Genomic DNA, 69,908 nt, shown 5'->3' on the forward strand with positions numbered 1-69,908 from the left:
TTTCCATCTAAGATCCTTTCCTCTCTCTGTGCTCTGGATCTTGTCATTCATTCATTCAGGCAGTTGGCGTCTAATTTAGATTGAGCGGGGGTAAACTGAGTCAATAAAAGACTGTAAAGCAATGACAAAAAAGAGATCTGAAGGACAAATGGGAGGATGGGCCAGAAGAAACAAGGGTGAGGTGGGGGTTGATTTAAAAAAAATTGTAGGCTGAAAGAAAAGAAACGGGATGTGTACATCTTGAGACAGGCAAAAGTTACACATGTTCAAGGAAACTTCTTTCTCAGGGAACTTGCACTAATCATGATTCCTTCTCTTCTAAGTCTTCAACCTATCACATTTTAATGGCTTCCTTCATTTTGCATTTATATATACTCAAGTTCTTCCACCTTAAAAGAAATTAAGAAAATTAAAAAAATAAGAGCTTGCGGAGAGAGAAACCAAGATGGCGGCATAGGTTAACGCCGGAGATTGCTGCCTCGAACAACCACTTCAGAGATATAACTAAAGGACAGAACGGACATCATCCAGAACCACAGGAAGGCTGGCTGAGTGGAAATTCTACAACTAGGAGGAAAGAGAATATCATACCCAGACTCAGAGGAGGCGCAGTGCTGAAGTGAAATACTCAGGTGCGGAGTGCGCGCGCAGAGCAGGCTGGCGGCGGAGGGCGCGGTTGTTGTTTTCAATCGGGAGGGAGTTTCAGACTCTGAGCTCCAGATCCGGGTGAGTCTCTGGGGACCCAGACTCAAACGGGAGAAGCGGGACTGTCTGGCTTCGGTCGGAACTCGAAGGCAGCTTTCTCTCCGAGGTTTGCAGCGGTTGCTGGGTCTCTGAGAGGCAGAGCCCCTAGGGACGGAACTGAGAGCAGCCATAACTGCTTGCTCCGCCTGCCCTGTAGATCCCCGGGGAACCGCCCCGCCCAAGCCCTGTGCAGAGCCAGTTGCCAGATAGCCTCAGGCAAACGCTAGATTAGCACCGCCCTAGAGATCCAGCACAGAAGCTCTCCCACTGCAGACACAGCTGACTTTCATAGCCAGTTAGCCTGGAGGTCAAATCACCCCTGGTATTACCGACAACAATCAAGGCTTAACTACAAGACTGCACACAAAGACCACTAGGGGGTGCACCAAGAAAAGATATAAAAATGCGGAGACAAAGAAACAGGATCCAAATGTCAGAAATGGAAGATATAGAGCTCAAAACCACACTTTTAAGGTCTCTCAAGAACTGTCTAGAAGCTGCCGATAAACTTTGTAAGGCCCTCAAAAAGACTGGTGAGACCGCCGATAAATGTAGTGAGATCCTCAAGAAATCTAATGAGACCCTCGATGTTGTGATAAAGAACCAACTAGAAATTAAGCATACACTAACTGAAATAAAGAATATTATACAGACACCCAACAGCAGACCAGAGGAGCGCAAGAATCAAGTCAAAGATTCGAAACGCGAAGAAGCAGAAAACACCCAACTGGAAAAGCAAAATGAAAAAAGAATCCGAAAATACGAAGATAGTGTAAGGAGCCTCTGGGACAGCTTCAAGCGTACCAACATCAGAATTATAGGGGTGCCAGAAGATGAGAGACAGCAAGACATTGAAAACCTATTTGAAGAAATAATGACAGAAAATTTCCCCCACCTGGTGAAAGAAATAGACTTACAGGTCCAGGAAGCGCAGAGAACCCCAAACAAAAGGAATCCAAAGAGGACCACACCAAGACACATCATAATTAAAATGCCAAGAGCAAAAGACAAAGAGAGAATCTTAAAAGCAGCAAGAGAAAGAAACCCAGTTACCTACAAGGGAATACCCATACGACTGTCAGCTGATTTCTCAACAGAAACTTTGCAGGCCAGAAGGGAGTGGCAAGAAATATTCAAAGTGATGAATACCAAGAACCTACAACCAAGATTACTTTATCCAGCAAAGCTATCATTCAGAATTGAAGGTCAGATAAAGAGCTTCACAGATAAGGAAAAGCTAAAGGAGTTCATCACCACCAAACCAGGATTATATGAAATGCTGAAAGGTATCCTTTAAGAAGAGGAAGAGGAAGAAAAAGGTAAAGATACAAATTATGAACAACAAATATGCATCTATCAACAAGTGAATCTAAGAATCAAGTGAATAAATAATCTGATGAACAGAATGAACTGGTGATTATAATAGAATCAGGGACATAGAAAGGGAATGGACTGACTATTCTTGGGGGGGAAAGGGGTGTGGGAGATGCGGAAAGAGACGGGACAAAAATCGTGCACCTATGGAAGAGGACAGTGGGTGGGGAGTGAGGGCGGAGGGTGGGGCGGAAACTGGGAGGAGGGGAGTTATGGGGGGGAAAAAGAGGAACAAATGTAATAATCTGAACAATAAAGATTTAATTTAAAAAAAATAAAAAAAAAAATAAGAGCTTGCTTTAGCCTGTGTGTTCTCCCAAACATAGCAGTTCTTTTCCCCCATCCAGTCAAAGTTCTTGGAAATGCTGTCAACAGTCACCATCTCCAGTTCCTCTCATACCACTCTCCCCACAACCTGCCTCATCTGGCTTCTGCCACTCTTCCCTTCGCTCTTCCTTTCAAACTCATCTCCTAAGGACATTAATGATAAATCAAGTGGTCACCCTTGAATCAAGTGTGATAACACTCCCTGTTTGTCCTACTCTCAGGCAGTTTCTTAGTTTCTTTTGCCAGTTTATTATTTTCTTTCTTTTTATAATCCTCACCCTAGGGTATTTTTTTCATTGATTTTTAGAGAGAGAAGAAGGGAGAGGGAGAGACAGAAACACTAATGTGAGAGAGACACATCGACTGGCTACCTCCCACATGCCCTCAACCAGGACCGAGAGCCTGCAACCTCAGTACGGGATCTTGACCGGAATCAAACCCGGGACCCTTCAGTCCGCAGGCTGATGCTCTATCCACTGAACCAAACCAGCTAGGGCAGTTCATTATTTTCTAATAAACCACTAATTCTAATGAATGTGGGCATTTAACAGAAGGTGGACTGAGGCCTTCTTCACTTCTTATTCTATCATCTTTGTCTAAGTCAGGGGTCTGCAAAGTTTCTGTAAATGGTCATAGAGAACATATTTAGGCATTGCAGACCATACAATCTCTGGGTCTCCATCACAACTACTAAACTCTGCCATCATAGCTTGAAAGCTGTCAATAAAAGTAATGTGGCCGTGTTTCAATAAAACTTTATTTATAGACATGAAATCTGAATTTCATATAATTTGTATGTGTCAAAAAATATTATTCTTCTTTTGAATTCCCCCCCCCCCAATCATTGAAACATGCAAAAATAATTTTTAGCTGGTGGGCTGTACAAAAACATATGGACAGCCCAGGGCATTGCACTCAGTGATCTCCTCTACCCTTGTGGCTTTAATTACCATCTATACACAGAAAACCCCACATTTAAATCTGCAGCCCAAACATATTTTTGAAGCTCCTAACATATACAGCCAACTTATTACAACATTTCCTCTTGGATGTCTCAATGATACCTTAAAATTAACATATCCCAAGATGACCCTGATTCCACTTTACCCTACAAATTTGATCAAGCACAAGGTCTTGTTGATTATATATCCTACTTATTTCTTGAAACCAAACTTTTCTCATCATTCACTCTTTAATCCAAGCCACCTTCATTGTTTGCTTTCCTGCAACTACTTTCTAAATTGTCTCCTAATATCTCTCTAGTCCCCCTGCAATCCATTTTGCAGCCAGCGTAATATCTGAAAATACTACTCTGATAAAAATACTTCCCTGCTTCAAGAACTTTTGCCATTTTTTTAAAAAGTTCTTGAAGTCAGGTTAAACCTGGAGATTGCTACATGATCTGGCCAACCCATGCCCCTCCCTCCTCACCTGAGCATCTTACCACACCCCCCTTCCCTTACTCTAACCATACTGAGAGTGAACTGGTCAGTACTTTTCAATCTTTCTTTCAGAAATCCTTACCTACCCTAAGATCATAAAGATATTTTCCCATATTTTCTATTAACAGTTTTGCTGTTTTTGACTTTCACATTTACCACTTTAATATACCTGGATATAATATGTGAGGTATAAGTAATAAATCAAATATTATCTTTACCTATTTGGGTAGCCAATGTGTCCAACACCATTTATTGCATAGTATTGATTTCTAGTGTTATCTCCTTCCCATTCTTAGTTCCTTGGGTCAGTTTCTAAACTATTATTTTCCTAATGATTTTTCTTATTATGTTCAATGATTTTTCTTATTATGTTCAAAAATTTCTTAACTATTTTTGGTCCTTAAACCTGCAAATTAGCACTAGGATCAGCTTGTAAAGTTCTGATAAGAACCTGCCGTGATTTTTACTGAAATTTGACAATAAAATGTTATTAATCTCCTTTCGAGGATAATATCCAAAAGCCAGGAGAATGAGAACTACAAACTCTAGCTTTGATAAAACTAAAGGAATTCAAACTAAACTACAGAGTATGTGGAAGGGTTTCTAAAGCAGGGAAAATTGCACAGTGGTGCATGTGGAAAGAAGCAGACATGATGTGTGCACCTCTACAAACCTCAGAGAGAGCCAGCAAAGTATATTTACTCAAGGTGAGGGACACTCTCAGGACCAAAAATTCTCCCTTTTTAATATGCCAACTAGAGGCCCGGTGCAAGAAATTTGTGCACAGGTGCACCCGCCTTAGCCTGGCACCTCCCGCTCACCTACTCCACCATCCCGCTGTGGTCCCGCTCTCATCAGGGCCCATCGGAGTTGGCAGTACCTCCACTGCTGCCCACTGCCAGCACCATGTCCCTGATGCCCACCATGTTCTGTGCCGCCCCCTGGTGGTCAACGCACGTCATAGCAAGCCGTTGAACTCCTGGTCAAGGGGCAATTTGCATATTAGGCTTTTTAAATATAGGATGAGATCAGAATGCCTGGACTGGCAGTGAGAATCTCTATGGACCTGGTTTCCAAAGAAGCAAAGCAGATGTGACTAACTGAGAAAACTCACAAATAAGCTGAATTTATAATTACCTATCCAAAACCTACAGCAAAACATTAGTGGAATGTGGAACCTCAGAAGCATATTCTTAATAAGGATGCCCATTAATCACTATTATGTTAAAGGAAATTGAAGCCAGATGAATAAGGCAAGAAAAATAAGAAAGGTATAAGAATTGGAAAAGTAATTAATTTGTCATTATTTTCAGACAGTTTGTCTTGATAGGAAGTAAGCTAAGAGTCTACAAGAAAGCTACTAGAGTCAATGCACAAGGTTAGCAGGTCGCTGGATATAACATCATTATATATAAATGAATGGTGTTCATATATACTAGCAAAGTATATTTACAGCACTGATTTAAAAAAATCACAAATCACTAAGGATAAATTAAACAAATGCTGTACTATATCTTAACAGATAAATTTATAAATTTTATAAAAGACTTTAAAATGGAATGTTATACCATTTCAATGGACCAGAAGACTGTATTTTGAGGATGGCAATTATACCAACAAAAATCACAACAGAACTCTTAACAGCATTTTACAAGCTGGTCCTAGTACTAATTTGCAAGCATAAGGACTGAAAACTGGTCCTTATACTTCTCTATAATTCTATTTTAGCTGCCTTTGTTTATTAACTGTTTTCTTAGGTGTTAGTGCTTTTGTTTATTAAATCCAGGGTTTATTTCATGGTTTAGTTTTCTTCAATTGTTATTGATATTTGTTAGTATGTCTGCTTTTTTTTTTTAATGGAAAGGTTTCTTGTCCTCCTATCTGTGTAAACTAGTTATATTCATCATAGTCTGTGATTTTGGAAAAAGGGCAGATTATGTTTTCAACTAGAGGACATTGTGTCCTTTCATTTATATCTTTGCTCTCATTCCTCCAGAATGTCACTAGCCAGTCATTCAGATATTGCACAACTTTTCTTTCCAGCAACTTACACCAAGGGCCAGCAAACTTTTTCTATAATGGACCCAATAATAAATATTTAAGGTTTTGCAAGCCACATATGACCTGTGGCTTTTTTCTTTTTTAAATGTTAAAATGTACATGTAAAATGTTTTAAAACTGAAAAATGCAAAAACCATAGTTACCTTGCTGGCAATACAAAATAGGGCACAGGCTGATCTGGCCTCTGGACCATGATTGCTGACCCTTGCTCTGATTCTACACTCATTGCTCTAACCTGGGACAAATGCCTCTTTTTCCTATTGCTTAACATAAGTGGAGGATGAAAGAGAAGACTGACTTATCAGGTTTTTCATAGTTTAGTTTTCCAACCAGTTACTCTGGCATTTCCCCAGGGTTCCATCTTCTTCTGAGCCTTCCTTCTGCTTTGTAGCTTAATACAATACCCGGATCCTTTCTACTTTAATCAGAAGGCATTGCTTCTATAAGCTTTAAACTTGGATTACACTCTTTTTAAAAAAAATATATGGTTATTGATTTCAGAGAGGAAGGAGAGGAAGAGAGAGACAGAAACATCAATGATGAGAGAGACTCACAGATTAGCTGCCTCCTGTACTCTCCTTACTGGGATCAAGGCCACAACCCGGGCATGTACCCTTGACTGAAACCAAACCCTGGGCCCTTCAGTCCACAGGCTGATGACTATCCACTGAGTCAAACCAGGTAGGGCTGGACTTACATTCTTAACGCTGCTCCATCTGCTCTCTATCTTCCAAAGGACCGTATGATATTACCCTTTCTTATTTTCCAGTGTTATAAATTATTAATTACTAGTGGCCCAGTGCATGGATTCATACACATTGAAAGGAAATTAATTAGAAGAAATAGTTTAATATTGCTTTTTGCCCTTTATAATAGAAGTGTCAACCAAATTCACGATCAACAATGACAGATCAAAACACACGCGTGCGATTGGCGCCAGTGAGAGAGCTTTATATGTATCGTGCATGAGTGAGTCAACTTAGCCTTTTATATACATAGATAAACTTGCTTAATTAGACCTGCTATCTGAGTTAGCTAATTTTTTCCAGCCCAGTGAAGCACCCCAACTTCTCTTTAGGTAATTGTCGGCAATACAGCAGTAAATATCAACACGAAGCAGATTATTATTGGAGATCACGCAGGGAGAACAAAGGGTGAAATATTTAACTGCAGCAGTGTTTGACTATATTCTGCGCAGTGATAAAACCTGAAGTCATTTTTAAGGTACACCATTTCTTATTTCTCTTCAGTCGGGTCAAGTTTCTAAACTTTCTAAATCTTTGTTTTCCGGCTAATGAAAAGAAATTAGGATTCTACCAGGTCTCCTATCTACCTACTCCAGGACTTCTGTGAGGATCAGATGAGATGAGGCACAGGAAAATGCTTCACAGACATTTGGCTAAAGTGTAAAATATTTGCACCTGGCTATAAAGCAAGTTATATTCCTGGGCTGAAGAAACTGCAAGGAGGCTAATCGCTAGGGAGAGGAAGCTGGGCGTTGCTACATGACGTCATTACCTGGTGCCCACAGCCAGCTTCAGGGCTGGGCTGGACTGTGGGCTGCATTTTGGGCCATGGGGTCTTGGCAGCATTGGCTTCAATTTGGTGGGGTGTCGCTCCAGGGTGGTGGTGGGGCCTGATCTCTTCCCACCCACTCACCCACCCTCCCCTGTATTCCTTCTGAGATTCCACAGTCTGTTTCATGCTTCTATGTCTCTGGATCTATTTTGTTCATCAGTTTATTTTGACCATTAGATTCCACGTATGTGTGAGATCATGTGATACTTGCCTTTCTCTAACTGGCTTATTTCACTTAGTATAATACTCTCCAGGTCCCTGCATGCTGTCTCAAAGGGTAAGAGATCCTTTTTTGCTGCTGCATACTATTCCATGGTGTAAATGTATCAGAGCTTTTTTATCCACTCATCTACTGATGGGCATTTGGGCTATTTCTAGAGCTTAGCTATTGTACATTGCGCCGCTAGGAATACAGGGGTGCATACATTTCATATGTTATTTCTTAAACAGGTTCTCTATACCTTGCTCACTTTCCATCCTTGGTTATCAGCGTTCTCTCCAGCTAGTCTTCAGGTGATTTTTCAGAGTGGATTTTTTGTATTTTAGTTATATTTTCAGTTTGGTCCTGGGAGAATGTCAGTGTACTTCCACTTACTCTGCCACCATTTTGGAATCCTAGTACCAATCTTTATTACTGTTGCTTTGCAGTAAATTTTGAAATCAGAAAATGTGAGTCCTCCATTTTTGTTCTGCTTTTTAAATACTGTTTTGGCTTTTCTGGAGTCATAGCTTTAAAAACTTAATCTATTCCTTTCTTTCTCTCTTTGAGTACAAAGAACATAACTGAAGGAGCCCCTTCTGCCTTCCTTCAAATTTCTGCAGGCCTTAGCTCATACAGGACCATAATTACCTTCCTAATATTCACTTGGGTTTATACTATTTTATTTATTTTATTTTTATCTTCTATTTTTCAATTATAGTTAATATACAATATCATATTAATTTCAGGCATATAACATAATGATTAGACATTTATATAACTTAGAAAGTGATCACCCCAATAAATCTACACCCATTTGACACCATATTTAGTTAGCATTATATATTGACTATACTCTCTATTCTGTACTTTGTATTGCTGTATTCATTTTTATTTATATGCCCTTCTATAACTATCATTTTAGAACCATGATTATCAAATAGCCCCGGTGCATTATGTAAGTTTTATGAGCTACTTCCCACTTTTCTTCAATGGAGTCACTTGTAACTGTGTTGTCTGATTCTTGTTCTTTAGAGCTTCCCATCCCTTGGAACCATCTTTCCTTTGAAAGCTAGGGGTCATATAATTAGATCTTTCTCATTTTTCCTGAACTATCTGAAATTTTCTTTTCCAAAGTCATGCCCCAGGGTCCTTCCTTCACTGTTATGGGCAACTGTTTGCTAAAAGACTCCTGACACTGCAAGTTCCTGGGGGGGAAGGTGCGGGAGGGGGGGTAGGTACGGGGGGGGGAGGGGGTCCAGAACCACCACCAGCAGCATCACCTAGGAACTTTTTAGAATTGAAAACTTTCAGGTACCCAACATCATACTCAATGGGCTAAAACTAAAACCATTTTCCCTACAAACAGGAACAAGACAAGGATGCCCACTTTCACCACTCCTACTCAACACAGTACTGGAAGTGCTAGCAATAGCAATCAGACAAGAAGAAGAAATAAAAGGCATCCAAATTAGAAAAGAAGAAGTAAAATTGTCATTATTTGCAGTTGACATGATATTGTACATAGAAAACCCCAAAGACTCCATCAAAAAACTACTAGACTTGCCCTAGCTGGTTTGGCTCAGCGGATAGAGAGTCAGCCTGCGGACTCAAGGGTCCCAGGTTTGATTCCGGTCAAGGGCATGTACCTTGGTTGCGAGCACATCCCCAGTGGGGAGTGTGCAGGAGGCATCTGATCAATGTTTCTGCCTCATCGATGTTTCTAATTCTCTATCCCTCTCCCTTCCTCTCTGTAAAAAATCAATAAAATATATTTTTAAAAAACTACTAGACTTAATAAATGAATTCAGCAAGTAGCAGAATACAAAATAAACACCCAGAAATCTATGGCTTTTTTATACACCAATAATGAACTCACAGAAAGAGAAACTAAAAAAAAAAAAATCCCATTTACCACTGCAATAAAAATAAATTAAGATACCTAGGAATAAACTTAACTAAGGAGATAAAAGACCTATACTTGGAAAACTACAGGACGTTGAAAAAAGAGACTGAGAAAGACATAAACAAATGGAAGAATATACTGTGTTCATCGATTGGTAGAATCAAAATCTTTTAAATGTCCATACTACCCAAAGCAATCTATAGATTCAATGTAATCCCCATTAAAATACCAATGGCATATTTCACAGACCTAGGACAAACTCTCCAAAAATTCATATGGAATAAAAAAAGACCCCAAATAGCCACAGCAATCCTGAGAAAGAATAACAAAGTTGGAGGGATGACAATACCAGATATCAAGCTGTATTACAAAGCCACTGTTCTCAGAACTGCCTGGGACTGGCACAAGAACAGACATATAGATCAATGGAACAGAACAGAGAACCCAGAAATTGACCCAAGCCATTATGCTCAATTAATATTTGACAAGGGAGGCAAGAGCATGCAATTGAGTCAAGACAGTCTCTTTAATAAATGGTGTTGGGAAAACTTGACAGATAAATGCAAAAAGATGAAACTAGACCACCAACTTACACCATACACAAAAATACACTCAAAATGAATAAAGGACTTAAATGTAAGACGGGAAACCATAAAAATCTTAGAAGAATCCATAGGCAGCAAAATATCAGACATATGTTGCAGCAGTATCTTTACTGATACAGCTCCTAGGACAATGGAAACTAAGGAGAAAATAAACAAATGGGACTACATCAAAATAAAAAAGCTTCGCCGAAACCGGTTTGGCTCAGTGGATAGAGCGTCGGCCTGCGGACTGAAAGGTCCCAGGTTCGATTCCGGTCAAGGGCATGTACCTGGGTTGCGGGCATATCCCCAGTGGGAGATGTGCAGGAGGCAGCTGATCGATGTTTCTCTCTCATCGATGTTTCTAACTCTCTATCTCTCTCCCTTCCTCTCTGTAAAAAATCAATAAAATATATTTTTTAATAAATAAATAAATAAATAATAAAAAAGCTTCTGCACAGCAAAAGAAACCATCAACAAAACAACAAGAAAGCCCACTGCATGGAAGAACATATTGGCCAATGTTATATCTGATAAGGGTTTAATCGCCAAAATTTACAGGGAACTCATACAACTTAACAAAAGGAAGATAAACAACTCAATCAAAAAATGGGCAAAGGACCTAAATAAACACTTTTGAAAGAGGACATATAGAAGGCCAAGAGGGACCCAGTGCATGAATTTGTGCACCTTAAAAGGAACTGTGGGCTATGAGGCTGTGGTGGGAACAGGGGCGTGTCTCGGCCATCCTCTGCACTCCTGCCTGGCCCCTCCCGCAGCGGCCCTCAGTCCCATCTGTCGGCAGCCCCACTCCCACCACCACTGCTCCCACACGCTGATGTTGCCAGCCCCACTCGCAACTGCTGACAGCACAGAGTGATTAGGGCTGATACCAGCAGCGGGTGCGAGCGGGGCCAGTGCTGTCAGTGGGTGTGAGTGGTGGCTGCCCTGATTGTCCCTCAGGAGCAGGAGAAGGTGGAGAAGCCCTCAGAGGCAATCGGGGCCAGCAGCCGCTGCTCGCACCTGCTGATGGTGCCAAGCAATTGGAGCCAGCGCCGGGCACCAGCAGCAGGTGCAAGTGGCAGCTCTGGTGCTGGCCACGGGTGTGAGTGGGGCCGGCGTGGGCAGCAGGTGTGAGCTTTGGGCGGAACCATGGTGTGCGGGAGCAAAGAATTTTCAGTAATCACCAGAGGCTCGCCCCGATGACAGAAACTGATGCCCCGCCTTGGTATGGCGCCCCCACTCACCTGCTCCACCATCCCGCTGCAGCCAACACCTGCCATGTTCTGCGCTTGCCCTCTGGTGGTCAGCGCACGTCATAGCGACCGGTTGTTCGGTTGTTCAGTTTTTCCACCATTCAGTCTATTTGCATATTAGGGTTTTATATATAGATGCTCAAAGTCACTAATCATCCAAGAGATGTAAATCAAAACGACAATGAGGTAACATCTCATACCTATCAGAATGGCTACCATCAACAAATCAACAAACGACAAGTGCTGGTGAGGATGTGGAGAAAAAGGAACCCTCCTTCACTGCTGGTGGGAATGCAGACTGGTGCATTCACTGTGGAAAACAGTATGGAGTTTCCTCACAAAATTAAAAATGGAACTCCCATTGGACCCAGTAATCCCACTTCTAGTAATATATCCCCCAAAATCAGAAATACCAATCAGAAAGGATATATGCACCCCTATGTTCATAGCAGCATAATTTACAAAACCTAAGATTTGGAAACAGCCTAAGTGCCCATCTGCAAGATGAGTGGATTAAAAAACTGTGGTACATCTACACAATGGAACACTACACTGCTGTAAAAAAGAAGGAACTCTTACCATTTGCAACAGTATGATGGACCTGGAGAGCATTATGCTAGGCAAAATAAGCCAGTCGGAGAAAGGTAAGTATCACATGATCTCACTCATTTGTGGAATATAATGAACAACATAAACTGATGAACAAAAATAGATCCAGAGACATAGAAGCATTGAACAGACCGTCCAACCTCAGAGGGAAGGCAGGGGAGGAGGGCAGTAAGAGCTCAACCAAAGAACTTGTATGCATGCACATGAGCATAACCAATGGACACAGATAGTAGGGTGGTGAGGGCATGTGCTGGTGGGTGGGAGCAGTCGAGGAGAGGTCAATGGAGAAAAAAGGAGACATAGTATGTAATACTTTAAACAATGAAGAATTTAAATTTTAAAAAAATCTTCAGGTCCTGCCTAGCTGGAATGGCTCAGTGGTTGAGTGTGTCAACTTATGAAGCAGGATGTCATGGTTCGATTCCGGTCAGGGCACATGCCTGGGTTGCAGGCTCGATCTCTTGTCATTGATGTTTCTATCTCTCTATCCCTCCCCATTCCTCTCTCTAAAAAATATCAATAAAAACATATCCTATCTAATAAAAGAGAAACATGGTAATTGGCGTACGACTGCTACCCTTCCCATTGGCGAATCAGGGTGATATGCAAATTAACTGCCAGTCAAATGGCGGCTGGCAGCCAGGCAGCTTAAACTGAACATGAGGCTTGCTTGCTTCAGTGATGGAGGACTGCAACGTTCCCCGCCTGCCTTGAGGCCTCTGAGCCTGCAGTTTAAAAAACATTGTAACAAATATAGAAGCTAAACAAAACCCCAGAAACCAGCTTTCAGAGAGCTGGGATCTCAGAGCTGGAGTTCATACAGAGTTTCGATTATAGAACCCAAACAAACCAGATACCTGCTTTCTGCAGGAGAGGCCTCAGAGCTGGAGCCAGAGCTAAAGCTGGCCCAGAATTAAAAAAAAATGAAAAAAGGAGCAGTTGGGAGCTTCAGTCACCCGCCAGCCTGAAAACAGCCCTCAGCCCCTCACCCAGACTGGCCAGGCACCCCAATGGGGACCCCCACCCTGAAGGGTGTGTGACCAGCTGCAAACAGCCATCATTCCCTCACCCAGGCTGGCCAGGCACCCCAGTGGTGACCCCCACCCTGATCCAGGACACCCTTCAGGGCAAACCAGCCGGCCCCCACCCATGCACCAGGCCTCTATCCTATATAGTAAAAGGGTAATATGCCTCCCAGCACCGGGATCAGTGTGACAGGGGGCAGCGCCCAAACCCCCTGATCGCCCTGCGGCTCTGTGTGTGACAGGGGGCGGGGCCACAACCTCCCTATCCGCCCTGCTTCGTGACAGGGGAAGGCGCCCCAACCCCCGAATTGGCTCTACCCTGAGCGTGACTGACAGTGGCATCGCAACCTCCTGATCTGCCCTGCTCTGTGCATGACAGGGGGTGGCGCCCCAACTCCCCAATCGGCCCTGCTCTGAGCCCGACCAGCGGCTGCGGGGCAGGCACCTAGGGAATGGGCTTGCCTTCTGCCACCCGGGAGTGGGCCTAAGCCAGCAGGTAGTTATCTCCCGAGGGGTCCCAGACTGTGAGAGGGCACAAGTGGGGCTGAGGGACGCCCCCCCACCCCCCCGCCAGCGCACAAATTTTTGTGCACCGGGCCTCTAGTATATATATAAAGAAAATCTTCAGGACCCACCCAGACCTATGTAGTCACTGGGGTTGCTGATAACTCAGTCCTCCAAACAGCTCTAAGACAACTATTTGGTCAGCACAGCTTGGAGAGAGATAGAAGTAGAGGTGGGGAGCACAGTAAGGAAACGTGCAGCTGCCCTGGGAGAAAGGCTAGAGGCTTATCCTAGGTCAGTAGCTGTGTATTTGCAGAGAGGTGGAGAAATCTGTGGTAGATAAAAGGTCACACATAGTGTGATCTGTATAATTCCACTTATATGATATACCAGAACAGGCAAATCCATCGAGACAGAAAGTAGAATGGTGGTTGCCAGAGGCTGGGAGAAGGAAAAACGGCGTTATTGTTTAATGGATACAAAGTGTCAGTTGTGGCCAGCCAGTGTGGCTCAGCGGTTGAGCATCGACTTATGAACCAGGAGGTCATGGTTTGATTATGTCAGGACACATGCCCAGGTTGTGGGTTTGATCCCCCGTAGTGAGCGGGGGGCATGCAGGAGGCAGCTTACCTACTAGACCAGTTGTATAATAAATCTTGTGCAGTGATGGAAATGTTCTGTAATCTGCACTGCCTAATACAGTATCCCTAGCCACATGTGGCTATTGAACATTTTTACATGTAGCTACTGAAACAGAGAAACTGAATTTTTAATTTTCACTAATCAAAATTTCAATAACCACATGGGCTACTGTATTAGCACAGCTCTAAACACAATCACTGGTCTCCATTTATTTATTTAAATTCTTTATTGTTGAAAGTATTACATCTCCTTTTTCCTCATTGACCTTTCCCCACCTGATCGCGCCCAACCCCCGCCCCCCCACGCCCCCCCACGGCAGCACAGGCCCTCACCTCCCTACTGTCTGTGTCCATTGAGACTGGTCTCTTTTTGATTCCAGGACTCTAAAGTTTTTGCACATGTTAGCTGTATCTGTTAGAATGCTTTGCTACAATATCAAAAATTAAGAGTGTTTCCAACTCTCTATCTCTCTCCCTTCCTCTCTGTAAAAAATTAAGAGTGAATTATATAATAAGAAAATGTATTATCACCCTGCACCAAAAGGTTGCTGGTTTGATTCCAGGTCAGGGCACATACCTGGGTTGCAGGTTCAATCACCCGTAGGGGTACATTTGGGAGGCAACCAATCAATGTTTCTCTCTCACATCAATGTTTTTTTTTCTCTTTCTCTCTTTACTCTTCCTCTCTTCCTCTCTCTTTAAAATCAATAAAAAACGTATCCTCAGGTGAGGATTTAAAAAAAGAATATATTATTGTACAAAATAAGTCCAGATATTGAGAGATTCCAGGGTTGGCTAGCTCAATGCCATTAGTATAGGACAGGGTTGGGCAACCTTTTTGTGAGTGTGTGCCAAAACCAGCAAAACCTCTGACTCAAAATTCTTCTGCGTGCCAACCCTAATATTTTGAGAACATGTTACGCCTACTTGATATCTCTTAAGGTGTACATATGTGAAGAACCTTGAAGAAATAAAATTCATTCGAGTGACAAAAACACAGTATATGATGATGAAAAATACATTTATTTTTTAAGGTATACATGTACACTGGTAGTCCGAGAGAAAACTTTATGACTCCATTTGATATTATCAGTGGGACTTTTGCTGCTGCATCACTGATGACAGAAATTTTACATCAGGTTTATATTTCGTGACCTTCAGAGATATGCACGAGCTACTACTTTCATCCGTCAGGCTACTCCTATTACGAGACTTAACAAAATTCATCCCTGAGAACAAAGATTCACAAGCGTATGTGGATGAAAACATGGAGAGTAACGCTGTTGCAAAGTTTTTTAAACAGAAAACATTTTCTGGAATGGCATTCCAAGTCCTCAATAGTTCGTTTTCGACACTATTGAAATTGCTCTTCCCCTCTCTCGTCAATCCATGTCTATGGTCTTTAAGATAACTTGTTATATAAAATTATTTATTTATCTAAGATGCACCTACACTGAATTTATTTGAAAAATTAAAAAGTCGATATTAAGAAAAAAATTGTAAATGGAAGATTATAAGAGAGGGTTTCACGTGCCAGCAAAAGTTACTGGCGTGTCATGTTTGGCACGCGTGCCAGGGGTTGCCCATCCCTGGTATAGGTTCCGGCTCTTCCTGCACTATCATGTCCAGTGGATCCGATTATTCCCTTAATGGTCATGATATGGCTGCAGCAGTGCCAGGCATCACATCTAAACCTAATGTCCAGAGAAAGAGAAGACAGCTGTCTTTTGTTTCTCCATTTAAAAGTGAGGAAAACTGCCCTAGCCTCTTTAGCTCAGTGGATAGAGCATCGGCCTGCGGACTGAAGGGTCCCAGGTTCAATTCTGGTAAAGGCACATGCTCAGGTTGCAGGCTCAATCCCCCAGTGGGGGGCGTACAGGAGGCAGACGATCAATGATTCTCTCATCATTGATGTTTCTATCTCTCCCTCTCCCTTCCTCTATGAAATCAATAAAATATATATATATATATATATATATATATATATATATATATATAAATTTTTTTTTGAGGAAAACTCACTTTAGCCAGAATTTTGTCATGTCTCTATATAAATCAATCACTATCCAGAGAAATGGGACCATTATGCGAAGCTCAGATCATATAAGAGCCATTCCCTGGGATCAGACATGGTGCTGGTCCCCAAAACACATGGCTCTAGGAGGCGAGTAGATACAGGAAAGTGGGGACTTACACAACCTGTGTTGGGGTGAGGAACATGAAAGGAGAACCCCACCCTCCTTACCACATAGAACGAAGTGGAACCAGTTGGGGATTTCCCAATGCCAGTGGCTCTCAAAGTGTTGTATCTGCGCCAGCAGCATGAGCATTACCTAGAAACGTTTTAGCACTGAAAGTCTTCAGGTTGCACCCAGACCTATTGAATCAAACTCTGGGGGTAGTACCCAGGAATCTGTTTTAACAAGCCTTCCAGGAATTTCTGATGCTCCCTAAAGTTTGAGAACCAATGTCCTATTCAAGTGATTCTCAATTGGGAGCAATTTTGTCCCCATGGGACACTTGACAATGTTAGAGACATTTTGGATGTCACAACTTGAATGTGGAGTGCTACTGGCATGCAGTGTAGAGGTCAGGACAATACAGACAGTCCTCACAACAAAGAAGTGTCCGGCCCAAAATGTCAACAGTGCCTGTGTTGAGAAACCCTGTCCTCTGCTGAGGCACAGCAAGCTCCTTTAGAGTGGCTGCAGCCACCTGGCTCTCCATATTGGATTCAGCTCTTTGAACTTAGTTGGGACAAGGATTAGCATGTTTTAACCACTCGCAGAGCAGGAGAGAGTCTGACTAACTCTTCTAAGTAACAAGTCTTCAGGCCTTCAAGTCAGCCAGATCAGTCCCAGGGGTCTCACTTAGGTATTTATCTCTGACAAAGTAACATGACAATGTTTATCTGCAGGACAAAAAAAAAAAAAGAACATCCTATATAATAAAAGCCTAATATGCAAATTGTCCCCTCGGATGGTCATTTAACCAGGAGTTCGACTGCTCGCTATGATATGTGCTGACCAACAGGGGGCAGTGAGGAACATGGCAGGCGTCAGCGATCTAGCACTGACAATGGGTGGCAGTGGAGGAGCTGCTGGCCCCAATGGGCCCCAATGAGAGCAGAACTGTGGCGGAATGGTGGAGCAGGTGAGCAGGTGGTGCCAGGTCAAGGTGGGTGCAAGCGGGGGCCTGATCACCCCACCAATTGCCCTCCAGACAGCAACCAGTTGCAGCAGCAGGGGGCGGGGCCACTGCCTGGCTCCCAGGCGCTGAGGCAGCCAGGTGGGGAGCCTGAACCTGATCCATCGCCCCACAGGCGGGATGGTGGAGCAGGTGAAGGGGAAGCACCAGGCCACAGCAGGGTGCCAGACAGGGTGCCAGGCATGGCTGCAAGGCTGGGGTTGCGAACTGGGCCCGATCTCCACAGGCCACTCTGAGGGGCCCCACCAATGCATGAATTTGTGCACCAGGCCTCTAGTATTTTATAAGAGGCACAGTCAATACATGCATTGAAGTTTCAGAACTGGCCTATATGCGGGCCCAATTCCTCTCTTAGAAGACTGATAGGCAAACTTTTTTCATGCTTAGGAATTTTTCTGTTCAATCAAAATGAGTGAATCTCTACTGCCTGAGGGTCAGAAAATGGAGATCAAACATCCAAGTTCTAATCTACATTTCCTATACAAGATGCAGGCAAGAAACCTTGCATCTCTGTGCGTATGAGAGTTTAACGTTAGAGGAAAGTAGCAAAGGCCCAATCAGTTCAGATCAGACCCATCACATATCTATTTTCAAATGTCTCACAGTGCAGCTTGTTCTACCATGACATCGTCTGGCACTTATCCTATATAACAAAAGTCTAACATGCTAAGTGTCCAACTGTTCGTTCAACCATTCAACCAATCGCTATGATGTGCACTGACCACCAGGGGCATACACGCCGACTGGTAGGTTAGCTTGCTGCTGGGGTCTGGCCAATTGGGATTGGGTGAGATGGGCCGGACACTCCCTGGAGCCTTCCTGCAGTCCCTCCCGGGCCCCCTTCGTGCACCAGTGGGGTCCCTTGGCCTGGCCTGCATCTTCTCACAATCTGGGACCCATCGGGGGATATTGGAGAGCCAGTTTTGGCCTGATCCCTGCAGGCCAGGCCGAGGGACCCCACCAGTGCATGAATTCATGCACCAGGCCTCTAGTGTATATATATATATAAAAGGTTAATATGCTAAGTGCCCAACCATTCAACCTGCTGGAGGCTAATTCCAGCATGTCATAAATGCAAGAAGTTTCATCAAAAGGTTGATGGAACATTGAGGCTTCAGCAGGGCTGAATCATATGTTATTACCTACTAGAATGGCCGAAGGCATTTCCCCAAACCTGAAAAGGATGCACAAATGATTGCTTGCTGCCAGTTAGCTGAGGGCATTTTAATCTTCATGTTATTGCCTCCTGCTGGCCAAACACCTGAACAGCCAAAGGCAGTTCCCCCAAAACAGACAATGCCTACTGTATACTAAACCTTAACCTTTAATATGTATATATGCTTTGCCTTAGGACAATTTGTGTTAATAAAGAGCAAGGGGTCCGGAGATTCAGAAGAACTTGGTTACTGAAGGTAACCATGGCTCCCCATGGATTACAAATTTATATTTTATTTCTAGTCTCTTTATCAATATACATGCAGCGCCTTCTCCAGATTCCTGGACCCTTCCAGATGCTGGGAAAGACCCCCGGCATTACCAACCAGTCACTATGACGTGCACTGACCACCAGGGGGCAGACACTCAACGCAGGAGCTGCCGTGACGTGCACTGGCCATTTACAGAGAAACAGCACTGTGGATCTGGCGCCCACAAAGCAACACTCGGCTTTCCCCAAGTGGGACACAGGCCCCACCACCATCCTGGAGCAACACCCCACCAAATCGCAGCCAACACTGCCAAGACCCCATGGCGCAAAATGCAGCCCACAGCCCAGCCCAGCCCAGAAATGGTGGCTGTGGGCACCGGGTAATGATGTCACATAGCAATGCCCAGCTTCCTCTCCCTAGCGACTAGCCTCCTTGCAGTTTTTTCAGCCCAGAAACACAACTTGCGTTATAGCCAGGAGCATTTTATACTTTAACCAAATGTCTGTGAAGCATTTTTCCTGTGCCTTATCTCATTTGATCCTCAGAGAAGTCCTGGAGTAGGTAGATAGGAGACTCAGTGGAACCCTGTTTTCTTTTCATTAGCTGGAAAATGGAGATTTAGAAACTTGACCCAACTGAAAAGAAATGGTGGACCTTGAAAATGACTTCAGGTTTTCTCACTGTGCAGAATATAGTCAAACACTGCTGCAGTTAAATATTTTACCCTTTGTTCTCCCTGCATGATCTACAATAATAATCTGCTTCATGTTGATATTTACTGCTGTGTTGCTGACAATTATCTGAAAGAGAAGTTGGGGTGCTTCACTGGGCTGGAAAAAGTTCAGCTAAGTCAGAAAGCAGGTCTAATTAAGCAAGTTTATTCTATATATATAAAAGGCTAAGTATACAGGGAGATATTAGAATAAGTTTAATCAATTTATCAGTCATTGTTTATATCAATGTTGTTTTTATACATTTTTGTTTTATATCATCTTTTTGTTGTTTTTATTTTCATACTAGAGGCCCGGTGCACAAAAATTTGTGCACTCAGGGGGGAGGGGGGTCCCTCAGCCCGGCCTGTGCCCTCTCGCAGTCAGGGACCCCTCGGGAGATAACAACCTGCTGGCTTAGGCCAGCTCCCGGGTGGCAGAAGGCAGGCCCAATCCCTAGGTGCAGCCCCTGATCGGGCTCAGGGTAGGGCCGATTGGGGCGTTGGGGCACCATCCCGTCACACTCAAGGCAGGGTTGATGGGGAGGTTGCGGCACCACCCCCTGTCACACACAGAGCAGGGCCAATCAGGGGGTTGGGGCGCTGCCCCCTGTCACTCACAGAGCAGGGCCCATCAGGGGTATTGTGGCTCTGTACCCTGTCACGCACAGAGCAGGGCCAATCAGGGGGTTGGGGCGCTGCTCCCTGTCATGCACAGAGCAGGGCCCATCAGGGGGTTGGGGCTCCGCCCTCTATCACCCACAGAGCAGGGCCGATCAGGGGGTTGGGGCGCCGCCACTCTCACACTCAGAGCAGGGCCGATGGGGAGGTTATGGCTCTACCCTGTCACACACAGAGCAGGGCCCATGGTGGTGGTGGTGGTGGGGGTGTTGGGGCGCCTCACCCTGTCACACACAGAGCAGGGCTGATCAGGGGGTTGGGGCGCCACACCCTGTCACACACAGAGCCGCAGGGCGATCAGGGGGTTGGGGAGCTATCCCCTATCAGGCACAGAGCGGGGCTGATCAGGGGGGTGGGGTGCCTTCCCCTGTCACGAACAGAGCAGGGTGGATAGGGAGGTTGTGGCACCGCCCCGTCACACACAGAGCCACAGGGCGATCAGGGAGTTTGGGCGCTGCCCCCTGTCACGCTGATCCCGGTGCTGGGAGGCCTCGCGGCTCCGCTGATCCCGGTGCTGGGAGGCATATTACCCTTTTACTATATAGGGTAGAGGCCTGGTGCACAGGTGGGTGCTGGCTGGTTTGCCCTGAAGGGTGTCCTGGATCAGGGTGGGGGGTCCCCACTGGGGTGCCTGGCCAGCCTGGGTGAGGGGATGATGGCTGTTTGCAGCTGGTCACACATCCTTCAGGGTGGGGGTCCCCACTGGGGTGCCTGGTCAGCCTGGATGAGGGGATGATGGCTGTTTGCAGCTGGTCACACATCCTTCAGGGTGGGGGTCCCCACTGGGGTGCCTGGTCAGCCTGGATGAGGGGATGATGGCTGTTTGCAGCTGGTCACACATCCTTCAGGGTGGGGGTCCCCACTGGGGTGCCTGGTCAGCCTGGATGAGGGGATGATGGCTGTTTGCAGCTGGTCACACACCCTTCAGGGTGGGGGTCCCCACTGGGGTGCCTGGCCAGTCTGGGTGAGGGGCTAAGGGCTGTTTTCAGACTGGGGGTGACTGAAGCTCCCAACCGCTCTTTTTTTTTTTTTTATTCTGGGTCAGCTTTAGCTTTGAGGCTTGGCTCCAGCTCTTAGGCCTCCGCTGCTGAAAGTAGGTTTCTTTCCTTTGCTTACAATGTTGCGATCCTGCTGGCTAAGCCCGGTGCACTAAAGCAGGTTTCTGGGTTTTTGTTTAGCTTCTATATTTGTTACATAGTTGCTTAGAGTTGCAGCTCAGAGGCCTCCAGCGGCAGGCGGGGAAAGTTGGAGTCCTCCGTCACTGAAGCAAGCAAGCCTCATGTTAGTTTCAAGCTGCCTGGCTGCCGACCGCCATCTTGGCTGGCAGTTAATTTGCATATTGCCCTGATTAGCCAATGGGAAGGGTAGCGGTCGTATGCCAATTACCATGTTTCTCTTTTATTAGATAGGATGTTGTTGTTACATCATGTTATTTATTAATCAATTTATATATTATTGTCATGTACATTTTACTAATTTTCTTTCATCTCTGACACTTCTATTAGAGAAAGGGCAAATAGCAGTATTAAAATATTTCTTCTAATTTCCTTTCAATGTGCACGAATCTGTGCACCGGGCCACTAGTCTAATATAACACAATTCCAGAATTGGACGTGGTGGTAAAGTTTATTTACATTATGTTTTATCATTTCAATCATATTTGAGTCCTTGGAATTTGTATTTACATACAGAACCCAGTATATTTCTGGGAGAATTTTAATTTTTGAAAAACAAAAACAGAACAGGATATAGTTAATAAAATAATTGGGTAGCTTAATGAACATCTGGTTTCTGTAGGGTCTCATCTGGGATTTTAGAGTAAACTGTATCCAGAGGCTGCCAGCGGCAATTCATGAGAGAATCGTAAAGTTCTTCACTTTTCACCATAAATTCTTTGTTTAATTCCTCAATATTCAAATGAAGATTGGGATCTTCGGAAGCCAATAACGCATATGAAAAAAAATAGAGAGTTTGACAAGACATATATCAGAAATGGTTTACAATTTTTAAAAAACATTAGCAGGAAATATTAAAAGCAATTAATGTTAAAATTTTTTAAATGTGTGTTCCTTGCAATAAGGCTTAAAAATAGAAATTGAAGCCAAAAAAGTAGTAGTGCAACCAGACTGAAGGAGCATCTGGATGGTGAATGAAAATGAGGAAATGGACAGAATTAAGAGAGTTTTGGGAGATAAGTAGGCAACATTTGGAGGTTGAGTCTATTTGGGGTAAAGAAGAAAGGAGGGTTGAGGTTCACACCTGAGTTTCTGGCAGGAGCACTTGGGTGGATATGGTGCCAAACAGTGAGCCAGGACCAAGTCCCAGGCGGGACTTTGAAAAAATAACCATGCTGCTTTCCCTGCTTAGTTAACAGACTGGTATGTGCACAAATTATATATATATAACAACTAATTTAGAAAAAGAGAGGAGCCTGACCTTCCTTCTCTGAAACCTGAAACCCTGTGATGAGATGTGGTATTATGTTATCATGAAAACATCAGACCTAGATGTTCAGTTAAAGTTGCCAGGTTTCCAAGATCACTGACTTTTTAAATATAGTCCATTTTTTTCTCCTTGTATTGAATGTAACTGTAGAAGCCTTTTCTGTTTTCCTTTATAACTTTTGCAAGCCTTAGTTCATTTAGGGCCATAATGTGCTTCCTAATATTCACGTGTTCATGCTATTTACTCATATTTATTTACTAGAGTCCCGGTGCCTGCGCCCTCTCGAAGTTCGGGAGCCCTTGGGTTATGTCTGACTAACGGATTAGCCTGCTCCCAGCAGGAAGCGGGCCTAAGTCGTCAGTCGGACATCCTTAGCACTGCCATGGAGGCAGGAGAGGCTCCCGCCACCACTGCTGCACTCACTAGCTGTGAGCCCGGCTTCTGGCTGAGCAGCACTTACCCTGTGGGAACCCACTGACCATCAGGAGGCAGCTCCTGAGTTGAGCATCTGCCTCCTGGTGGTCAGTGTGCATCATAGCGACCAATAGTTCCACTGTTTGGTCTATTTGCATATTTGCTTTTTATTATAGAGGATATGCCTGTTACAGACAGTTTGTGCCTCCCCGCCCCCCTAATTCACATGTTGAAACTTTAACTTCCAATTTGATGCTATTTGGAGATGGGGTCTTTGGGAGATAATTAGGGTGAGATGAGATCATAAGGATAGGGCCCTAGATCCACGGGCTTAGTGCCTTAAAAAAAGGACAGCAGAGCTCTAGATCTCTCTTCCCTACCACATGGGGATATGAGAGGGTGGCCATCTGAAGCCAGGAAGAGAGCCCTCATCAGAAACCAAATCAGCGGCACCTAATTTTGGACTTTCCACTGTCCAGAACCACAAGAAATAAATTTGCTGTTAAAGCTACCCAGTCTGCAATATTTTGTTATAGCAGCCTGAACTCACTAATGCGATGTCCTTCTGTATTTATCATTTTAGAACCAAGATCACCTAATAGCCCCTGCCCATCATATAAGTTTCATGAGCTACTTATTTTTCTGCACTGGAGTCATTTGTGACTGTGTTGTCAGATTCTTGTTTGCTGGAGGCTAATTCCAGCATGTCATAAATGCAAGAAGTTTCATCAAAAGGTTGATGGAACCTTGAGACTTCAGTAGGGCTGAAGATACATATTATTGCCTGCTGGAATAGCTGAAAGTATTTCCCCAAACCTGAAAATCTACATGTTATTATTACCTGCTGCTGGCCAAACAGCTGAACAGCTGTAGGCATTTCCCCAAACCTGAAGATACATATGACTGCCTGCTGCCAGACAGCAGAGGGCAGTTCCCCAACTTGACAATGCCTACTGTATACCAAACTTTACCTTTTGGTATGTATTATCTGCTTTGCTATAGGCCAAAAAGCCCTGGGTCCAGAGATAGACAGAACTTGGTTACTATAGCTAAGTCTCCTCTGGCTCCCCCATGTATTCCAAATTTATATTTCTAGTCTCTTTATTAATTTATGTGCAGCCCCTTCTCCAGATTCCTGAACCCTTTTAGATGCTGAGAAAGATCCCAGCACTTGTTCTTTAGAGTTTTTATCCCTTGGAACCATCTTTCCTTTGAGAACTTCTAGTCATAAAATTAGATGTTTCTATTTATATATATGTATATAATATATATATGTATATATATGTATATATATATATACATATATATATATTATATACATATATATTTTCACTGATTTCAGAGAGGAAGGGAGAGGGAGAGAGAGATAGAAACATCAATAATGAGAGTGAATCATTGATCAGCCACCTTCTGCAAGCCACCTACTGGGGATCAAGCCCGCAACCTGGGCATGTGCCCTTGACCGGAATTGAACCTGGGACCCTTCAGTCCACAGGCTGTAGCTCTATCCACTAAGCCAAACCAGCAATGGCTAGATGTTTCTATTTTTCCCTGAATGTTGTGAAATTTTTTTTCCCTAAAGTCATGTGCTAGGTCCTTTACCTCTTTGTCTTGGTCAGTTGTTTGCTAAAAGGCTCCTGACTCTGCATGTTCCTGGTCAGGGGAGAGGTGTCAGGAGCGCATGCTTATGAGCACTCTCTCTTGTGGCCGTGGCCTAGAAAACAAACGTCAGCTAGGAACCTAGATTAATGAACTAGGCCCTTCCAGTGATGTTGGCCATAGGGACAATAGAAGCCTATCAAAGTCAAACTCATTACATCTTTCCTAAACCTGTGGGCCTTCTAGACTTATGCTGTAGCCACTAGCCACACTGGCTATCAAGCACCTGAAATATGGCTAATCTTAAGTGAAATGTGATGTAAACGTACATTACATTGTGAAAACTTGGTATTAAAATTTTTTAAGTTTCATTAAATGTTTATATTGATTACACATTGAAATAATATTCTGACTATATTAGATTAAGGTTAAAATATTTAAATTAATTTTCCCTGTCTCTTTTTGTTTCTTGAATTTGGCTACTAGAAAATGTAGAACTACCTATGTGGGTAGATTTGTATTTCCCATACATTTCTACTGGACAGAGCTGCTCCGGATCTGTGAATAGCTAACCCTCGAGTGGTTATTATGTGCCAAAACCTGTGAAATCACTTAAAAACACTTTAGAGCTACTGCCCTCATTTCATAGGAGGTAGGTTTTAAATCCCTTTTACAGGGGGGAACACCAATGCACTGGAGATTAATTAATGTGGAATTACAGAGCCAGTAAGAGAGATCTGAACTCTGGCAGTCTGGCTCCAGAAAGCACGATCTTATTGTATGTCTTTTTCTGTTCTTTTTATAGACTGTTTCTGAAGAACTGATAAAAGCAGCGAGAATAGACACACTTTAGTCAGAATGAAATCCACCCCATCCCCCCAGCTACTATGAGCACCTGTTATTCATATTCCAATCAAGTACTACAAACTAGAACTGCCCCTAGTTTTCTTTTAAACATCAATTTCATTCCATTTACTAGTAAACACTGAACACCAACTAACATGCAGACTTTGTATTGGCTCCTGGGACTACAAAGACGGATGCTCCAGATTTGATAAAATCACAGAGGCAGTGGGCTGTAGGGATGAGGTGAGGGTAGGGGAAGAGACCAGATGGACACGTGATAAGACAGACATTTGATAAGGAAACAGGCAAACGTGTTCTCTGCATTTTGTTTTTATTCCTCTTTCTCATAACTTAAAATAAATAAAATAAGCCAAATGTTTTTTTTTCCTCGAATAAGACACATTCAGAAACAGGGTTCTTCTCTGGGCAGATACACTTTGGTCTTTTCAAAATAGATCAAGAACTACATGAAGAAACACCTGACTCTACAGAGGGGGCCTTCTGGGTCCTCCAGGAACCAATAACCCTAAGGCAGTGGTTCTCAACCTTCTGGCCCTTTCAATGCAGTTCCTCATGTTGTGACCCAACCATAAAATTATTTTCATTGCTGCTTCATAACTTTAATGTTGCTACTGTTATGAATCATAATGTAAATATCTGATATGCAGGGTGGTCTTGGGTGACCCCTGTGAAAGGGTCATTCGACCGCCAAAGGGGTCGCAACCCACAGGTTGAGAACCACTTCCCTAAGGGGAGCCAGGAAAACAAGGCCACAGCAAGCGCCTCATGCTTTTCTGCTTAAAAATCTAAATTAAAGCATAATTAATCCCAAAGTCTAAACTTATGGAGGAAACAGATCTTAAAATCAACTTATCGTCTTATTTTTTGGAAAAGCCCCCATTTCCCAGTCCTTCAGAAAGACCCAGAGAGGAGGTTTCACTAAAGCTGTTCCCACAGAGGCAATTTCCAAAAAGTAGATGAATTGTTAAAGAAAATGGCTTAGACAACCTACGCTGGTATTTTCCAGTAGGACCTTTCAGTTTCTAGCCATTGTCAGTTTTGTTTTTAAGTACTGCAACACAGGGTTTCTGTTACCTTCTAGTAGGTTTTCATCTTGGTTTCCCGCCAGAGCTGTGGTTTCCTACAATAAAAATCAGTATTTTATTTTAAGAAAAAATAATTTCATTTAAAGGTTTACTATCACACAAGCTTTCTTAGAAAAATCTAACTCTCACAAATAATATCTAAAACACTAAACTCTCTTTAGATTAAATTTATTTTTGAACTTTGATTAGAAGAATCTTTATTACAATTATGAAATGAGTGAACTATATCAACAGAAGAAAACCCACAAAGGAGGAGCAAGCCCAACAAAGGCCTCTGGCCTCTCTGAAGCTTCTGAGAACTGGCATCCTAGGGCCTGCGATAGGCGTCCGACACCAGGAATGTTGGCGTCCAGTCGCCATAGTCCCTGTACTAGAAGCCCAACTCTCTACCTGGAGCTCAGCCATTCTTTCCAGATGACAATGTGCAAAGTCTCCACACGCACATCCCCCCACCACAGCCTTCTAATCAGACCACCAACTCCATGGCTCAGCCGAGGATGGGGATAGTAGGTGCTTAAGGAAATGCAGAGGGTACAGAAAAAGAAACCAATCAACCATCGCCTTACATACTGAGAGAAGTAAATTCCAGAAGTATTCCCCAAATAGAACTTGGCTGGTTAACCCAGACAGTTTGCTCTACTGGGCCATAAGTTCCTATGACTCCTGGTTATAGGCACCTGTTGGAATCCTGTTTTTGTTAAGGGTATACAGCTGTTCCAAGCAATCAGCCCATCCAGGAACGGCTGAGTTAGCTAGAGGCACTAATGACTTTAATTAAGCTCCCCTGCTAATAAGGACGATATTGCAATGAAAGCCAAAGATCCACTACCTCAGTGGTTCTCAACCTTCTGGCCCTTTAAATAGTTCCTCATGTTGTGATCCAACCATAAAATTATTTTCGTTGCTACTTCATAACTGTAATGTTGCTACTGTTATGAATCGTAAATATCTGATATGCAGGATGGTCTTAGGAGACCCCTGTGAAAGGGTCGTTCGACCGCCAAAGGGGTCGCGACCCACAGGTTGAGAACCACTGCATTACCACTTCTCTTCAATCTATCTGAAAGTATGCCTCCCTTTTGCTCTGAAATAGGTCCTGATTTGCAGAATAAATTATATGGTTACCATAAATTTAATGACACCTCTCATGTATTTTTTTTCCCATTTAGAAATGACTAAGAAGCCAGAATCTGTGCTTAAATGAGTCTTTCTTTTTCTTTCTTTCCTTCTTTCTTTCTTTCTTTCTCTTTCTCTTTCTCTCTCTCTCTCTCTCTCTCTCTCTCTCTCTCTCTCTCTCTCTCTCTCTCTCTCTGTTTTTAATCCTCACCTGAAGATACTTTTTCCATTGATTTCTAGAGAGAGTAGAAGGGTGGGGGGGAGAGAAACACTGACATGAGAGAGACACATTGCTTGGCTGCCTCCTGCACAGGTCCCTATCAGGGCTGGGGAACATGCAACTGAGGTATATGCCCTTGACCCGTCGATCTGCGGGCCGACATTCTAACCATTGAGCCAAACTGGCCCGAACAATGAGACCTTTCTTTTAATACAATGTCCAAGTAACTTCACATTTCCTCCTTTTCAATGTGTACTCTGGTAAATATGGATCCTAAATTAAGAGGCTGTAGGGAGCAGGAGCTGTCTGGAGACAGCACTACAGAATGAGGTTCACCTGGAGAGTGTATGCTGCTGGTTGTCCTTAAAGGGCACATCTATAAATGGTTTTCCTCTGTTGGAGGTAGTTTGGGCAAGTTGTGCTGACGGACACCCAAAGACCTGAGAGTCATTTTGAAGACATCACTTCCTGTAATCTTAAGCAGGACACAATGCCAAAATGGAGAGGCTAACCCAGGGGTCCTCAAACTACGGCCCGCGGGCCACATGCAAATACAAATACGGTATTTGTTCCCGTTTTGTTTTTTTACTTCAAAATAAGATATGTGCAGTGTGCATAGGAATTTGTTCATAGTTTTTTTTAAACTATAGTCCGGCCCTCCAACCGTCTGAGGGACAGTGAACTGGCCCCCTGTTTAAAAAGTTTGAGGACCCCTGGGCTAACCCCTTCACTTGGGGAAACAAGAGCTAGGGCTTTGGGTGTGCTAGTGGGCGAAAAAACGATGGCATATCATAGAGGGCGCACCTTATTAGGGAAGACTCAGTGAAGATGTGCGAGTGACTCACTGGAGAGCCTCACAGTCTTGAGTTTTGCTGACCAAAACTCCCACCAAGTTTCCTAACCGGGAGCTCCCACTAAGAGAGCAGGCAGGTGGCACAAGTATGGAAACCATAGCCATTAAAGAGAATATATAATTCTTGAAGGAAAAACTGCATGTTATAATAAAAATTTGACTAGAGAATGAAATACTAAAAATCAAAATGTGTCAACACAAATGGGGAGAAGAAGGGAAGGGGTGGCAAGGAGAGGGAAAAAAGTGTTAATTTCTTATCCTTGAGTGGAGAGATAAAGAAATAGTTTCATTTCTGGAGTTGGTAATATACTCAAACCGATACTTCTCTATTTAAAGATCTAAAGGTAGCCACTATAAGTCAGATAGACCATTTATCTCTCAAAAAAAAAGAAAAAGAAAAAAGGGGTAAAAAATGTGCTAAAACCTCAGGCAATGTAGCAAGATTTTAAAACAATATATAATACTAGAGGCCCATTGCACAACATTTGTGCACTGGGGCAGGGGGGTACCCTCAGCCTGGCCTGAACGTTCTCGCAGTCCAGGACCCCTCGGGGGGATGTCCGCCTGCCAGCAGTCAGACATCCCCTGAGGGGTCCTTAGTGCTGCTGGGAGGCAGGAGAGGCTCCTATCACTTCTGCTGTGCTCACCAGCCATGAGCCCGGCTCAGGGCTTCTGGCTGAGCTCTGCCTCCCCTGTGGGAACACACTGACCACCAGGGGGCAGCTCCTGCATTGAGCATCTGCCCCCTGGTGGTTAGTGCGCATCATAGCGACCGGTAGAACAGCCATTGGGTCAATTTGCATATTACCCTTTTATTAAATAGGAAGGAAGGATGAAGCATCTGCTAAAAGGGTACAACCCAGGTTGGATTTAAAAGAAAAAAATAGTGAGAAGTCTAACAAGATATTTTCTCTAAGAGGCACAACTAAAACAGACTTGCAAAACTGAAAATGAAAGTCTGGGCAAAAAAATTGCCAAGCAAATACAAGTTTTAAAAACAGGGCTTAGCTGTTCAATTCAACTCTGGTGTTAAGGCCAAGGCCATCACACAAAGTGACACTGTGCACATCAGGCAATAAACTGGGGAGAAAAGCCTGTGACTGCAAAGGGCTAACTTCCCCAATATGTAAATACCTTACACTGTCAAGAAAAAGGAGCACAACACAACAGAAGAAAGGTAGGCAAAAAACGTCAACTAAGTCAGAAAACAGATCCCAATAAACACCTGAAAAAATATTTGCACTCAATAACACACAAATGCCTTCTTTGCTCGTCCAATTGGCTAATCACACAGAAAAACGAACAACAACAAAAAACAGAAGCAAGCACACCTACAAACAATAGTGGAAAGCGCAAACTCAGGCAGGTTTTTGCTAAGTTGCTGTTTAAAATTTTAAATGACATATCCTTTAATCCAAATCTTCCACTTCCAGAATTTGTTCTTAGCCAATAAATAACAACACTCAAATGCCTGAAGATAAATAAGTAAAAATTTGTTAAGGCACTGAGAACATTTAAAATGTCAAAGCACATTCAAGTGGGCAGCTTTAAAGAAAGCGCTCCAGATGCAATCTATCAGCAGAAGCAAGCAAGAAGCAAACAACTATATACCACACAGTCCATTCCTGCCCAAGGCGCTCCCAACTCCTCAAACAGAAACAAAGCCCTATCACACTGAGTTAGCAAGAGTCCAGGGGGAAATCTAGAGGACAAGGTCAACTTCGACAGCTTTGTCGTGAAGTGGGGAGGGGAATGGGAAGTGGGAGTGGGGGGAGGCTTTCAGAAATAGGTTACTTGAGTAATCAAAATATTAAAATATCTTTTAAAAAGTGTTAATGTTCACTGCTGTATCAAAACAACGCAAAAAAACCAAACCTACCTCCTGTCCTATTTTAAGTGTTTAAGAGTAAAATCTATTGAAAGACGATAATCTAAAATTTAGTAACAAGAAATTAGGCATCAGCCTATTATTTTGTTTTTGGAAGAGAGTGAGGACTTAAATCGTTTGCAAGTCAAAATTTCTGGGGTCATCAGCTGTTACTCTCTGGTATTACAATAGGGAGCAAAAGCCACCGCTGTGGGAAACTGAATGGCAGGATGTGGAGGTGTGAGATAGGAAGAAGACGTTTCACGCTGGGCACACCAACCGACACACGGCTCATTGAGAGTGATACCTCGGGTGCAATGGGAGTTCCAGCTGGGAGTCCAGAGGTCCCATGCGCAGACAGGGTGTGCTCATTTCCATCCACTGCAGGACCACAGCCACAGCCAGGAAGAAGACAACAGCTGTGCTGCTGCTCATACCCGCTGCCAAAGGGGTCCCTCTGGTAGAACTGGAATTTAGGGTTCACTCTAATAGTAGAGGGGAGATGACAGGAATGGCATCAGCAACCAAGGCAGAGTCGTCCAAAACCACAGAGCTTTCTCCTTTCCCAAAAGTTACAAGTGAGTATGACTTCTGCTTTAACTGCTTAAGAACGCCCATTTTCAAAGCAATCGTTTGTAAATTGCCCCCCAACTATGTAAGAAATAGAACCCTAAGCAACCTTCATTTTCACTCAGAGCAAGAAAAAGCACCTCACCTTTGCCAGTACCAGTAATAATTATTCTGTTGAGCTCTGTCAAAACCTGCAAAACTCTCCGGTCCAGCCATTTATCCAGAAACTTGATAAAAAGAGACAAAGAATCCAGAGTTTTTACTTCTGAGTCAAAAATTCCAGCTCGGCGCTAAAACCTCTCAACCAGACAAACAACTCTCACAACTGCCTTAATCCCTGCTAGGCAATTAACTGCTTGATTTTCAAGACAGTGGGGTTTAAGGCACGGGAGTCACCTGAGGGCACTACAGCAACTACTCAGCTGGCTTTGAGCCTCCCGCCCCTCTCCCAACCGTCAGGCCTGGGGAAGTTGCCCAGGGGGGCGGAGAGGGAGTATGTGTTGGGCAACTGCACGGGACACACTAGTCTCCACCCCACCTCCTCTGTAAGGGTCACTTTTAGTAATTGAAACGTTTAAGACAAATACAATTTGATGTTCTCTTCTCAGTTATCAGCACCTGGTGGACATATTTCCTGCAGGTTGAAATCATCCCAACCAGCTGGTGGGAAGCACTGGTACATCACACACACACACACACACACACACACACACACACACACACACACACACACACACCCTACCTTAATTCGAGTGCAGAAAAAAAAAATTCGAGTGCAGGTAAATCTGTGGTTCAGTGTATTTTTTTAAAGCACAAAAAAGCTCCCCAAATATTAATGTACACTTGCACTACCTGGGCATGTTGTTTAAAATATAGGTTCTGATTCAATAGATTTGGAGTGGAGCCTCAGATTCTGCCCTTTCTAGCCAGCTCCCGTGTACTTTAAGTAGCAAGGCTACACAAAGTGTCAAAATTTAAGAAGATAACTTGTGAGTCTAAGAAGGAACAGTTAGGGCCTGGTGGGAGTGGCTCGGCTGGTTGAGCATTGTCCTGTGCATGGAAAGGTTGCTGGTTTGATTCCAGGTCTGGGCACATACGTGGGTTGCAGGTTTGATCCCCAGGTTGGGACAACTGATAGATGTTTTTCTCCCTTTCTTTCTTTCCTTCTCTCCCCCCCTCCCTCCACTCACTCTCCCTCTTTCCCTTCCTCTCTCTAAACATATTCTCTGATGCCCTCGGGTGAGGATTAAAAAAACAACAACAAACACATACTATGCTCTCAATAAACATTAACTATAATTACTATTTAAAAAAAGAAACAGGGTTTGGCAATTTCCCTGAAGCTTGTTAATAACTAACAAGCTTATTAATTAATATTCCACTATTAATGAACTATTCCGCTATTCAAGTGCTTGATGTATTCTATATGTATCTGTCTATATGTGCCTGTAATGAGAAAAATAATTATCACAATTAAATTAAATCATTCACCCATTATTTACTGAGTCCCTACAAGGCAGGTGGGTGATTGGCACTGGTGATATAGTGGAACTTATACTCTAGTGGATTTCCCATGTTTTCAAAGGAGAGGTCATTGATTACTGTGTGGCACACATTGCTAAGTGCCACCCAATATTGATTCCTTTCCTTTTCTTCCTTAATAACAGAACCCTGATTTAATTTGGGGGCAGCAACAGGCCTCCCTAAAAGACTACAGTTCCTAGCCTTCCCCTTGCAGGGAGATGTGGCCAGGTGGCCAAAGCCTGGCTAATAAGATGTAAATAAGAACTATTATAAAGGGATTGAGGAAAGCTGTGTAGACAAAGGGAGTTTGCTTAGCTGGAAGGCCTCCTGGTCCTCCACCCTTTCCCCAAGCCTAATTACAGAGAAGATGGCTGGAGCCAAAATAACTGTGCACCTATCTTGGCCTATGGGATGATACCAAGGAATAAGTCAGATACACAAATACAGGACTGGAAATAAAGAACAGGTTTAGATCCCAATGACCATGTACTGACAAGCTCTACCAGCACTAGACTGGCCTACCTCGATTTCTTTTAAGGAAGAAATGTCTTGTTTAAGACACTATTGTTTTAAGTTATATGAAGTTAAACACAATTCTTAATAACTATAACAGCTTAGACATCAAATAAAACATCAGTTACGGATTCTCTTTTTGTAAAAACTTAATACCAGGGTGTTTCCCCTTCTATTTTGGGACTTTTTTTTTTTTTTGGTAAAAAGAAAATTAGAATTTTGGCTATGAGGGTAAGAAAGACCGCTGTAGCTGTGAAGGAGTTTGGGAGTTGAACATGGATAATAAGGTAGTAAGGAGGCTGAGGATGGGAGAGGCCAATGTAGCATGTTGAAACCACCTGGGAAGACGGCGGGAGTGAAGCACAGAGCACCGTGAGCAAGGCTCCAGAGATGAAAATAGGCATTCAAGGGTTTTGTTGATGACAGTGACAAGGAAGACTTCACAAATTTAAAAAGAAAAAAATTATATATATGTATGTGTGTGTATATGTGTATATATATATGTATATATATAAATAATTGATTTCAGAGAGAGAGGAAGTGGGGGGGGGAGAGAGAGAGAGAGAGAAACATCAAGCCCGCAAGCGGGGCATGTGCCCTGACCAGGAATCGAACAGTGACCTCCTGGTTCATAGGTCAACGCTCAACCACTGAGCCACACCGGCCAGGCCACAAATATTGTTTTACTTTTTAGGCATGCGGCCTACTGGCCAAGAGTTTGATACGCTTGTTCTAAAAGCCTCAAGTGCAAACTTCTCATATTTCACTTGGATTAGTCCCATGAAGCAGGTGAAGCGAATTTATACCAGGGTAGACTATTGGCCAGTGTCCAGGTGCAACAGCCTACTCTCTCAGCTTCCCTCAGCTTTACGTGCAAAGACCAAAGTCTTCTGGGAATACAAGCACATGCACCCTCTGTAGTCCTAAAATTTAAGACTTGCTACCTGTTACACTGAGAAAGAAGGATAATTGGGCAGGAATATTAGACACATGGTATTTCTAACGGCCGACTTTTCTCCACTGTATCCTTCTTTTAGCCCAATATATCAACTTTGTCACTACCCCTAGTCCCCCCGCAAAAAACCTGTTTTTTCTTTAGCAAAACAAAGCAAGGTACTCAATAAATATCTATTGAAAGAACGAATAAATAAAAGCATTGCTTAAATGTAAAGTTTTCAATTTAAAAGCAAAACTAAAATCCTATTTTAGTGTTAATTAACTCTAAACAGTTGGTTGTTTCTTAGCAACTGTAGTTTTTACAAGAAGTGTGTTCCGTTTGAATCCAGTTGAACAGGTATGTAATTTTGTAGTTTTTCTTTAGACCAGGGGTGGGGAACGTCTGGCCGGCTGTATAAGGCCCGTGAAATCATTTGGTCTAGCCCTGTCAAGGCATTAGGGGCGAGTTAATTAAATGTTTGACCAAATATAGCTGGCCAAATTTTAAGTTGATAACTTTGTATGGCCCTCGAATGATGTTATAAATATCCAAATGGCCCTTGGCAGAAAAAAGGTTCCCCACCCCTTGGTTTAGACAGGGGTCTAAAAGCCACTGTTCTTCTGTTAAAGAGAATGCCCAAGCCCAAGGAAACAGAAAAAGCAGCAGCAGCACTAGGTCTTCTGTTACTTAGCTGTGTGGTTTGAAGAGTTCCTTTTCTGTACCTATTTCAGAATTTATGACCTTAGACTCCATTAGTGTATTAAAACCTCAATTAGGCCCTAATCTTTTTAAAAAAATATTTTTATATATTTTATTGATTTTTTACAGAGAGGAAGGGAGAGAGATAGAGAGCTAGAAGCATCGATGAGAGAGAAACATTGATCAGCTGCCTCCTGCACACCTCCTACTGGGGATGTGCCTGCAACGAAGGTACATGCCCCCGACTAGAATAGAACCGGGGACCCTTCAGTCCGCAGGCCGATGCTCTATCCAGTGAGCCAAACCAGTCAGGGCTAGGCCCTAATCTTTTTTTTTTAATATATTTTATTGATTTTTTACAGAGAGGAAGGGAGAGAGACAGAGTTAGAAACATCGATGAGAGAGAAACATCGATCAGCTGCCTCCTGCACATCCCCTACTGAGGATGTGCCAGCAACCCAGGCACATGCCCTTGACTGGAATCGAACTTGGGACCCTTCAGTCCGCAAGACGACGCTCTATCCACTGAGCCAAACCGGTTTCGGCAGGCCCTAATCTTTTAAAAAATGTAACAAAATTTTACCAATGCTCTCCTCCAAAAATATACATATACAATTTTGCATATAATTTCAGGAATTCAAAACCTCCAAACCAATCTATGAACTCCCTACTATTAACATCTGAACCAGATGCTAAGATCATCCGAGCTCTCTAATTGGTTCCACTAATTTCTAACAGTAAAAAAAAGAAAAAGTAAACCACTTTGAGTTATGTTTATGTTGCTTACACTACAGTTTCATTCTAGAACCAACTATATTCTAAAAGATTGAAGCAAAATACTTTTTCAAGTTACAAGGTTCTTCTCCAAAATGTGTCAGCAAAACAGAGAACCCAGAAATTGGTCCAAGCCATTATGCTCAATTAATATTTGATACAGGAGGCAAGAGCATGCAATGGATTAAAAAGAAGGATCTCTTACCCTTTGAGAAAGCAAGGAGAGACCGAGAGAGTATTATACTAAGTGAAATAAATCAGTCAGAGAAAGACAAGTACCATGTGATCTCACTCAAATGCGGCATCTAATGAACAAAATAAACTAACAAAATAGATCCAGAGACATGGAATCATGCAACAGACTGAGGATCTTCAGAGGGAGAGGGGGGAAGGGCAAGGGAAGAGATCAACTAAAGAACTTATATGCATATATGCATAACCCATGGACAGAGACAACAGTGGGGGGAAGGCCTGGGAAGGGGGACATCTATAATACTTTCAACAATAAAGATAAATTAACAAATAAGTAAATAGCCGAAACCGGTTTGGCTCAGTGGATAGAGCGTCGGCCTGTGGACTGAAGGGTCCCAGGTTTGATTCCGGTCAAGGGCATGTACCTTGGTTGCGGGCACATCCCCAGTAGGGGGTGTGCAGGAGGCGGCTGATCCATGTTTCTCTCTCATCGATGTTTCTGACTATCTCTCTCCCTTCCTCTCTGTAAAAAATCAATAAAATATATTTTAAAAAAAATAAGTAAATAAATACAGACTTTCTTCAAGTTCCTAAAAAAATAAAGTGTGTCAAATACTTAAGCAGGTAAAAGTGTGACAATCTGGTAATACATGCTGAATATAGCAATTATCCTGTTATTGTGATGTTAAAATAAATTTTTAAAAAATATTGTAATTGATTTTTAGAGAGAAACACTGAAGTGAGAAACATCTATCGGTTGACTCCCGTACGTACCCCAACAGGGGACCAAAGCCACAATCTACGTATGTGCCCTGACCAGGAATCAAACCAGCAACCTTTCGTTCGGTGCATGGGCTGACGCTCTACCAACTGAGTCACACCAGCCATGGCTAAAATTAATTTAAAAAATATTCTTTTTTTTCTTTTTAAAATATATTTTTATTGATTTCAGAGAGGAAGGGAGATAGAAACATAAATGATAAGAAACATCAATTGGCTGCATCCTGCACGCCCCCTACTGGGGATCGAGCCCGCAACATGGGCATGGATTCCTGACCAGAAACAAACCGGAGACCCTTCAGTCCGCAGGCTGGAGCTCTACCCACTGAGCCCAACCGGCCAGGCCAATGAGTACTAATTCTTAAACAGCAGTTGAGATTTTTCTGGGGTAATGAGGCCGGGCACCAGGGGCATTCCAGAAGCAACACGATATACAAAGCACAGAATTTTCAAACAGTTTTATTCAAACATTTTTTTTTCTTTTTGGATGAGAGAATACTACTTTCACATTAAAATAAACAGATATGTCATGGAGTAAAATGCAAAAAGACAGATTTTTTTAAGATAAAATATGAGACTTCAAAGAAATGTCCTACTTACTCATTCTTTCCCTTTTAAAATTTTTACCTATTGATTTTTTTAAAGAGAGGAAGGGAATGAGAAACATTCATTTGTTGTTCCACTTATTTATCCTTCTTTGGTTGATTCTTGCATGTGCCCTAACTGGGGATCGAACCCCACCTCGGCCTCTAGGTAGGACGCTCTAACCAACTGAGCTACCTGGCCAGGGTTCTGCTTATTCATTCTTTGCCCCATGCCCAGGGGACACCCATTCAAGCAACTTACACTCCGCTGATCTTAGTGGTTCTCGGGAGGTAACAGTCAAGAAACAGTCAATAGGAAATAACTGAGATAGTAAAATAAATTCTGGAGTTCTGTAACATAGAAAGATAACTAGCACAAAGCAGTTATTGCAAAACAGCGAACGACTACGCTGGTTTCCCAGAGACCAGGAATTAATGTAACTACAGCATTTTCCAGCACCTGGGGTCTGTTTACATGGGGGGTCGCCCACGCGCACAGAAGACAAGGCCTTCCTCGCGCTACAATGACAACCAAAGCGGCCCAAGTGAAGGCATTTCTACAAGCCCACACATCAGTGAAAACAAACCCAGGTTAAATACAAGTGTGTACTGACAACTCAGAACACCAGGGAACACGGTCTCGGGAACAGAAGGGTGTGCCACGGAAGCAGCCCTAAATGGGGTTTGAAGAATCGGCATCTACCTCCCGCCGGTCAAATCCAGGTGCCCTGACGTTTGTGAGGCGAATTACACGCCAAGGTTTCCTCTACTGGAAGTTTGTGCAAAGATGTAATTTCTAACACATCCCTGGAACTCCAAACCTCATGAAAAGTTCAAATGTAAATGAAGGTCATCTTCCTTGTGTCGATGTTCGGCTTTGCACCTAACCTGCGGAGGGTGAAACTTTGAGATTTACTTCTGGAACGCTCACCAGGGATGGCTGCGCCTTTCTTCCCCAAGTGGTCGGTCTTCACACCGTCAGGCCAAGCGTTCTGCTCCCTCCCCAGGGTTTGCCACAACTGCAATCCCGGGAAAGGAAAGGTGTGCAGGGCGGGGTTACCTGGCCGGAAGGCGGGGAGCGAACTTTCTGGGCCCAGACTCTCCCGCCTGCTGTTAACCGCGAACCCCAAATCCCACCTCCTCTTTGCCCTACCATGAGAAAATGTGAGAAAAAAGGGCTCATTCCATTGCTTCCTGCACGAAAAGGAAACCCACTACCCCGTCTGTCACAGCGCGCAACCGAGAAGCATCACACACCTACAGCACCTTATTGCCAGGAGTCCCGCCCAGGCCGGAAGCTGGCCCGCCCCTTCCTTAGACGTCCCGGAAATACGGGGCTTCCGCCAAGGATGTCCCGCCCACTCCCCTAGTTCACAGCTTTCTAGAATATGCCTGCTTACCCCAATTTTTTCCTCATAGCAATGAGAACCTCTTCGTGTGGCGTCCTTCCTTGTTCTTCGCTTGTAAGTCTCGCGTGATCTTCGAGCGCTGAAACCGTTTTCACGGATGCAGGCGCTTTGGCAGCCCTGCGGTCTTGACGTCTATCTGCGCGCCGACAGCGGAAGGACCCCGTCCTCCTGCATCCGCTTTAGGCTCCGCCCCGGACGCGGCGCGCCGATCGCAGAAGAGGCACATGTCCTACTGAATGGAGCTGGTCGCAGGTTGTTACGAGCAGGTCCTTTTTGGATTCTCTGTACACCAGGAGCCCAACGCGAGCGGCGACCACCAGGTAAAAGCCGGGGCGCCGAGGGACCCCGGGGGGCGTGGGCGGGGAAGGTCAGGTCTGGTTCCTGCACGGCCGAGGTAAACACTGAGCCAGAGGTGAACACACCGTCTGATTTCTTAGGGATTAATTGACGGATCAAACTCAGGAGACTTCAGTATAGGTTAGCAGTCAGCCGTGGGCAAACTACGGCCCGTTTGAAATGAATAAAAAAAAAAAAAGACCGTACCCTTTTATGTAATGATGTTTACTTTGAATTTATATTAGTTCACACAAACACTCCATCCATGCTTTTGTTCCGGCCCTCCGGTCCAGTTTAAGAACCCATTGTGGCCCTCGAGTCAAAAAGTTTGCCCACCCCTGTTAGTTTTTTAAAACATGGAGTCGGCATTTCATAAAACGAGATACTGTCCGTTTTTGTAGATTTTTTTTTTTTTTTTACCACGGTACACAAAGCAGGCATTTCTGCGAACGGGCAAATGAGTCGCAGATGGTGGATTTAAGGGTCGCTTTCATAAATTGACAGCCAGTTTAGGTGTTCCCTCTTTCACTGAATTTCTGTCCTGGAGTTTTACAAAACATTAGAGCTGGATCAGGATGATACTAAGTCATTATTACTGGATCTGTGCTGTGGGGCCATTGCTTGCAGTGAAGGTGCAAAGAAGCCCAGGGTATGGATCCTGCGCCAGAGACCTCCCGACAGAAGCGGAGAGGACTGGGAGACAAATGTATGGAGGGAAATTACAACAAAATACAAGTATTTTACTAGATGTATGAATAAAAAGTTAAGTAAATTGCCAGTAGTCAAACAGGTAATTGGGATATATTCCCAGGAGTAAAAAGATCTTTTAGTCCAGCACTGTTTTCCCCCCAATCACTCTAAGTATCTCTTCACAACCTGTCTCATTGAGTGTTTTTTTTAAATCTTTACTGTTGAAAGTATTACCTGTGTCGTTCTCTTCCCCCTTTGACCTCTCCTAGCCTGTCCCGCCCCCCACCCCAGGCCTTCGCCACCCGATTGTCTGTGTCCATGTACACACAAGTTCTTGGTTGATCTCTTTCCACCCACCGGTATCCGCCTTCCCTCTGAGATTCCATAGTCTGTTCCATGCTTCTGTGCCTCTGAATCTATTTTCTTCATCAGTTAGATTCCATATATGAGTGAGATCGTGTGATACTTATCTTTTTCTGGTTTATTTGCTTAGCATAATGCTCTCTAGGTCCCTCCATGCTGTCTCAAAGGGTAAGAGATCCTTCTTTTTTAAAGCTGCATAGTATTCCATGGTTTAAATGTACCACAGCTTTTTTATCCACTCATCTACTGATGGGCACTTGGGCTGTTTCCAGATCTTAGCTATTGTAAATTGTGCTGCTATGAACATAGGGGTGCATATATCCTTTCTGATCAGAGTTTCTGGTTTTTTAGGATATGGTTCTAGAAGTGGGATCGCTGGGTCAAATGGCAGTTGCAAATTTAGTTTTTTGAGGAAACTACATACTGTTTTCCACAGCGGCTGCACCAGTCTGCATTCCCACCAGCAGTGTCCTAGGGTTCACTTTTCTCCACATCCTCGCCAGCACTTGCATTTGTTGATTTGTTGTTGATGGTAGCCATTCAGACAGGTGTGAGGTGATAGCTCATTGTCATTTAATTTTTATTTCTCTGATGATCAGTAACTTTGAGCATTTTTTCATGTCTCTTGGCTGTCTGTATGTCCACTTTGGAGAAGTGTCTAGGTCCTTTGCCCATTTTTTAATTGGATTCTTTGTCTTCCTTTTGTTAAATTGTATGAGTTCCATATATATTTTGGATATTAACCCTGTATCAGATGTATCATTGTCAATTATCATCTTCCATACAGTGGGCTTTCTTCATTTTGTTGATGGTGTCTTTTGCTGTGCAGAAGCTTTTTATTTTGATGTAGTCCCATTTGTTTATTTTCTCCTTAGTTTCCTTTGCCCTAGGACAGTGGTCGGCAAACCGTGGCTTGAGAGCCACATGCGGCTCTTTGGCCTCTTGAGTGTGGCTCTCCGGCCTCTTGAGTGTGGCTCTCCCACAAAATGCCACATGCGGGCGCATGTACAGTGCGATTGAAACTTCGTGGCCCATGCGCAGAAGTCGTTTTTCGGCCTGGGAGAGTGTATTTTGAGGAAGTGGCCTTAGAAGAAGTGGGGGGTGTCGGTCGGTAGGTCGGGCGATGGGAGACGCAGCGCAGGCGGGCTTGGGGATACGCAGTGCGGGGGAGGCGCACACGATTGATTCATGCACGAGTTGAGTGAGCCAGTCAGTCAGCAGTCTCATTGTGCAGTGTGCTAGTCGCGTCCGCAAATCGCACGCGGGTGACAAAAGTACCTGCTCGAAGCATAAAGTTACCTGTATTTTTCCAACCAGCTGCAAATCCTATAGGTATTTTTGTCATCAATTTAAGAATTGTAATTATTTTGTGTTGGTGGCTTTATTATTATAAAATGAGGACGTTTTTAGCAAAGGCCAGCTTAAGAGTACCCTAGTTAACAACAGTGTCCCTACCTATATAGTTTAAGTTTAAAAAATTTGGCTCTCAAAAGAAACTTCAATCATTGTACTGTTGATATTTGGCTCCGTTGACTAATGAGTTTGCCGACCGCTGCCCTGGGAGATGTATTGGTAATCATTGAGTGTTTCTTAATGGAGAAGGCACGGTGTCAGTCTTGAATTAACCAGAAAATTAGAAGTATGTGACTTGACTAATTACTTTTGTTTGCTTTGTTTTCTATTCTGGTTATTAATCTGCCTTGTGTGACATATTTTGAATGTTTAAAGATGGTGCTACTGATTGTGTTCTCTTTGTAATAATATTGCTTACCATGTTCCAGACACATGTAGGCTCACAGCAGTCCTCTGAGGCAGATACAGTTATACCCATGTTACAGATGAGGAACCTGACATTGAGATGACGAAGTGACTTGCTCAAGGTCACACAGGTAGCCTGGGACTTAAATCCCCAGCTGCCTCTGACACCTGAAGCTCTTAACCATTATCCAATCCTGCTTCTACACCTACACAGACAATAACATTTCTTCTGTAATACGGACTGGCAACGGTTATTCTTTGATTTATGGCCACAGTAGCCTCCCCAGGAATGTGTGTCTTTACTCAAAAGAGCCTCCCTGGTTTTTTAGTGATGGAAGGACTATCACTGTAGTTACTTAAGATTTAATTTGCAATAACACATTAAAAATATATTGAAAGAAATTTGATGGGTTTCTGTTCCTTCTTCGGTTTGTTTTAGTAATGCTTCTTGATAAGTCTTCTTTAATTTGAAAAGTATGTGTGCATATATTTGCACTCAACCAATCACACTTATCCAATCCAAAAGTTACCTGTCAGTAAGTGTAGAGTTCTTGAAATCTCATCATTGGTCAATCTCTAGGGCTTATTTTAGTACTAATGGAAACATACTATTAATCCTTTTTTTTTTCCTTTATAAGACTTGTGATTATAGTTATCTGCGTGCAACATTTTATTAGTTTGTTTCTCCCACAGGAATGGCAGCTCCATTAGAAAAAGGACTTTCATTTCTTGTGTTCACTGCTATAGATCAACTGTCTAAAATGATGCCAGGCACATAGTAACTTAGTTTTGAAGTGAATAAATTCAAATCAAAATTGAACATTTGGATGAACGAACAGTATTTACTTAAATACATGTAAATTTAATAAGGAGTTAAGGATTTGGCTGGGGACTTAAAGTCCCTGTAGCCCAGTCTTCATAACTGCTTTGGAATCAGGAAACTCGTCATTACAGTCCTACCTTCTTATTTTATCTTCCTTATCCAATTATCAGGTTCTTTGTTTGGATCTACATATCACTGCATAGTTTTTCTCCACTATGTTGGTAGTTTTCCAGGATTGTGGAACCACTTACCAGTTTCTAGAGAACTGTGATGAGCTTGTGACATTGATGATCGTATGTATGTTTAATCTTCAGCAGAAATGGACTCCTGTGGCTGACTTCACGCACCATGCCCACACGGCCTCTTTGTCAGTGGTGGCTGCAAATAGTCGTTTTGTAGTCACTGGGAGCAAAGATGAAACAATTCATATTTATGACATGAAAAAGAAGATAGACCATGGGGCTCTAGTGCATCACAATGGTAAGAAATTAGATCCTTCAAGATAATAATGTTGAGGTATTATTACTTTACAGTTTGACTTTAGTTGCACAATTCATTAAGCAGATTCTGTGCTAGGAAATACAGAAATGAAAAAAAATGTGGTTCTTTTTCCTTAAGTTGTTCACAGTCGGTGTTGAGAGACAGAAGGGAAGCCAGAAGGGAAGCGTTTAATTCATTTCCGGCGGGGGTTGGGGTGAAGGGAAGGAGGAAATGAATTTTCACTGAAAACTTCCTTGAAAGAGGAATATCAGTTGTTAGCCAGGTGAAGTTTGCAGAGAGGGAGGGCATTGCTGGCAGAACGTGCACATGAGGAGCACAGGCGGCGGCAGCATATTGATAGCTAGCTTTACTGAAGGGGCAGCATGCACCCAGCAGTGGGCCACGTAGGTACAGTCCTATTTTCAGTTTATAGAAGAGAAAACCTTGTTTCAGAGATGTTACCTGACGTGCCCAAGGTCACAGTACAGTGGAACTAGAAGCTGAACCTGGTTCTAGAGCCCATGTTTTTAATCACTAGTGTGCATGGGAAGCTGCAAGCAGGTCAGTATTACAAGAAGGATAAAGTGAAGGTTGGGGTGGCTGGAGAAGTAGATGGGGCCAAATCCTGGTGGTCCTTGCGAGGAGGAGGTTATGGGTTGAATGGGAGGGAGGAGTGATCTCGGTTTGAGGAAAGTGCTGGCGGTTTGGATAGGAAAGAGGCCCTGACTCAGAACAAGCAGAAGCACTGATGAGAGCTGCCCAGCTGAGTTCTGAGGCTGTGATTTGGGAACATCGCTGCAGGAAGCTATGGGCATTTCTGTAGAGCAAGGCAAGTTACTTGGTTTGTGCAACAGAAGGACTGAGTTACAGGGGAATTGATTTTGGTGAAAGGATAGTTTAGGTTTCCAGCTTAAGGAAAATGGGTTGTTATGGGTCTGCAGATCTCTGAACTAAGAAAGCAGGCGGAGTGTGAGTGATGGAAGGGCTGGGAAGACGTGAGTTGTGGTCAGAGAATAGAGTCTTAGAGTTCAAGAGTTCTGATGTGGAGCAGCTCTAGGTGGCAGCAGTGTGCAGGCTGTGGGTGTGAGGGACTCAAATACAGAGAAGGCAAAGATCGCTGGACTTGAAGTCATGGTTGGGCTTTCCACACAGATGGGGCAGTTGCCCAGGAGAGTGGCAAGATCGAGCAATAGAAAGACTGAACAGGTCATTTATTTTCTCAGTATTGAACTAATGTTAGATTATATTCTATTTTCATTGCGTCTTCCCAGAAGACAAAGAATGATGGGTTCAACATGTGTTCAAGAAAAGGGAATGGAAAGGAAGAACTCAAATGAGTAGAATCAGCTGATATGTACTTAGTTTAAGGAAACTCAGCCAAGGAAGTTGGTTTCCTGCAGTTAAGATAGGTACCCTTTTTCCTATCCTGTCTTCATATATTTTAGAAGTTCCGCCCAAGCATTGGTATCTAGTAGTAAGTTTGGAGTGACCAATGTCTGTGTTAAATTAGGTAGGCCTTAGCTACTTTGACAAGTATCTTTTCAACAGAAGCTAGGCTTTGAGTCATTTTGACAAGTATTTCTTTTCCTCTCTGTCTTCTAAATCCAGGTTATATAAGGAAGGCTTCTCTCTTTCTAAGGCTTGGAAGAAGTAATTTAAACAAAACTTGTCTGTCTAAACCCATCGGTACAGGTGTTCAACAATAAGAAAAGGACTTCCTTAGGAGTTTGGATGGTGGGGGGGAGGGGGGGGGGCGGGGGGGTGACTAAAGTAGGGCCCCCGCTTTCCTATTTTCCTCACAGAAATTCTGGTTTTCTACCAGTTGATAATAAGTTCTTTACCAGGGAGCAGAAGGAATAGAAGATAAGGAAAAGCAAAATATCCAGAATTATAAATAGGATAATAGAGAAACAGGAAAACACCAGCAAAAGATAGCTAAAGCCTCCCATTGTGAGAAGGTGGTGTGTGAGCCCGTTACAGTCTGAGAGCAGGAAGGTGGAGTGGTGGTACAGCATTATTCCTCAGAGAGTTTGCCTTCCATCTACAGGGCAGCGTAAAGGGTTGGCCAGGAGGTGTGCAGATGAACAGTAGTGGCCCAGGGTTCACATTCTTAGTCCATAAGTGACAAGGCAGTAATATTTAGGCTTGTGGCCATATGGTATCTGTTACCATTACTCACTTCTGCCATTGTAGCACCAGAGCAGCCAGAGGTGTCTTGTAGCAGAATGAGTAAGACTGTGTTCCAGTACACCTGCATTTACTCCAGCTCCTCCGGCCAGATTTGGGCTGCTGACCCTGAGCTATAGGGTAAAAGGTGGCTGGCACAAGCTTCAAAGGGTAGGGAATTTTACTTGAGGGTAAATGTATAATGGCATGGACTGCTTGGGGAGCTAGAGGAATGTTGGGTTATTCCATCAGTTCACCTCCTTCAGCCTTTTGATTTTGAACTATGGGAGGAGATAGAGGGCATAGTGGAGGAGTGTAACATTTAAGTTCTTATGACAGTGAATGAGAACTGTATAGAAGTCAGTTCAGAAACAGCTCTGCAATGATAATAGGATTGTGGATGATTGGGTAGCTGATAGTTTAGCAAGTAGAAGTCATATGCTATGTTCCCCCAGGTTAGCTGTTAGCTGGTTAGTTTTGTTTGACTCCTCAAATGTCCTTACCAGCTATCTTCTAAATTTATGATTAAGGGAATGTAGAGCAAAAAAGTGAACTGGTCAGTTCAAATCTATACCTACAACTAGAAAAACTCTGCTGAAAATATTTGCATAGGCTTGAACCTATTATATTAAAAAATTAATTTTTCCACAAGTCGTTATGGTTTAATTCAGTAATACTTCCATTGGATGTTTTCTTACCACAATACGGCCTTCAAACCAGAAGTGGATTTGCATTCAAAATATTAATTTTCAATATTAATTTTGCCTATTTTGTTTTTCCACAGGCACAATAACTTGCCTGAAATTCCACGGCAACAGGCACTTAATTAGTGGGGCGGAAGATGGACTCATTTGTGTCTGGGATGCAAAGAAATGGGAGTGCCTGAAGTCGATTAAGGCGCACAAGTGAGTCCTGCCCTTTCTGGTTGGTGGTCTCCAGGCACCAGTCAGGCTGGGGGCTAACTCTTGGTTTCCTTTTAGAGGACATGTGACCTTTCTTTCTATTCACCCATCTGGCAAGTTGGCCCTGTCTGTGGGGACAGATAAGACATTAAGGTAAGTCACTAATGCCCAAGAGCATCTCTACTTAGTTGTGGTCTTTGCTGTCCAAGTACAACAGGAACCAAAAAAATATTGTGATATAAGGAAGGGTTGAAAGCTAGTGAACCTTTTTATAATGGGAGGGAAAAGTGACAAGCTCTATATTCAAACATATACATTACCTTTCAGTCATTATAGGCTGAAGTGAAGAGGAGCGTGGTCCTGAAAAGTAATGTTTTAGGAGGTGAAACCTTTTGAAAATATATTAAAGGGATGTAGGAATATCCTTTGCTATAGGAAAAATGGCCATTCTTCGGAATAGTCATGTATTTAGTAAATTTTCATTTGAGTACGTCTTCATTATGCTTGCCTTTATATTTAGTAAAAGTTAGTGATCGTGCCATAAATGACCTTCTTGTTTTACAGAACATGGAATCTTGTGGAAGGAAGATCGGCATTCATAAAAAATATAAAACAGAGTGAGTATTTTTGTTTGGAATGTGAATACACACACATTAGTCTTTGCCTGCTCGATGGTGGTTACCTCTGGGAGCAAATGCTTTGGATTACTTGCTTTCTTCATTTTATTTTTTTTATTATTTATTTATTTTAAATATTTTTTTTATTATTGATTTCAGAGAGGAAGGGAGAGGGAGAAAGAGATAGAAACATCAGTTGCTGAGAGAGAATCATGGATCGGCTGCCTCCTGCATGCCCCCTACTGGGGATCAAGCCTGCAAGCTGGGCATGTGCCCTTGACTGGAATCGAACCCGGGATCCTTCTGTCTGTAGGCTGACGCCCTATCCACTGAGCCAAACCGGCTAGGGCTGCTTTCTTCATTTTAAATTGAGGTTCCTGTTGCTCTGCCACCTACCAGCTCTCTGTAACCTTTAATGATTGTTTGAACGGAGCTTATTGTCTAAACCTGAACCCCCAAAATATGTATCATGTTAGTTGTGATGTGAAAATGTGCATTATAAACATTTGCTACTTTTATTATTACTCTATCATTTTGTTTTTTACTTGTGAAATGCACAGGTTTTGTTGTTTAACTTACAGATGCCCACATCGTGGAATGGTCCCCAAGAGGAGAGAAATATGTAGTTGTCATACTGAATAAAATAGATGTCTATCATCTTGACACAGCAGCTGTTAGTGGCACCATCACAAACGAAAAGAGAGTATCTTCTGTTACGTTTCTTTCAGTAAGTAATCAGAAATCATTGATGGATGTTTAGTGTGTATGTGATGGTCTGAATTGTTTGATATTCTGGATATTATTCTTTTTCTCTCTCTTAGGAGTCTGTCCTTGCAGTAGCTGGAGATGAAGAAGTTGTAAGATTTTTTGACACTGATTCATTAATGTGCCTCTGTGAATTTAAAGCTCATGAAAACAGGTATTTTTTTAACCAATTTGTGTGTATGTGTACAGCCTCAACAAATATTATATGCAGTAGTTTCATAAAGCGGCATATATGTTTTATGAACAATTGCAGAGATAGATGTATCTGCATATATATATGACATCCAGAGTCTGAGAGTATGATGGAAGTGTCTTCGTGGCCTTAGTAAATGCAAAAGTGATAAAATTGTTGTTAGGGTCGCCAAAGGAGGGACGCACGAGGCCAAAGTGGTAAGGGATTATAAATTTATTAGCAGATGGACTGGAGCTCCAAAATGGCACCAGCCCCCAAAGATGGTGAGTCAGATGGTTTTGAGGGCTATAGGCGGGCTTTTTCTGGACACAGAATTCTCTGTGCAAGTGTGGATTCTGGGAAACTCCAGAAGGGAGAGATAATGGTCTTAGCAAGTGGAATGTGGTCTAAGCAAGTGGAATGTCCATTGAGAAGTCCCAGGGGAGGGGGTATCAATTCAATTATTTGATCAGACCTAATAGTTGTCATCAGGACTAGTCACTCGCACAAGATACTTTTCTAATGATTTCATTAGTCTTGGTGCCTGAAATCAACCATATTTGAACAGGAAAAAATAATTAAACAATCTTGAGCTTTGCCCCTGACCACTCTTATCTTTTTACTTTATTCCCCTTGTCCACATCTTGCCTCTATACCCCACTTGTTTTTCCTGCAGAAGAAATACTGGGCATTAGAGACTTCTGTTTTGTGTCCGTCTCTTACCTCACACTGCTCACTGTATTTCTAGGGGTAGAGTCTGAGTCTCAGAGTAAATAGTTAAGTGACTTTGCTCTTACTCTGGGGCCTGAAATCAACCATATTTACACTGTTAGCTACTGGAGGTGGGATCCAAACCCGGTTCTATCTGACTCTGCCCCTGCTTTTCCCATTATAATTTTGAAAAAGGTGATACTGTAAAGAGTTATACTTTAGCCGAAACCGGTTTGGCTCAGTGGATAGAGCGTCAGCCTGCGGACTGAGAGGTCCCGGGTTCGATTCCGGTCAAGGGCATGTACCTGGGTTGCGGGCACAGGATGTGCAAGAGGCAGCTGATCGATGTTTCTCTCTCATCGATGTTTCTAACTCTATCTCTCTCCCTTCCTCTCTGTGAAAAATCAATAAAATATATTTAAAAAAAAAAAAGAGTTATACTTTAATATGCTTCATTTGCATGTTCTACATCTTAAGTAAGTCTTAGTTCTTACTGTATTTTCAAAGTAATAGGTTTTAAGAAACCTCTCTTTGTAAATATAGTACTCAGAATACTGCAATCACTATACAGACCTAGTTAACATGATCAGGAAAGGGGAAGTGGGACCTAGGGATGAAAAAGGAACTATTTTTTTTTTAGTATATTTTTATTGACTTCAGAGTGGAAGGGAGAGGGAGAGAGAGATAGAAACATCAACGATGAGAGAGAATCATTGATCGGCTGTCTCCTGCACACCCTACACTGGGGATCGAGCCCGCAACCCAGGCATGTGCCCCCGACCGAAACTGAATCCTGGACCCTTCAGTCCACAGGCCGATGCTCTATCCACGGAACCAAACCAGCTAGGGCAGGAACTATTTTTAAAAAGAGGAGAGAACTGCTGTCCCCCTGGCTCTGAGGGGGGGCGGGGGGGGGGGGGAGAGCCTGATGTATTTCAGGAACAGATAGAAGGCCCATGTTATTAGGACACAGTGAGCCAAATGGTGCATGGCATTGGAGGACGTTAGGAAGAGTTTGAATTTCTATTAAATGCCTTTGTAGATTTTGTTGTGTTTATTTCTTATTATGGAAACATTTGAAGGCAGATAAACCAGTTTAAGGAAGCAGCCCCTGTAAGACTGACCATCCAGCTTCAGCAGTTGTCAATTTATGATCAGTCTTGCTTCCTAAATATCCCCAACAACTTCCTCCTTTCCTGTGTTATTTTAATGCAGATCCTAGCTTTGTAGAATTTTAAGCCTGGGAGTAACATGATTTGATTTCATTTTTAAAAATTGTTAGGGAGGCCTGGCCAGTGTTGCTCAGTGGTTGAGTGTTGACCTATGAACCAGGTCATGGTTCGATTCCCGGTCGGCACATGCCTGGGTTGTGGGCTTGGTCCCCTGTGGGGGGCGTGTAGGAGGCAGCCGATCAATGATTTGCATCACTGATGTTTCTGTCTCCCTCTCCATTCCTCTCTGAAATCAATAAAAATATGTTTTAAAAAAAATAGGGGGCAAAAATGAAAGCAGAGAGGCCAACTAGGCTACTTCATAATTCAGGAAAAAATGATAGTACCTTTTATTAGTAGAGGACTTCTATGTTTTAATTAGCTGGGCAGTTGTGAAGTACCTGAGGCCACCAGAGGAATCCCTCCTGATTTGGCAAATTAGACTAGGGGTGGTGGCACTGGAATGACAGGAATGGATATACAGGAGGAAGTCTTTTTTTTTTTTTTAATATATTTTATTGATTTCTTACAGAGAGGAAGGGAGAGGAATAGAGAGTTAGAAACATCGATGAGAGAGAAACATCAACCAGCTGCCTCCTGCACACCCCCCACTGGGGATGTGCCTGCAACCGAGGTACATGCCCTTGACTGGAATCGAACCCGGGACCCTTCAGTCCACAGGCCGACGCTCTATCCACTGAGCCAAACGGGTCAGGGCAACAGGAAGAAGTCTTGATTCATCTTTTTGTCTCACTTTTCTCTCTGTATTGAATGTGTAGTTTCTTGCAGAGAGGGGCTTTAATATCTTTATCTCCTTTGTGATAACCTGATTAAAGTTATTTTTTCAACTTTTCTTTTTTATTTGATATTTAGAGAGCAAGGGGGAGAGAGAGAAACATCACTGGTTGCCTCCTGCACGTGCCTTGACCATAAGTCGAACCTCCACCTTTTGGTGCTTGGGATGAGGTTCCAACTAACTGAGCCACACCAGCCATGGCTTTTCAACTTTTTAAAGATACGGTTAACAGTAAGTTTTGTCTTAGAATTTAGACCCTGAAAAATGACTCACCGACTCATGGGAAGTGAAGTATAGTTCCTGAAAAATCGAGAGCCTGTGTGCGTAGAAGCTTATAACAGTATCGCACTATTTGAAGAAAGGATCATTTATGGTGTTAATGTTTCTATTCTAGGGTAAAAGATATGTTCAGTTTTGAAATCCCAGAGCATCATGTTATTGTTACAGCATCAAGTGATGGTTTCATCAAAATGTGGAAGCTTACACAGGATAAGGTCAGTGCACACTATAAATGCACTTTAATGCAAGTCTTACTGTCAGTGTTGCCTGGCATTAAATGAGAGAGAATTTTTCCTTAAGGGTCATAGAGATCTTTAAGTGAGCTTTCTAAATCTCTTCCAGGCGTGGGTGATATTCATGGTTTTAAAGTTAGGGTTCCACAGAGCTGCCTCGGGGAGGGCACTGGTGAGTCTGAGCTGACAGGATCCCAGAACTCCTGCTTTTTCAAAGAAGTGCTGCTTTCCTCTTTTTTGTATATTGATTTTTCTTTGTAAAATTTTATTAGATGAAATACTGCTATTACTGGGGGGTTGGGGGGGGCAGGAAATTCCTGATTAATGATGGAACCAACCAACAGTAGTTTTCTTTTAATATATTTTTTATTGATTTCAGAAAGGAAGAGAGAGAGAGAAAGAGATAGAAACATCAATGATGAGAGAGAATCATTGATCGGCTGCCTCCTGCATGCCCCCCGCTGGGGATCGAGCCCACAGCTGGGCATGTGCCCTTGACCAGAATCGAACCTGAAACCCTTCAATCTGCAGACTGATGATCTATCCACTGAGCCAAACCAGCTAGGGCCCAATAGTAGTTTTGAATCACATACTTGGAAAATTAAATTTCCTTCAATGGTCTCCCTCTCATAGACAGTCTTGGTTTATTATTCTGGGAATATGGCCTTTTAAGTGCCTACTTGGTACAAAGTTATTTGTTAAAACCTAGAAATGAACAAGACATGGTCCTGGCCCATTCCTCAGTGAACTACAGTTTCTGAGTAGTCACAGTTGGCTCTGGGAAGACATAGTCAAGCCAGTCATGAATCCAGATAATAGATTCCTTCTAAACAATATATTTTATTCTCAAGAAAATACAATGTTTTAAGTTAAGGAGTTGATTATGGAAAAAGAAAATTAATTATTTAAAATTCCCCTGTGTTACGAATTTTTCTTGCTTGTTTCAGAAAGTTCCCCCATCTTTACTTTGTGAAGTAAATACTAACGCCAGGCTGACGTGCCTTGGAGTGTGGCTAGACAGCGTGACAGACACGAAAGAAAGCCTCCCTCCCGCTGCAGAGCCTTCTGCTGGTAAGTGAAATTGTTCATTTTTTAAAAATGGATAATCTGTTACCTTTTGAATGATTAAAGTGAAGGAGATCCAGATAACTTCACTTTATTGTCAGCCTGTGATTTTTCCGAAAGGGGCTAAACAATCTTAAATGCACTGTCTCTTGTGTTTTAGTAAATAAAGAACAACCCAAAGGCAGCAAAAAGGAATCGGGTGATGCGGTGCAGGAAGAAGCAAGGCAGTCAAAACCTAACACGAAGAAACGTGGTTTAACTGGTGTCAGTGAAAAGCCAACCAAAGGAAGTGGCCTGGTGGCAGCCAAGAAGAGGAAAGTGGGAGAAATCTTGGAAAAGAAGAGAAAAAAGAAGAAAATAAGAGTAATGCAGTGAATCCCAAGTTTCTCCTGAGAGAAAAACTTTTTAGATGGACTCGTTCTTTTCATATGTACCTAATCCCTCCCCTCCCCCCTTCTTGTAAAAACTAGGAATTTCCTCTTTGGAGAAAATGTACAGCTCTAAAAAAAAAAATCACTAAAACTCAGTTTTTTGTTGTATTTTAAAGAGTGCCAAAACATTTTCATAGGAAATATATATCATGATATATATTATGTTAATGTGGGATATAATTTTTACTTTTGTGCAAAGCAAATAAAGATCTTTCTCAAAATAATGTAGTTTAAAAGAACACAAAATCTTGAACACATTCTTTACCAGAGTTAGATAAGAGAGTTGTTTTTTAGATTGCTCACTTAAATTGGGGAGATTACTAGATATTTTGAAGATACATTAATAGGGGATCTCTATGTTTTAATTAGCAGGGCAGTTGTGAAAACACCAGAGGAATCCCTCCTGATTTGGCAAATGAAGATATCAGACACTTGGACCCTGGAATGCCATTCCATAGGAGGAAATCATCTAGGAGATGAGCCAGTTGCGTGTCTGACATTTCAGTCTACCTCTGTTAACTTATTTTAGGCCTATAAACAGGAATATAGATTAGGTTTTTTGTTTTTAAGACTTTAAGATCAGTTTTAGGGTTATTCTTTTGAGGAAGGTACAGATATTTCCCAATACCCCTGCCTACACACATGCATAGCCCCCACCATTATCAGCGTATATTTTTACCAAGGATTAATCTATGTAGACACATCATAATCAAGTTTTAACTTGGGGATCACTCTTGGTGTACATTCTGTAGGCTTAGCCAGAGGTGGGCAAACTTTTTTACTTGAGGGCCACAATGGGTTCTTAAACTGGACTGGAGGGCCGGAACAAAAGCATGGGAGTGTTTGTGTGAACTAATATAAATTCAAAGTAAACATCATTACATAAAAGGGTACGGACTTTTTTTTTTTTTAGTTTTATTCATTTCAAACGGGCCGGATCCAGCCCGCGGGCCGTAGTTTGCCCACGGCTGGCTTAGACAAATATATAATAGCATATCAAAATTTACAAAGTATTTCACTGCCCTAAAACAACTGTTCTGCCTAGTCATCTATCACCTCTGATAATCATTGATATTTTATGTCTCCATAGTTTTGCCTTTTCCATATGTCATACTTAGAATCATACAGTATTGTAGTCTTTTCAGATTGGCTTCTTCCATCTATATATATATAATATTCTATCAAATAGAAGAGAAACGTAATTAGCGTACGACCGCTACCCTTCCCACTGGCTAATCAGGGGCGATATGCAAATTAACTGCCAGCCAAGATGGCGGCCGGCAGCCAGGTAGCTTAAACTGAACATGAGGCATGCTTGCTTCAGTGACGGAGGACTGCAACGTTCCCTGCCTGCCTTGCTGGCCTCTGAGCCTGCAGTTTAAGAAACATAGTAACAAATATAGAAGCTAAACAAAACCCCAGAAACCAGCTTTCAGCGAGCCCGGATCTCAGAGCTGGAGTTGATACAGAGTTTCGATTATAGAACCGAAACAAACCAGATACCTTCTTTCAGCAGCAGAGGCCTCAGAGCTGGAGCCAGAGCTAAAGCTGGCCCAGAATTTAAAAAAAAAAAAGGAAAAAAGGAGCGGTTGGGAGCTTCAGTCCCAGCCTGAAAACAGCCCTCAGCCCCTCACCCAGACTGGCCAGGCACCCCAGTGGGGACCCTCACCCTGAAGGGTGTGTGACCGCTTCAAACAGCCATCATCCCCTCATCCAGGCTGGCCAGGCACCCCAGTGGGGACCCCCACCCTGATCCAGGACACCCTTCAGGGCAAACCAGCCAGCCCCCACCCGTGCACCAGACCTCTATCCTATATAGTAAAAGGGTAATATGCCTCCCAGCACTGGGATCAGTGGAGCCGCGAGGCCTCCCGGCACCAGGATCAGCATGACAGGGGGCAGCGCCCAAACCCCCTGATCGCCCTGTGGCTCTGTGTGTGACAGGGGGCGGGGCCACAACCTCCCTATCAGCCCTGCTCTGTTCCTGACAGGGGAAGGCGCCCCAACCCCCTGATCGGCCCTGCTCTGTGCCTGATAGCGGGGAGCTCCCCAACCCCCTGACTGCCCTGCGGCTCTGTGTGTGACAGGGTGTGGCGCCCCAACCCCCCCACCCTACGGGCCCTGCTCTGTGTGTGACGGGGTAGAGCCATAACCTCCCCAACGGCCCTGCCCTGAGTGTGACAGTGGAGGCGCCCCAACCCCCTGATCGGCCCTGCTCTGTGTGTGACGGGGCGGTGCCCCAACTCCCCTATCGGCGTTACTCTGTGAGTGACAGGGGGGAGCTCCTCAACCCCCTGATGGGCCATTCTCTGTGTGTGACTGGGTGCGGAGCCCCAACCCCCCTGATGGGCCCTGCTCTGTGCGTGACGGGGGAGCACCCCAACCCCCTGATCAACCCTGTTCTGTGCGTGATGGGGCAGTGCCCCAACCCCCTGATTGGCCCTGCTCTGTGTGTGACAGGGGGTGGCGCCGCAACCTCCCCATCGACCCTGCCTTGAGTGTGACAGGGGGCGGTGCCCCAACCCCCCAATCAGCCCTACCCTGAGCGTGACTGAGGGTGGCATTGCAACCTCCCGATCCGCCCTGCTCTGTGCATGACAGGGGGCGGCACCCAAACTCCCCAATCTGCCCGGCTCTGAGCCCAACCAGGGGCTGCACCTAGGGATTAGGCCTGCCCTCTGCCACCCAGGAGCAGGCCTAAGCCAGCAGGTCGTTATCTCCCGAGGGGTCCCAGACTGCGAGATGGTACAGGCCGGGCTGAGGGACCCCTCCCTCCCCCCCAAGTGCACAAATTTTTGTGCACCGGGCCTCTAGTAATATATATAAAAGCCTAAGTGACCATTTGATTGGTTGCTATGTCGCTCACTGACCACCAGGGGGCAGATGCTCAATGCAGGAGTTGCCCCCTGGTGGTCAGTGCGCTCCCACATGGGGAGTGCAGCTCAGCTGCCCACCAGTCACTGGGCTCACAGCTGGCGAGAGCAGCTGCAGGTGGCACAAGCCTCTCCCGCGGACACTCCCCCACACGCCCCTCCCTCATCCAGACCGGGAGCAGGACAGACATCTGGACTGACTGGGCATGAGCCCGCGGACACTTCTTGGTCATAGATGTGCCAGTATCACCCTAGGACTGGTGTGCAGAGACTGCAACGGAGGGGCAGCAGGTGTGCAGAGATGGCAGCGAGCCTAACAAGTGATAGTGGCAGCGGGAGCCGAAGGGGCATGGCACCTGGGCTCAGGCTCCTCCTTGGCCACCTGCTGCTTCGTGTACTACTATATCCCTCTGGGGATGTTGGACTGCTGGTTTTGGCCCAATCCCTGCAGGACACACTGAGGGACCCCACCAGTGCAAGAATCTGCACCAGGCCTCTAGTTTAGTAATGTGCATGTAAGCTTCCTCCATATATTTTCATTGCTTGATAGCACATCTCTTTTTAGTGCTTAATAACATTCCACTGTCTTTACACGCCAGTTTACCATTAACCTACTGGAGGACATCATGATTGCTTTCAAGTGTTGGCAATTATGAATAAAGTTGCTAAAGTCATTCGTGTGCAGGTTTTTGGGTGGACGTGAGTTTTCATCTACTTTGGGGAAATAGTAAGGATTGCTTTTGCTGGACCATATGGTAAGATATGTTAAGTTTTTTGTAAGAAACTGCCAAACCATCTTCCAAAGTGCTGTACCATTTTTTATTCCCACCAGCAATGTGAGAGTGATTGTCGCTCCACATCCTCACCAGTGTTAGGTGTTATCAATATTCCAGATTTTGGCCAATCAGTGAGTAGTAATGGTATATCATTGTTTTAATTTGCACTTCCATGATGACATGATGCGGAGCATCTTTTCACATGCTTACTTGCTATCTGTATATCTTCTTTGTAAGGCATCTAAGGGTTTTTGGCCCATTTTTTAATGTGATTGTTTTCTTACTGAATTTTAAACGTTCTTTGTATATATAGGATAATGATCCTTTATCAGATGTGCCTTGAAGCTATTTTTTCCTGTCTGTGGCTTGCCTTGAGAGCAGAAGTTTTTAGCTTTAATAAGCTGCAGCTTATTTCTTTCATGGATTATATCTTTGTGTATCTAACAAAAAAAGCTTCATCTTACCTAAGGTAATCTAGGTGTTCTCCTATGTTACCTTCTAGGAGTTTCATAGTTTTGCATTTGCATTGAAATCTAAAATCCATTTTGAGTTAATTTTTGTGAAAGATTTAACACTAGATTGCCCAAGGAAGTCATTTTGACTGCTTTTTAATTTCAATTAGAAAAACAATTATGTATATAAGGACACAATGTCTTAGAATTTTGTGACTTTTTGTACAACATATAAATGCGTTTATTAATAATTGTAGTTACCTCCCCCTCCTTCATTTCCGGTATATATATATGTGTTATACCTATATTGCCCAAAAGCAGTCATTTTGACTGCTTGGGGGGGGGGGGGAGGGGGTATTATGACTCTTATTATTGAATTGAGTAAATTTCTTATATGACCAGTTCGGCTCTGTATTGAAATAACAGTTTTCATTTTTTTTCGATTACCGTCACATGATAACATACAAGCACATGATAAATTGTCGATACTTGATAAGTTGCAGTTGCTCAATAAGCTAAACTAGTACTTGTTATTCGAGTCTTTATGCAGTGATACTTGTTCTAATAAGTTGTTTATTTTATTTCTTTTGCGCCCTAAATTCATGAAAGAAATGTCGAATAGAAGTGAGTTATTGGAAAAGCTAAGGAACACAAGTGAAGAGTGCTCCAATATTATTCTTTCACAATGCAGTCATTTTGACTGCTTTTGGGCAATATAGATATATACTAAATTTCAGTCTTTCTAGTGTTAAGGTTTGAGTACGGATATATTTTTTGCCTGTTTCTTTCACCATTTGTCACAAGGAGATTCTTTGCTTCATTGCATTGCCTTTGTCAACGATCAGTTGACTATATTTGTGGTGTTCTATCTATTGCTCTACTGATCTGTCTATTCTTTTGCCGAAACTACACTATCTTGATTACTATAGCTTTATAGTAAGTCTTGATGTGAGGTAGCATCAGTTCTTCAACTTTGTTCTCCAATGTTATGTTTGCTATTCTGGGACTTATGCCTCTTCATATAAACTTTACAGTCACATTGTTGCCATACATAAAATAACTTGGGATTTATTTATTTTTTGTTCATACTTACCCAAGGATATTTTGTTCATTGATTTTTAGAGTGAGTGCAAGGGAAGGAGAGAGAAAAACATTGATGTGAGAGAGACACATCGACTGGTTACCTCCCACATGCACCTGACTGGGGCCTGGGATCCAACCTGCATCCCAGGTACGTGCCCTTGAGTGGGAATCAAACCCATCCCCCTTCGATGTGCAGGCCAGATCTTTAACTGGAAGCCACACCAGCCAGGGCTAATTTAGGATTTTGATTGGGATTGCATTGCATCTATAGATCAATTTGGGAAGAACTGACATCTTTTTTTTTTTTTTTTAAATCCTTTAGTTTATTTTTACAGTTTATAACTGATCTCATATTTATTTTTTTTCTTTTCTTTTTTTCTTTTTTTTTTATTATTAGTTAAGGAATTACAAATGTGTCCTCATCCCCCCCTTTAACCCCCAACCTCCCCCCCACACACAAACTCGTGCTCCCATCCCCCCGTTGTCCATGTCCATTGGTTTGGCTTATATACATGTATACAAGTCCTTCTGTTGATCTCTTCCCCTTACCCCCACCCTCCCCTACTTTCCTTCTAGGGATTGATAGCCTGATCGCTGTTTCTCAGTCTTTGGGTCTGTCCTTTTTCATCAATCTATGTTGTTCTCTATAATCCACAAATGAGTGAGATCATGTGGTATTTATCTTTCTCTGACTGGCTTATTTCACTTAGCATAATGCTCTCCAGTTCCATCCATGCTGTTGCAAAAGGCAAGAGTTCCTTTTTTTTTACCGCAGCATAGTATTCCATTGTGTATATGTACCACAGTTTTCTAATCCACTCATCTGCTGATGGGCACTTAGGCTGTTTCCAAATCTTAGCTATGGTGAATTGTGCTGCTATGAACATAGGGGTGCATATATCCTTTCTAACTGGCATTTCTGGTTTCTTGGGATATATTCCTAGGAGTGGGATCACAGGGTCAAATGGGAGTTCCATTTTTAGTCTTCTGAGGTAGCTCCATACTGTTCTCCACAGTGGCTGCACCAGTCTGCATTCCCACCAGCAGTGCAGAAGGGTTCCTTTTTCTCCACATCCTCTCCAACACTTGTTGTTTGTTGATTTGTTGATGATAGCCATTCTGACAGGTGTGAGATGATAACGCATTGTCGTTTTGATTTGCATCTCTCGTATAATTAGTGACTTTGAGCAGGTTTTCATATGTCTTTCTGCCTTCTGTATGTCCTCTTTCGAAAAGTGTCTATCTAGGTCCGTTGCCCATTTTTTTATTGGATTGTTTATCTTCCTTTTGTTAAGTTTCATGAGATCCCTGTATATGTTGGAAATTAAACCCTTATCGGTGGTATCATTGGTAAATATGTTCTCCCATGTAGTGGGTCTTCTTGTTGTTTTTTTGATGGTTTCCTTTGCTGTGCAAAAGCTTTTTATTTTGATGTAGTCCCATTTGTTTATTTTCTCTTTAGTTTCCATTGCCCTAGGAGCATTATCAGAGAAGAAATTTCTTCGGCATATGTTTGCGATTTCGCTGCCTGTGGATTCCTCTAGTATTTTTATGGTTTCCCGTCTTACGTTTAAATCTTTTATCCATTTTGAGTTTATTTTTGTGTATGGTGTGAGTTGGTGATCTAGTTTCATCCTTTTGCATGTATCTGTCCAATTTTCCCAACACCATTTATTGAAAAGACTGTCTTGACTCCATTGTATGCTCTTGCCTCCTTTGTCGAATATTAATTGGGCATAGTGGATTGGGTCAATTTCTGGGGTCTCTATTCTATTCCATTGATCTATATGTCTGTTCTTGTGCCAGTACCAAGCTGTTTTAAGAACAGTGGCTTTGTAATACAGTTTGATATCTGGTATTGAGATCCCACCTACTTTGTGTTTTCTCAGGATTGCTGCAGCTATTCGGGGTCTTTTTTTATTCCAGATGAATTTTTGGAACGTTTGTTCTAGATTTGTGAAATATGCCATTGGTAATTTAATGGGGATTGCATTGAATCTATAAATTGCTTTGGGTAGTATGGACATTTTGATGATGTTGATTCTACCAATCCATGAACACGGTATATGGAAGAACTAACATCTTGACAATATTCAGTCTTCCTATCCATGAATGTAGAATATCTCTCCTTTTATTTGGTTCTTTTATTTCATTCATCGGTTTTTTTAGTTTCCTCGTATAGGTTTTGACAAATTTTGTTAAGATACCTAAGTATTTTATTGGGGGGGTGCTAATATAAATGGTATTATGTTTATAATATCAAATTCCACTTGTTGGTGTATAGCAGTGGTCGGCAAACTGCAGCTCGTGAGCCACATGTGGCTCTTTGGCCCCTTGAGTGTGGCTCTTCCACAAAATACCACATGCAGGTGCGCATGTACAGTGCGATTGAAACTTGATGGCCTATGCGCAGAAGTCGGTCTTTTGTGGAAGAGCCACATTCAAGGGGCCAAAGAGCCGCATGTGGCTCGCGAGCCACAGTTTCCGACCACTGGTCTATAGGAAAGCAATTGACTGCATATCAACCTTGTATCCTGCAACCTTGCTGTAATCACTTAGTTTCAGTTTTTTTTTTTTTTTAAATATATTTTATTGATTTTTTACAGAGAGGATGGGAGAGAGATAGAGAGTTAGAAACATCGATGAGAGAGAAACATCGATCAGCTGCTTCCTGCACATCTCCTACTGGGGATATGCCCGCAACCCAGGTACATGCCCTTGACCGGAATCGAACCTGGGACCTTTCAGTCCGCAGGCCAATGCTCTATCCACTGAGCCAAACCGGTTTTGGCAAGTTTCAGTTTTTATGTCCATTCTTTGATCATGTCATTGGTGAACAAAGACAGTTTTATCTTCCCAATGTGTATACCTTTTATTTCCTTGCTTTGACTTTTTGCATTAGCAGGGACTCCTTGAAAAGAAGTAGTGGATTTGGTTCTTTTTAAAATTCAATTTTTTGCCAAGGCCGGTTTGGCTCGGTGGATAGAGCGTCGGCCTGCGGACTGAAGGGTCCTAGGTTCGATTCCGGTCAGGGGCATGTGCCTGGGTTGTGGGCACATCCCCAGTGGGAGATGTGCAGGAGGCGGCTGGTCGATGTTTCTCTCTCATCGGTGTTTCTAGTTTCTAGCTCTCTGTCTCTCTCCCTTCCTCTCTGTAAAAAATCAATAAAATATATTAAAAAAAAATAAAATAAAATTCAACTTTTTAATTCTGAGATCATTGTAGATTCACATGCAGTTGTAAGAAATAATACATAGAAATCCCATGTACCCTTACCCAGTTATCCTCAATGGTAACATCTTAGAAACTATAGCAAAATACTGTATCTGGGATGTAGGAAATGATACAATTAAGATGCAGAACATTCTATCACCACAGGGCTCCTTCATGTGGCCCTCCTATAGTCGGGGGCGACCAGGCCTGCAGGGGAGGGCAGTTGGGGGAACCAGGCCTGCAGGGGAGGGCAGTTGTGGTCAAGGCCTGTAGGGGAGGGCAGTTGGGGGCGACCAGGCCACAGGGGGAGGACAGTTAGGGGCGACCAGGCCAGTAGGGGAGGGCAGTTAGGGGCAATCAGGCCAGCAGGGGAGCAGTTAGGTGTCAATCAGGCTGGCAGGGGAGTAGTTAAGGGGTGATCAGGCTGGCAGGCAGAAGCAGTTAGGGGCAGTCAGGCAGGTGAACAGTTGGGAGCCAGCAGTCCTGGATTGTGAGAGGGATGTCCAACTGCCCGTTTAGGCCCAATCGGGATTGGGCCTAAACGGGCAGTTGGACATCCCTCAAGGGGTCCCAGATTGGAGAGGGTGCAGGCTGGGCTGAGGGATACCCCCTAATCCCCACCCTGTGCACGAATTTCATGCACTGGGCCTCTAATTTCAAATAACAGATCTACCAAGCACTAGGACTGTAGGAAATTTACTTAATTTTCTGTGGTTCAGTTTCTTTAAGCCTAAAGGTCAGGGGATGATCATGGGGGATAACTTAAGGTTTGAAGCCTGCACCTGCGTAGAGAGAAATTTCTAAATCCATCCAGCTAGTTAAAACAAGTCCTTCCTTTGGTTTGTGACAACATGGATGGACCTAGAGATACTAAGCTTTCCAGGAGTCTTCCATTAAGTTGATGAGGGTCTGGCAATCGCAGTAGGAACTGCTCAGAGTTCTTAGTCATTATCAGCTGTGGCTGTTTTAGAACCAGCTATGGTGAACAAGCTAGATAGGAGCTGCTGCAGGTGGAAAGTTTTTCTTTTAGAGTCCGTATGTGTTTCAATGTCCTTTTTCACTGAAGATTATACTTATAAGATTTATCCATGTTGATACTTGTAGGGGATGAAGAAGAGACATCACGGATGACACCCAAAATTTGGTGTACAGCCACTGAGTGAATGGTGCGGGAAAGGCAAGGAAGAGAACAGCTCTGCAGTGGGAGTGGAGATAGTGACTTGTGGGCAGTGGGACATCGCAGAGGAAGTTGTAAATTACATTTAACTTACCCTCCCTCCCCCTTTAAGGTGCTTCTCAAGCAGCCTCACTAAAACAAACACCGAAGTGAGCCCATTATCTACACGGTGGCCACCAAATTCTCTGCAGCTGAAAAGGGGTCCCTGTAGTGAGCCAACAACATGGTCAGGCTTAGTGACGATCCTCCCGGTGGCCCGCAGCTAGCGTACCCCTAGTCGCGTGCCCCTCCATTAATGGGGTCCTTCGGGATCCAGCCTCAGACGTCCTCCTCTAGCTTCGGTGGCCTCCACTACCGGCCTGATCCATTCATCCGGCTTCTTGCAAGACCCGACTCAAACTCTGGGTTTTCGGCTTCCAGCCATGCAGGTTGCGAGCTGGGACCAGCGCGGGAGAAAACTCCCGCGAAATTCTCAGTCTTGCGCCACTCCCTGCATCAAGCCCCGCCCCCAGCGCCGCCCCGCCCCCAGCGCCGCCCCGCCCCCAGCGCCGCCCCGCCCCCAGCGCCGCCCCGCCCCCAGCGCCGCCCCGCCCCCAGCGCCGCCCCGCCCCCAGCGCCGCCCCGCCCCCAGCGCCGCCCCGCCCCCAGCGCCGCCCCGCCCCCAGCGCCGCCCCGCCCCCAGCGCCGCCCCGCCCCCAGCGCCGCCCCGCCCCCAGCGCCGCCCCGCCCCCAGCGCCGCCCCGCCCCCAGCGCCGCCCCGCCCCCAGCGCCGCCCCGCCCCCAGCGCCGCCCCGCCCCCAGCGCCGCCCCGCCCCCAGCACCGCCCCGCCCCCAGCACCGCCCCGCCCCCAGCACCGCCCCGCCCCCAGCACCGCCCCGCCCCCAGCACCGCCCCGCCCCCAGCACCGCCCCGCCCCCAGCACCGCCCCGCCCCCAGCACCGCCCCGCCCCCAGCACCGCCCCGCCCCCAGCACCGCCCCGCCCCCAGCACCGCCCCGCCCCCAGCACCGCCCCGCCCCCAGCACCGCCCCGCCCCCAGCACCGCCCCGCCTCGCCCGCTCCGCCCCGCCCCCAGCACCGCCCCGCCTCACCCGCTCCGCCCCCAGCACCGCCCCGCCTCACCCGCCCCGCCCCGCCCCACGGCCCGCCTGCTTCCGCTACACAGAGCGCGCGTGGTGGTGACATTTCCGGCGCCGGAGTCCCCGCCCACGGCTTGATCGTCCTCCACCGGCGCGGACCTCTGGGCAGGCGGTCGGGTACTTGGACTTACTCTTATGAACCCATTGGGACTTTGGGGGATTTGTAAGGGGCTTTGCTGCCCGAGCTCCGCGTCCGCTGGAGCCAGGCGGGGCTGTGGGCTGCGTCGCGGTGGCTTTTCTGGTCGCGTTTTCCGCTTTCTCCAGCACAGGCTATGCCACAGGCTGTGCGTCTTGCGGAAGCCTGAGGTCTTGAGGCAAATAGCGTAGTGCTGGTTAGCTCCCTGGAGATTTTATTGCTTCTTAAAAACCTAGGTAACTCAGGGCCGCTTTGAGTAATGACGGGCGGGATCCACGCCCCCCCTGTTAGACCCACGGAGTGGACCGAAGCGGGGGTGGGTGCTGCGTTCGGTCTTAGCCTCACTGGATGTCAGATGCGTTTCTTTAAGAAATTAGGAGTTGCTTTAACAAGGGTGTATGTAATGTAATTATGACTTGAGTTTTCCTATATTTTATCCTTCCTCTCCACCTCATAAGAACTATGAGTCGGTAGCAAAAGTAAATAACCGTTTAAAAGTTTCACAAACGTTAAATATTGGAATAGTTTGATTCTTGGAGCAAAGAAAAGCAGCCCCCTTCTCCCCTGAAAGGGGCAACTTAAAGTGGTTGAACTAAGGGCACAGAAGATACTAGCTTTCCGTTTTGGTAATACATAACTTGGTTAAGTGCTGAAAGGTTAACAGCCCGTGCAGAGCTGGCCAGTGAATTTTGTTCCGTTTCCTGTGGGCCTGTGTTATTAGAATTGAGGTTATTACCAAAGTGATTGGTTCAGCACTTTTGCTTATTATGCCAAGTAATGCCCAGAGCAGCCCCAATACGGTTGCGTCATTGTTATCCTCATGGGACAGGGAAGGAAACGGACTTCTAGGGAGGTTGGCCTAAAAGTCCATTACTTCTTAGCTGCCAAGGGTGGAGCTGGAGCGCGGACTCCCCCCTTCCTGCCTGTTGAGTTGTGCTAGCAACCACCTCTGACCCAGACCCTCCTTGCAGGTGCCCGCGTGTAGTCTCTTTCCTGGACAGCGCGAGAGAGAACAATGCAGAAGGACTCCGGCCCCCTGTAAGTGCACAGTCGGGGGGAGAGGGCGGGGAGTAGCCAGGAGCTTCTCAGACCGCGTTTTTGTCCCCATCTGGAAAGGGCTCCCACAGTGGGCTGCTGGGGCAGAACTGGGTGCAGGAGGATGGGCACGCAGGTCGCGGTTTGAGTCCCGTCTCTGCCACTGACTAGTTGTGTGACTTTAGGTTAGCCATCTAACCTCTGGGCTTTGCTTTCATTTCTACGGTGACAGCATTATTCTGTAATGAAGACCTTATAGTCCCAGTCTGTGATTGTGGGTCTCTGTTTTTATAAGACATGGTTGGCACTGATGTTTTATTCTTGTTTCCAGAGTGCCTTTACATTGGATTGGCTTTGGCTATGCAGCACTGGTTGCTTCTGGTGGGATCATTGGCTACGCCAAAGCAGGTATGGTTTCTAGTGATTAACCTCTTAGGACCTTCACATTGTTCCTGGTGAAGAGTGAGTCCCCAGGGCCCCCAAAGCGCAGTCTTATTTGAATCAGGTTTGCTTTAGGCCCTCTAGCTTGAGTTCAGGCTTACTGTCAGTCCTGTAGCAGTTCCTGTAGTGGCTGCCCCTGCACTTGCCTTTGGGTTATCTGGCTGAGCTAAGCCGGGCTTCTTATCGAACCACTTGTTTTTGCCTCTTTGCCTAAAGGTGCTGGGCAGGAGTGGTAGCAGATTGTTATTATCATCAGCTACCATTTGACCCCGAGTGCCATCTCTGTGCTCTTTTCTTTAAGTAGCAGGACACGTCTAGTCTTCACATACTCAATTTTTGAAGTCTCCTTATTAAATTTGGCAGGGGTGTGTCAGCCCACATATTTCTACCCTGACACACGCACACACACACACACCAGAATTCTTACTCTCCAAATAATTTTTTAATTTACTAACCATTTCCTTCTCCTTTTGGGATTTCCCCAAGGTTCTGTCCATGGACAGATCCAGTCTTTGACGGATTAACCAGGCCTGTTTAAGAGCCCTTCTTATTTTCCTTTCCTTTCCTTTCCTTTCCTTTCCTTTCCTTTCCTTTCTTTCTTTTTTTTTTTTTAGATCAAAATGTTTTTATTTGAGACAGAAAAATGCAAAATTGCTGAGATACCAAACATATTTTCTCATCTGCTACAATACTGCCACTGTGTACAAAAGATCTGTGTGTAAACGTGCACACATCAAAATATAGTGTGCATGGATAGTACATGTGTAAAATGTATGGCATTCAAACATGATATGGAATTGATTTCAGGGGTGCAAACTGCAAATACAAATACATGGTTTTTTCTTTTAAAATACAACCTAAAGGCAATACATGAATGGACCCCAAATTGCCATAATTTTTTGTTTCTGAAATGGGTGCTTTAATACGGAATAGGAGCCTTTCTTCTTCGGTGAAAGTACCCTCCCTGCTAGAGGAGAGAGGAGTGCTCTGGTGTGGTGTGCGATATGGTATGACCTGAGCCTTACTTCTCCGGTAATTTTACTTGAGCTCTTTAGCAAACTCCCCCAAACATTTTCATGCTTGAGAACTTGGTTGTGACCTGTGTTGGGAGTTCTCTTTGCTATTTTCCTTTGTCAGGAAGGGAAGGCTGGTGGATTCTGTCAATGAATGAGTGCCTGACACCACAATATGACGTGTGTTTGCTTTCCTCCAGGTAGCGTCCCATCCCTGGCTGCTGGGCTCCTCTTCGGTGGCTTAGCAGGCCTGGGTGCTTATCAGCTGTCTCAGGATCCAAGGAACATTTGGGTTTTCCTAGGTATGTCAGCTTCACGCTCTCCCCAGTCCACTATCTATCCAGAATACTCTACCACAGGCCCTAGTTTGGTGTGACGTGTCAGGTTCCTCACTTTAAGACAGTTTCACTGCTTCTGCCCAGCCCAAGGGAGGCTTTTAAATGGGGAGGGAGGGAGATGGTTATGCTGGTTTCTGTTTTTATGTACAGAATGTGGAAAGGTTTTCATACCTCATGAATTTAGATTTACCCAGTGAAGTTAGTATTAGACTTGTATAAGGCAAGTATATGTCTCTTAATCATTGTGATTGCCCATTAAAGACTGTTTGAGCATCACTAAAGGGTCACATGTCTGGGTTAAGTTTTATCAATATTGCATTTTCCCCATTTTCAAATCATTAGCCCTTTGGCAGTAAGCTAACCATGTAAGACGTAGGCCTTGCCTTCAAGGAGCCTGTACGTAAAAAGTGACTCTTCGGGGCTGTGGATATGCCCGGTGAGTAGCACGGACAGTGAGGAGTGCAGGGGAGGGAAGATTACTTCTTATCAGGGTGGCTTTGGTACATTTTATTGAGCTCCACCCATGTGTCTGACAGTCTGTAGGAGTGTGGGTTCCTCAGTGTCTCCACAAACCCATAGTATGAGAGAACATGCAGCTCTAACTCCCTTACAAGTGTGGTGGAGAACAAGCATGTTAACAGAGTGGTTTGTACAAATCCGCCTGGGTTGGCGAGGGAAGGCAGCAATGGCAGCAATGGCTGCTGTGGGGTGTGCTGGGGAGGGAGGAGGTGCCCAGCTCTCAGCTCTGCCTAACAGCTCCCTCACTCCAGCTCCAGAATGACTTTCAGACCTACTTTCCCATTTGTGATCCCACATCACTCTAGCAAATGACCCTCATTGCCTAATTGAAGAAACAATAGCAGTCATCACACGGGGACTGCGAGCTTCACGACGTTGACCTCCAGTCCTTCCCTGGCCCTACTCCTCTCCTCTCCAAGGCCAAGCCCTTCATCCCGGCTTTGGGTTTCTTCTGCCATACCTTCTTGGAACTTTACACGGTCACTGATGCCATCTCTTACTTGCATTCCACCTTGCAGACGGATTCCTCAAATTGATATTCAGATGTGCTCATCTCACCCATTTAAAAAAAAAGAGGAACTTTCGTGAACCTACTTCCTTTTTCAGTTGCTGCCATTCTCCTTCCCCTTCAGAAACTTCTCTAGAAAAAGTTGTTATACTTCCTGTCTTCATTTCCACACCTCTCATACATTCTTGATCCACTTCAGTCTCCATTTCTGTACCTTTTGTCATGGAAATCCGTAAGTCTCTCTGAGGCTGCCAGTGACCTGTATTTTTCAAAATCCAGTGTGTATTTATTAGTCATTTTATTTGCCTGTAAGCTGCTCTCAATACAGTATACCAATCCAATCCATTTTTCACTCTCCTGGGTCTTCCTTTTTATTTTCTCGTTCTCTTTTGTTGACCTCTCTCCCCCTTTTTTTTGCCACTAGGTATTAAAGTACTTAAGGCCTGGGCCTTTTTTAAATTTTCTTTATACTTTCTTGCTTGACAATGTCATTGAAGCCCAGGCCTTAAATTACCACCAATATACAAATGACTCACAAATTTATCTCTCCTCCAAGCTTGACTCTTTAAAAAAAAATTTTTTTTATTGATTTCAGAGAGAAAGGGGGAAGTAGAGAGAGATAAAAGCATCAATGATGAGAGAGAACATTGATTGGCTGCCCCTGCACGCCCCCTACTGGGGATCGAGCCCACAACCTTGCATGCATGTGCCCTTGACCAGAATCAAACCTGGGACCCTTGAGTCTGCAGGCCGAAGCTCTCTCCACTGAGCAAACTGGTTAGGGCCACGCTTGACTCATATTTGCACAGTTGTCTGCTTGAAATCTAGATGTCTCCAGGCCTGACTTCACTTGCTCACACACATTGTGTCTTCTGGTGTTCCCTCTCCATTCGGGTGTTGATTGCACTCTTCCCCTCCGTCATTCTAACTTAGGGGTGGGCAAACTTTTTGACTCGAGGGCCACAATGGGTTCTTAAACTGGACCGGAGGGCCAGAACAAAAGCATGGATGGAGTATTTGTGTGAACTAATATAAATTCAAAGTAAACATCATTACATAAAAGGGTACGGTCTTTTTTTTTTTTTTAGTTTTATTCATTTCAAACGGGCCGGATCCGGCCCGCGGGCCGTAGTTTGCCCACGGCTGTTCTAACTCATCAGCAAGTCGTATCAACACTACCTGGAACACATGTTCCATATTACTTCCTCTTCCTCCATGTCCACTCTCCTCATCCCAGGAACCCTCTCTCCCCTGTGCTCCTGAGGGAGTCTCTTAATTGATATCCCTACATGCTCCATCCAGTTTCCCTGCAGTTTGCTCTCCATGGTACAGACTGGCTGGGCCCGGACTGGGAGGGCCTTATATCTAGTATTTGTGCTTAGTCTCCCAGGACGTGGGTAATGAGAGGTCTGAGATGAGGTGTGGCCCTTGAAAGAAGGGTGGGACTTTGGTCACTTATTTTAGTTCTCCCCAATACAAGATGTGGTGATCTTTGCCTCTTTTTCTTTCCCATCAGTTACATCTGGAACCTTGGCTGGCATTATGGGAATGAGATTCTACCACTCTGGAAAATTTATGCCTGCGGGCTTAATTGCAGGTGCCAGGTACTTTCTGTTCTGTTGCTGTTCTTTACCCACATAGATTTTAGTTTAATGCTCATAATGCTTTGTACACCCTCAGATTTACTTGTTTCAATATACCTGATGCTAGGCATCAACTAAAATGATCTCATTTATGCACAAATAGGAGAAGCTGCAAAAATAGCTGATTTAATGGCAAAGTGAAAAAGTGGAATATACTCATTCACTATGGAAATAGTTTTGCTTTCACATTTGCTCTCTGGTCCATCCTGGCTCCTCCCTACAGAGGGAGAAGCCTCAGTGCTAAGCTATACCGGCTGCTCATTCAGTGTGGGTTCATATTTCTTAGTTGTTTGGATGCCCTTTATTATACAAAATTTCGCTAAAAGGAAATTTTTATTGATTCATGTTTTCTAATAAACTGATTATAAAATCCAAACCAGATTTTTTTTTTTTAATGTAGTCCTAAGCATAGTAAAGAGACACTGAAGATAGGGGAATTTTTAAAACTGTTTTGGAAAAGGAATACTTACAGCTATGATTTTGGTTGTAGTTATAATGCTGTCAAGCAAAATGTTTTGTAGTCAGAGCAGACTGAGGTCGAGAGGAGCAAACTAGGAAGCTGCAGATCCACCATTAGCTGGTTCTGTGATCGTGGGGAGGCCTGGGTTTCCCCGGCCTCCAGTTTTCTCCTCTCTGAATTATTGGCAGTGAGATCGGGATCGCCAGCTGTACGTCCTGTTTTAAGGCCTCAGCACAAGCCTGCCCCGAGGCATGTTTTTCTTTGGTGCCCCCAGGGATGGAAGTCCCATCTCTGCCTGCTTGGCACCTGCTCACGATGTGGTGAGAGACCCGCAGAATCCTGTCCTTTAAAAAAAGAGTAAGTGCCTGTTCTGTTCTTTACCTGACATTTTTGCTTTGTGTTGTTGTTTCTTAACAGTTTGCTGATGGTCGCCAAACTTGGAATTAGTGTGTTCAGCAAACCCCATTAGTCATAGTCATGTCCCAGCTTGGACTCATGAAGAATTTAAGAACTTCCACTATTTTTAGTCTATTATGAGAAATAAATGCAACATTTTCACATATACTGACATTTTACTTAAAA

The 69,908-nt window shown here is 44.0% G+C and overlaps 3 protein-coding genes across 3 annotated transcripts in view; 2 read left to right on the forward strand and 1 right to left on the reverse strand.

Annotated features, from left to right (window-relative positions):
- Positions 1-21,883: 21,883 nt before the first annotated feature.
- Positions 21,884-31,917, reverse strand: LOC308515110 (uncharacterized protein C6orf52). The gene is made up of 4 exons (XM_081085606.1): positions 31,456-31,917; positions 31,048-31,225; positions 26,674-26,719; positions 21,884-22,205 (listed from the first exon to the last, which is right to left on the reverse strand). Exons 1-4 carry the CDS (start codon positions 31,524-31,526, stop codon positions 22,048-22,050), a joined length of 453 nt encoding a protein of 150 aa, XP_080941732.1. The 5' UTR covers positions 31,527-31,917; the 3' UTR covers positions 21,884-22,047.
- A 6,815-nt stretch (positions 31,918-38,732) lies between these two features.
- On the forward strand, positions 38,733-53,718 carry PAK1IP1 (PAK1 interacting protein 1). Its single transcript, XM_081085607.1, has 11 exons — positions 38,733-39,042; positions 43,007-43,172; positions 46,123-46,243; positions 46,319-46,393; positions 46,805-46,857; positions 47,439-47,584; positions 47,679-47,776; positions 50,907-51,006; positions 51,972-52,095; positions 52,250-53,284; positions 53,498-53,718. The coding sequence occupies exons 1-10, from the start codon at positions 38,959-38,961 to the stop codon at positions 52,462-52,464; spliced, it is 1,182 nt and encodes a 393-aa protein (XP_080941733.1). The 5' UTR covers positions 38,733-38,958; the 3' UTR covers positions 52,465-53,284; positions 53,498-53,718.
- A 9,535-nt stretch (positions 53,719-63,253) lies between these two features.
- The window catches only part of TMEM14C (transmembrane protein 14C), a 6,974-nt gene continuing 319 nt past the window's right edge, over positions 63,254-69,908 (forward strand). Inside the window, exons 1-6 of the mRNA XM_081087594.1 lie at positions 63,254-63,350; positions 64,341-64,407; positions 64,736-64,812; positions 66,059-66,160; positions 68,740-68,827; positions 69,744-69,908. The exon at positions 69,744-69,908 is cut by the window's right edge and continues 319 nt beyond it. Of these exons, the coding sequence (XP_080943720.1) occupies positions 64,385-64,407; positions 64,736-64,812; positions 66,059-66,160; positions 68,740-68,827; positions 69,744-69,795 (342 nt within the window). The 5' untranslated portion in view covers positions 63,254-63,350; positions 64,341-64,384 and the 3' untranslated portion in view covers positions 69,796-69,908. The remainder of the gene's footprint in view (positions 63,351-64,340; positions 64,408-64,735; positions 64,813-66,058; positions 66,161-68,739; positions 68,828-69,743) is intronic.

This window comes from Myotis nattereri (assembly GCF_964212035.1).
Source record: "Myotis nattereri genome assembly, chromosome: 3".
In the NCBI taxonomy this organism is placed as follows: Eukaryota; Metazoa; Chordata; class Mammalia; order Chiroptera; family Vespertilionidae; genus Myotis; species Myotis nattereri.

What these genes read in the sequence shown, in the direction of transcription:
- LOC308515110 (XM_081085606.1), bottom strand. Translation starts at nt 31,526, where the DNA reads ATGGCTGGACCGGAGAGTTTTGCAGGTTTTGACAGAGCTCAACAGAAT. An exon ending in TATTACTGGTACTGGCAAAG is followed by an intron (nt 31,226 to 31,455) that starts GTGAGGTGCTTT and finishes CTCTACTATTAG; the next exon opens with AGTGAACCCTAAATTCCAGT. An exon ending in AGATGAAAACCTACTAGAAG is followed by an intron (nt 22,206 to 26,673) that starts GTAACAGAAACC and finishes TGGCTTCCGAAG; the next exon opens with ATCCCAATCTTCATTTGAAT.
- PAK1IP1 (XM_081085607.1), top strand. Translation starts at nt 38,959, where the DNA reads ATGGAGCTGGTCGCAGGTTGTTACGAGCAGGTCCTTTTTGGATTCTCT. An exon ending in CATAAAAAATATAAAACAGA is followed by an intron (nt 46,858 to 47,438) that starts GTGAGTATTTTT and finishes TTTAACTTACAG; the next exon opens with ATGCCCACATCGTGGAATGG. An exon ending in CGCTGCAGAGCCTTCTGCTG is followed by an intron (nt 52,096 to 52,249) that starts GTAAGTGAAATT and finishes CTTGTGTTTTAG; the next exon opens with TAAATAAAGAACAACCCAAA.